The following is a 72,089-nucleotide window of genomic DNA, read 5'->3' as shown; positions in this document are numbered from 1 at the left end:
GGGGCTTGAACTGTGGGCCTGGGCACTATCCTTGAGCTCTTCAGCTCAAGGCTAGAGCTTTACCTCTTGAGCCACAGTGCCACTTCTGGTTTTCTGAGTGGTTTATTGGAGATAAGAGTTTCACAGACTTTTCTGCCTGGGCTGGCTTTAAACCGAAGTCCCCAGATCTCAGCCTCCTGAGTAGCTAGGATTATAGGCATGAGCCATCAGCGCCAGCAGGATTTTTTTTTTTAATTTACAACTACATGAAATTGATATATATCTACACTTGAGTGTACATCACACATTTGATTTGGGATTTATTTTTTATTTTTATTTATTTATTTATTTTGATGCTGGTCCTGGGGCTTGAACTCAAGGCCTGGGCACTGGCCCTGAACTTTTTATCTCAACCCTAGTGCTCTACCACTTGAGCCACAACTCCACTTATGGCTTTTTTGCTGGTTAATTGGAGATAAGGGTCTCATATACTTTCCTACCCAGGCTAGCTTTGAATTGTGAGCTTCAGCTCTCAGCCTACTGAGTAGCAAGAATTACAGGCATGAGCCACTTATGCCTGGGTTGGATTTTACATTTTGATGTCTTTAGTAAATTACATGAGTTACTGGAGTCTTTTTTATAAAATGGGTTTTGTGCTCTATTATTATTATTACTATTATTACTGGTCCTGGGCCTTGAACTGAGAGCATGCCACCACTTGAACCACACTGCCACTTCCAGATTTTTCTGAGTAGTTTACTGGAGATTAGAGTCTCACAGACTTTCCTGACCATGTTGGCTTTGAACACAATCCTCAGATCTCAGTCTTCTGAGTAGAAAGGATACAGGTGTGAGCCACCAGCACCTGGCTTTGTGTTCAATAATTTTTCCCAATTATATGCTGATGTAAGTGTTCCAAGCATATTTAAGGTGGGTGAAACTAGGGTATATACATTTGGGGTATTTGGCACACTGTATTGAATGCACGAATACCTTTGGGTGTTTTTAGTTTATGACAGATTTATCAGGATGTAAGCCCCATTGTTGGTGATGTGATAAGTTACACTAATCTGCAGATGTATATTGAACAAACAGGCCACACTTAAATGGGTGGACAGGAAAGGCATCTCTGAGGGCCACAATCGTGTTAAATGATGTTCAATGTATGAAAAGGAGCCAGGTTTGTAAAGATCTGGAAGGGAGCCAGGCATCAGTGGCTCATACCTGTAATCCTTAGTGGCTCAGGAGGCTGAGATCTGAGGATCATGATTCAAAGCCAGACCTAGCAGGAAAGTCCTTGAAACTTTTTTTGGTCATTTGTAGGGCTTGAACTGGGGGTCTGGGCACTGCCCCTGAGATCTTTTACTCAAGGTTAGGGCTCTACCATTTGAGCCAGAGCTCCACTTACAGTTTTCTGGTAGCTAATTGGAAATAAGAGTCTCATGGACTTTACTGCCTGGGCTGGCTTCAAACTGCAATCCTCATCAGCCTTCTGACTAGCTAAGATTACAGGTGTGAGCCACCAATGCCTGGCTGGATGAATCTCTTATCTCCAGTTAACCACAGAAAAGCTGGAAGTAGAGCTCAAGTCTAGAGTGCCAACTTTGAAAGGAAAGATCTAAGGGATAGTGCCTGGTTGAAAACCCAGTACCTGCACAATATATCAATCAATCAACCAACCATTTGAGAGGGAATCTCATGTACAGAGATCAGCAAATACAGATGTCCTGAAAACCAAGAGAGCTTGGCTCAATCTGTAACCCCAGACCAATTAGCTAGGGCTAAAAGAAGCTGGACATTTGTGCCAAGGCCAGATAATGTAGAAGTCTTGCTGATCAGAGCATTGAGAGTTTATTTTAAGTACAATAGGTTCCCTGGAAGAACTTTCAGGATTGAGTTCTATGTTCTCTGCTTCCTCCCCTCCCCTGTGATATATTTTTTTTGAGACAGTGTCAGGCTGACCTCCAATTCTGGATCTTTCTCCCTCCCATATGCTTGGATCATAAGCATGTACAAGCATACCAGCTTACTTGTCTCTGACTTGTTCCCCAACTGCTGCAGTCATGTGTGAATTTTGTGTGACTGTAAGGGAAAGTGTAGAGGAGTATAATTCTATTCTACCAACTGAACTTGACTGAGTTTACATGTTAAACATACTTATTTTCTTCATAATGGACTAAGTTAGGTAGTATTGTTACCTTCACTCTCCAATGGAAAACCTGAGGCCAAGAAACTTGAGTATCATCCACAAGGTCAAATAACCAAGATCATCTGGAATGCAACCTCCTCCATCTGATTCACAAGGTAATTGCTAACTTAAGCCTTTCACTCATCTTTCCATTAGACTCTTCAAAATCCATGGGCCAGCTTATACCTGTAATCCTAGCTACTTGGGAGACTGAGTTCTATAAAATTAGATTCGAAGCCAGCCCAGACAGACAGATCCAATAGACTCTTATCTTGTTGCCAGCAGAAAAAGCCAAGCAAAAGTTCAAGGCCCCAAGTTCAAGCCCCAGTACAGGACAAAATACAATAAAAATAAACATGGACAAGATGAGGGTTATCACTGCCATCTGTTCCCACAATTATCCCCCAGCCGTCTCTCTCTTGCCAGTTCTAGGGCTTGAACTAAAGGCCTAGATGCTGACCCTGACCTTTCTTGCTCAAGGCTAGCACTCTACCACTTCAGCCATAGTTCCACTTCTAGCTTCTTTTTGGTGTTTAATTGGAGATCAGAGTCTCATAGACTTTCCCAGGTTGGCTTTGATTCACAGATCTCAGCCTCCTGAATAGCTAGGATTACTGACATGAGCTACCAGACCTGGCTTTATCATCTCTTTACTATGGCCCCAAACCACCTCCCTTCTTCTGGAACTAAAACAAAAGCTCCCATTCAGATGAATACAGACAAGTAGATAAAACTCTGTGGAGGCTGTGTGCACTCTGAAAAATAATCTCTCTTTGACTAAAGACATTCCCAATGTCCTCCTAAAGCTAAGCAGCCTCCAACTTATTTTTGCTGTTTTATTTTATTTTATTTTTTTTGTACCAGTCCTGAGGCTTAAACTCAGGGCCTGGGCACTGTCTCTCAGCTTTTTTGCTCAAGACTAGCACTCTGCCACTGAGCCACAGCTTTGTTTCTGGCTTTTTGTTTTTGTTGTTTGATGTGTGTGTGTGTGTGTGTGTGTGTGTGTGTGTGTCTCCTTAGATAACAATCTCCAGATTTTCCTGTCCTGGCTGGCTTTGAACCAAGTTCTCAGATCTCAGCCTTCTGAGTAGCTGGGATTACAGGCATAAACCATTGGCATCTGGCACCCAGCACCCATGGTATTAAGTTGTTGGGGTGCTGGTGATGGAACTCAGGGGCCTGCAGCATGCTAAGTCCAAGTTCTAGACTGAACTACACCTTCAGTCCTCACCCACAGCCACTGGCTGATTGTATACAATTAAAGGGGGCCATTGTGTTTTCACCTGTGCTTCAGCAACCCACTGCTGTTAGTCTTTTATTTATTCCCCACTTTGACAGTACTAGGGTTTGAACTCAGAAACTCGAGCTTGCTCAGTTTGCTTACTCACAGCTAGAGCTCTTCCACTTGCACTATGCCTCCAGCAATGGCTTTTTGCTGATTATCTTGGAGATGGAGTCTACTGAATTTTCCTGCCTATGATGTCCTCAAACTGTGATCCTCCAGATCTCAGCTTCCTGAGTAACTATGATTATAGGCATGAGCCTGGTATTCTGATATTCTTTAAGTCTTCACCATCCTAAACTGAACCTTAGGTCATCTGACAGTTCCTTTGATACCAACAAGAAAAGGTGGTTTCATAATTAGAGATAGGTAAAAGGATAGACTCATAGTAACAGCTGTAGTTACATGATAATAGTAGAGGGCTGGGAAGGTGGCTTAGTGGTAGAGTGCTTGCCTTGCATGCCTGAGGCCCTGGGTTTGATTCCTGAGTACCACATAAGCAAAAAGAAAAAAGCCGGAAGTGGCGCTTTAGCTCAAGTGGTAGAGTGCTAGCCTTGAGCTGAAGAGCTGAGGGACAGCGCCCAGGCCCAGAGTTCAGGCCCCACAACTGGACCCGCCCCCCCCCCCCCAAAAATGATAATAGTAGAATCTGAGTAGAGTTTATCAGTGTCCACTGTACAAAATGTCCAATTTCTCAAGAGATAATACCAGTGGGAGGAAGAAAACCAGCAAACTCTGGAAGTGGAGGCATGGTTCAAGTGGTAGAACTCCAGCCGTAAGCCAAAAGGCCAAGCAGGAGCAGCAGCAGTATAGGAACAATACAGGCAAGCCCAAGTACAGGCACACACACAAAAAAAGAAAAAGAAAAAGAAAGAAAGGAAGGAAGGAAGAAGAAAAGAAAGAACGAAGAGAAAAGAAAAGAAAAACCTGAGGAATCTTATTCATGATGGAAAAATACACCACAAATAAAAGAAGATGATGCATCTCATTTAGGTCTAAAAAGTATTCATTTTTCTTCTTTAACATTAAGTGTAATCCGGGTGCCAGTGGCTCACACCTGTAATCCTAACTACTCAGGAGGCTGAGATCTGAGGATCGCGGTTCAAAGCCAGCCCCGGCAAGAAAAGCTGTGAGACTCTTATCTCTAATAAACCACAAGAAAACTGGAAGTGGCACTGTAGCTCAAGTAGTAGAATGCTAGCCTTGAGCTGAAGAGCTGAGGGACAGTGCTCAGGCCCAGAGTTCAAGCCCCATGACCAAAAACAACAACAACAAAAAAACCATTAAGTGTTGCTATTGAGCCAGGTGCCAGTTTTTCATGCTTATTAATCCTAACTACTCAGGAGGCTAAGATCTAAGAATAGCAGTTCAAAGTCAACCTGGACAGGAGTCTGTGAGATTCTTATCTCCAATAACTATTCTGAAAAAGTGGAAAAATGCTAGATTAGAGCAAAAGAAGTTCAGGGATAGAACTCAGGCCCAGAGTTCAAGACCCAGGACTGGCACACACACACACACACACACACACACACACACACACACACATACACACACACACACACACACAAGCTTTGCTATTGATATTTTAAGTGAGAGAAAGAAAACATTCACAAGAAGAGACAGCTTGGGTGGTATGTGAGACCTTCAAGAAACAATTTGATGTGATTTTCCATTGGAGAGGGTAGTTTTTCAGCAGATGCTACTCAGCAGTTTTCACTGATTATCTCCAGCAGCCCAGTTAGGCAATCCAGTGGATACAAAATTAGATTGTAGACACTGACCTAAAGTGAAGCTACAAAAGTATCCATAAACACACAAGTCACCAGAGAAAATGTGGTATGTGCCATGAGAGAGATACCAATGAACTCTGTTGAGAATTTATTTTTAATTCTTTATTGTTATTATAAAGGTGATGTACAGAGGGATTACAGTTACAGAAATCAGGTCATGAGTACATTTCTTTGTCTTTTTTTTTTTTCTTCTTCTTCTTCTTTTTGGCCAGGCCTGGGGCTTGAACTCAGGGCCTGAAGACTGTCCCTGGGCATCTTTTGCTCGAGGCTAGTGCTCTACCAACTTAAGCCACAGTGCCACTTGTGGTTTTTCTGCATTTGTGGTACTGAGGAGTCGAACCCAGGGCTTCATGCATGCAAGGCAAGCACTCTACCACTAAGCCACATTCCCAGCCCCAATGAGTATATTTCTTTTTGGACAATGTCACTTCTTTCCTCACTCTCAGTTTTTCCTTCTTATCTTCACTCATAAAGTTGTATAGTTCATTTTCAACATAATGTCTAGTAAGTAGCCCTGCCTCATTTGTTCACCCTTTATCTCTTCTTTTCTTACCCTCCCAAAGACAGATAAACAAATAAGATTAAAAGGGAAACAAAATCAAAGATAAAAATCTGTTTCCATTTCCTGGAGTTCATTTTTCTATGTATTATTTTACATGATCAGAGGCATATAGGCATTGGCTTTGTTGGGAATTTAGAACAAAGCTGAAAATGTCACTGCAGAGGCACTCCAAGCTAGGGTCAATGATGCTTGCTTTGGGACATGGAGACATGGAGCCAATGAGGGTTCAGGCATACAGGCCACACAGGGAAGTGTGCACAGTACCATGATGGACAGGTAGAAATATGGAGGGGGGGGGTTACCTCATGTCCAAGTTTGGACCGTCATAGAAATCAGGCTAAGGAAGTGTATTTTGCCACTGACATTGGGCCACAAGGAGCCACCAAAGGGGTGGGGGTTAGGGGTGATACAACTGTAATGTTTCTGTTTGTTTGTTTGTTTGTGCCAGTCTTGGGGCTTGACCTCAGGGCCAAGGGACTGTCTCTGAGCTTAGTGCTCAAGATTAGTGCTCTACCACTTGATCCATAGCTCCACTTCTGGCTTTTGGTGTTCACTGGAGATAAGAGTCTCATGGACTTTTCTGCCAGGTCTGGCTTCAAACTATGATCCTCAGATCACAGCTTCCTGTTTAGCTAGGATTACAGTAGTAAGCCACTAGCACTGGAACCGTTTCTTTTCCTTTCTTTTATTTCTTTTTGTTTGTGCTGGTACTAGAGCTTAATTAAACTCAGGGCCTGGGCACTGTCTCTTAGCTTTTATTCTCAAGGTTAGCACTCTACCAGTTAAATCACAGCTCCACTTTCAGATTTTTGCTGATCAATTGGACATGGAGATTCACAGACTCAGGATGGCTTTGAACCATGATCGTCTCTAAGGATCTTAGCCTCCTGAGTATATAGGATTACAAGTATGAACCACTGGTGCTATTAGAGCTATTCTTTCTTCTTCTTCTTCTTCTTCTTTTTTTTTGTTAATTGTGAACTCAGGGCCTGAGAGCTATTCCTAAGCTTTTTCACTTAAGGCTAGTGCTCTACCACTTTGAGCCACAGCACCACTTCTGGTTCTCTGGTGGTTAATTGGAGATAAGAATATCACAGACTTTCCTGTATAGGCAGGCTTCACACTGTGATTCTCAGATCTCAGCCTCCTGAATAGCTAGGATTACAGGTGTGAGCCACCAGTGCTCAGCTAGAGCTTTTCTTAAGGGATATTTTCTAAACAGCCCTGAGCAGATTGAATTGATTGTTACCAGTTTGGAGCTGATGCTCCAAAGACTCATACAAGTACATAGTGACCATGTTTTATCTAACTTATGAGTAGTCAGAACAATGTAAAATTGATTGTGTGTGTGTGTGTGCATTTTGAAAGAAAAAGAATAATACTGAAGTAAGAGTGTTAGGTTGGGCTGTAATACTGTTGTGGCTGGGTGCTGGATGCTCACATCTGTAATCCTATCTACTAAAGAGGCTGAGACGTGGAAAATCAAGGTTCAAAGCCAGCCTAAGCAGAAAATTCCAGTTAACTGACAAAATGCCAGACTGCAGGTGTGGCTCAAGTGGCAGACCGCCAGCCCTGAGCAAGCAAGTTGAGCAAATTTGGTGCCCTGAATTCAAGCCATGGTACCAAAATGAAAATTAGAAAAGAAAATGGAAACAGGACAACAAGATTGGTAGCCTTGAAATTAAGTCTTCCAGAAAACAATCATTTTTATCTCTATTAGTCAAAATCATTTGCAAGTTATCAGTCTCCTGTAATTAATATCCTTATTGAGCGTGAGTCTAACTTGATAGTAAGCAATAACTCACCTAAAACTCCTATCCCTTGTACCATGAGACCTCAGAAAGGTGTGCCTTTAGAAAGGTGTGGTTCTCCCCTCTCACCTCCTACCCTCTGATGGGAAACTGTTTTGCTCTTATAACTCCATGGTTCTTTTTTTGGGGGGGGAGGGGGGAGGTCGGTCGTGGGGCCTGAACTCTGGGCTTAGGCGCTGTCCTTCAGCTCTTCAGCTCAAGGCCTAGCGCTTGAGCCACAGCGCCACTTCCAGTTTTTTCTGCTTTTGTGGTGCTGAGGAATCGAACCCAAGGACTACATGCATGCAAGGCAAGCACTCTACCACTGAGCCACCTTCCCAGCCCCATCTCTCCATGATTCTTGTATGGTCCACTCACCACCCTTCCCTGCAATCTTCTCCCAGGAATCTTATCAGAATTTCCATCATATTCTAAGCAAGATGTCACTCAGGCCTTATCTGAAGGTACAGGGCCTTTGGCCAGAACAGTAAAGACATCAAAAATCCAAAACAGGACCTTCTGCTACAGCTACATTACAAATCCAAAACTCTCATACTGAACCGTATTTAAACCCTAAAACCCCCATGCCCCTTACCCCTTGTATCTCCCATTCTGTTCGGTTCTCCTTGGCATTCTTCTTCAGTAATGATTAAATCCTGATATGATCTGTTAAGCTGTCTACTTCTTTGCTGTCATCTGCTTGATCTTTCCTAACACCCTCCATCCCCTCACCCCCTGCTCTAGATCAGGGTAAAGGAGATTTCTCTGAGGACACATGGGGTCTGTTACAATTCCTTATCTAGGTTGTGTTGTTAAAGGACAGTAGCTATAGATGATATATAGGGGATGGCTGTGTTCCAACAAAAATGCAGAGGTCTGGATTTGTGATTAGTCCTAGGCCCGAGGAACCCAAAGGGATTGGTGAAAAATATGAAAGGGTGTGTGTGTGTGTGTGTGTGTTGATACTGAGGCTTGAACTCAGGGTCTTGAGCTCGCCCTTAGCTTTATTGCTCAAAGCTGGTGCACCACCACTTGCTCCACACTTTGATTTCTGGCTTTTTGCTGGTTAATTGGAGATAAGAGTCTCTTAGATTTGTATGCTCAAGCTAGCTTAACCTTCAGTTCTCAGAATTCAGCCTCCTAAATTGCTTACAGACTAGACAGGAAAAGGATGTATTCAGTACAGCTACACGGGAAGGGCCTTGGGACCCCAAGATTATATAAGGGAACAATTGGAGCAAAAAGCGCATGTTGAGCCATCTTGGTTGAATTGTGGTCTGGCTGATCATTATTCATATCTGGTTCTGGAAACCCCTGGTGGCTGGAAGAAGGTGGGGAAAAGTCATTATTTTTTCTGGGGGCTGGCAATCCAGTTCTCACCAGGAAATGATTGCTCCCACTTAGGGAGCCATCCGATCTTGTGGTGGTGGTCTGTAAGACTCACTATTACTAGAATCCTGAAAAGGTGTTACTTTTACACAGGTGTTTTTAATCTCATGGGGAACAAGAGCAAGTTTAGGGCTAATCGCTTTGTGTTAATAGTGGATTTTGTGTGTGTACCAGTATTAAATCTTGAACTAGGGCTTGGGCATTGTCTCTCAGCTTTTTCTACTCAAAGCCAGCTCTACCATTTAAGTCACAGCTTCACTTTTGGCTTTTTGGTGGTTACTTGGAGATAAGTCTTATGGACTTTCTTGCCCCTGTTGGCTTTGAACTTCAATCTTCCAAGCTCAGCTTTCTGAATAGCTAGGATTACAGGTGTAAGCCATCGACACCTGGCTACTTTCTATTCCTAGTTTTTTGTTTGGTTTTGTTTTGTCAGTTGTGGGGCTTGAACTCTGGGACTGGGTGCTGTCCCTCAGCTCTTCAGCTCAAGGCTAGCGCTCTACCACTTGAGCCACAGCACCACTTCTGGTTTTCTGGTCATTTATTGGAGATAAGAGTCTCACAGACTTTCCTGCTCAGGCTAGCGTTGAATGGTGATCCTCAGATCTCAGCCTCCTGAATACTAGGATTACAGGTGTGAGCCACCAGCACTTGGCAATACTCCTAGTTTTTATACAGACATACTTTAAGTGACTAACATGTCTATGTGCAGAGCTGTGCAGGAATCTGACCCAAAGTTAAAGGTAATAAAGGAGACACAGAATGGAGGCAAAAATGCTAAGCTTTTAGTTACTCATTAGACCTCTGCTGACCCAAGTGAAGACTCAGAGCTTTTAGCCAAAGTAACCTCTAAGCCCATTACAGATTGGCCCACAAACCATAGTTTGCTGGCCACCGATCTGGTTTAGTAGTTCACAAACTTCAGTGATCAGCAGAATCACCCAGAAGCCTCAATCTCCTGGAAGACTTCAAAGTCCTACTCCAGTGTTTCATCATATCTTCACCTGAGAATCTGTTTCTAGCAAGTTCTCTGGGGATGACGCTGCTAGCCCATGACATCAGAAAGGTACCTAGCTACCTCTTGCCTTGTTTCCAGATGGTGGATTGTTTGTTTCAAGAAAAGGAAGATAAAGAACACAGACTAGAGCATACTGAGGTTTATGGAGCAGTGGCATGACATGGAGTCTGTAGTTAATAGTTTCCGATATTCATTTTGAATGTTGGTGGAAAGAATTTGAGAAATACAGTATTAAGTAACTAGAGCCATAAATACATAAAAAGGGGTGAACACACACACACACACACACACACACACACACACACACACACAACAGTGCTGTGAAAAGTTTTAAAAAGTCTTAGGGCCAGGCACAGTAGCTTATTCCTATAATCCCAGCTACTAGGAAAGCAGAGATCAAAACCACAGTTTAGTTGAGGCCAACCAGGTCAAAAAGTTAGTGAAATCCAATCTTACTTGACAAGCTAGATGTAATGGTTCACTTAGATCCCAGCTATATGGAAGTATAGCAATAGGATCTTGCTCTCAGGCCATATCTCTGGCCAGCCAGAGTAAAAACACAAGACCCTAGCTGAAAAATAAACACAACAAAGAGTTGGCTCATGTAAGGAGCTTACTTAGTAATCTTGAGGCCTGGGAGTTCAAACCCCAATACAAATAATAAAAACAAAAAAAATTAGGCTTAATCATTATTTCCAACCCCATAGAAATGAACAGATTGTAAGATAAGCCAAGTTGGGATCACAAATCTATGGATGGGAAGCTACACTAAAGCCCATTTAAACCAGCAGAGGGCAGCAAAGGGAAAGAAATGCTGAAGGCCTTTTGTTTGCAAGCTTATACTTCCACCAATGTGGGGATCTCCTTAAGTAGTATTAGGGTTTTGAAAATGGGCATTGATGAAGATACTAGAAAAATACAAAGATGGGGGCTGGGAAGGTAGCTCAGTGGTAGAGCACTTGCCTTGCATGCATGAGGCCCTGGGTTCGATTTCTCAGTACCACATAAGCAAAAAAAAAAAAAAGCCGGAAGTGGCGCTGTGGCTCAAGTGGTAGAGCACTAGCCTTGAGCTGAAGAGCTGAGGGACAACGCCCAGGCCCAGAGTTCAGGCCCCACGACTGGACCCCCCCCACACACCAAAAAAAAAAAAGATGTATACTTGGGGAAATGTGGCTCACCCTCTATCCCTTTCATTCCATTCCTGCCCACCCACCCCAGAACTGAGTTATGGTGGCTAGTTCTTATCTTCCCTGCCTTTCTTCAGTAGACAGACATAGAAGTGTATACATATACACTATATATATATATAACTTCATTTTTTTTTTGTCCGTTGTGGGTCCTGAACTCTGGGCCTGGGCACTATCCCTCAGCTCTTCAGCTCAAAGCTAGCACTCTACCACTTGAGCTACAACACCACTTCCAGCTTTTTCTGCTTATGTGGTGCTGAGGAATCAAACCCAGGGCCTCATGCATGCAAGGCAAGCACTCTACCACTGAGCCACCTTCCCAGCCCCATATATATACATACATACATATATACACACACACATTCATATACAAATGCCATATATATGCCACATACACACATTTTTATCAGTATGTCCTTGAAGTTGTTCATGTCAAGCATCTTTTTTTTTTTGGTGCTGGTACTGGTGCTTGAACTCAGGGTCTGGGTGCTGTCCTTGGGCTTTTGTGTTAAAATCTAGTACTCTACCACTTGAGCAACAGCTCAACTTCTGGCTTTTTAACTATATTTTCTTTTTTGGTACTGGGGATTGAACCCAGGATGTTGCACTTGCCAAGCAAGTACTTTGCCACTGAGCTACATCCCAGCCCCACTTCTGGCTTTCTGGTGGTTAGTTGGAGGTATTTCACGAATCTATAAGCCATGATCTTCCGATCTCAGCCTTCCAAGTAGCTAGGATTACAAGCAAGAGCCAGTCATCTGGTTCTTTCATATAACATTTATATTAAATTATAAAGTGCCCAGTATTTGTGGCACACATTTAAAGTTTTGTCTTTTGTTGTTGTTTTGGTTAGTCTCTCTACATAGCCCAGGCTAGCCTTAAATCTAAGATTTTTTTTTTTTTGGTCCGGTCATGGTCCTGAACTCTGGGCCTGGGCACTGTCCTCAGCTTTCAGCTCAAGGATAGTGCTCTACCACTTGAGCCACAGCGCCACTTCCGGCTTTCTTTTTTGCTTATGTGGTGCTGAGGAATCGAACCCAGGGCCTCAGGCATGTAAGGCAAGCGCTCTACCACTGAGCCACCTTCCCAGCCCTAAATCTAAGATTTTATTTTTTGGGGGTCCGGTCATGGGGCCTGAACTCTGGGCCTGGGCTCTGTCCCTCAGCTCTTCAGCTCAAGGCTAGCGCTCTACTACTTGAGCCATAGCGCCACTTCCGGCTTTTTTCTTTTGCTTATGTGGTGCTGAGGAATTGAACCCAGGGCCTCTGGCATGCAAGGCATGCGCTCTACCACTGAGCCACCTATCCAGCCCCCTAAATCTAAGATTTTTGTCTCAGCCTTCCAAGTGCTAGGATTACAGATGTACAGCACTATTTATGGTATATAGATCAACACTACCAAATTCTAAAGTTTTAGAGAAAAAAATTGTGCTGCATAAAAACCATGATACAATAAATTCCCCAAAGCCTCACCTCTGATCACTATTTTGTGGACTAAACCTTCAACTTATGAACCTTTGAGGGAAGGGCACTTCATTCTAAACTGTCTAGAAAGGCTGATTTAAAAAGCAGTAGCCGTTTTTCTCTTACAGGTCAAATGAGGATGTGTTTGGTTTTATTTTCTGGAGTTGGAACTCAGGGCTAGCTAAGCAGAAGCTCTACTGCCTGAGCTATGGATGTGTTTGGCCAAACTTTAATGAATAGAGCAACTTATTCTTCTGAATGTTCTAAAAGGTAGAACTAGTAATGAGTATTCTCACCTATTAGAAGAGCTGTTAGTGCATCCACCAAGCTTATGAAGCACCATTCTATGATAAAAGGCTAGAAATGCTGATATGAGATTCTGTAGTTGGGAGACATGCCTTTGGGGAACAGCACTGTTGATCAAGGCTAACCCCAAATTAAGAAACTTACAGAACCAAGTCTCACATTCTCATTTGTCTCAGAGACCAATTAGGACTGAGAAGTTCCATTAAATCCAACATTTCAAATTACTAATAAATCTTATTTCTTAGGTGACAAATTGAAATGTAAGAAAATGCAACAAGTTATTTGAACCTGAATGCAGAGAATAAATACTTTATTAACTGATTACAGTTGAAAGTCACAAACAAAAAAGGTGTATATTAAGGCAGAGCCATATATATAGATATAGATATATATATATGTATAGACAAATCCAAAGACCGTTACCTCTTTACATTTTTATAACCTCTGCATTTTTCTTTTACACATTTAGGCAGTGTGCTTTCTGTCCTTCGCAGTTAAAGAAATGTCTTGGCCAATAATCCTAAATCATATTTTGATGATTCCTCATTGATTGAGACAATGACTAGTTTGTTGAACACTATCTGATAGTTTTCTCAATAGTTTCCCTATGTATGGGTACATTGTTGGTGTGCAAAATCTGAGAATTGATCACTTTTTCTTTTTCAGCAAAACACACAATTATTTTTTAAAATGATTTTAATAGTCTTAACTAATACAAGTTTGGACTTCCAAGTCAGTCAAATGCCCAAACTATATATTTTCTGCCCTTCCCCAAACCCTTGTGTATGGTTTATATAACCTTTAGAATATGATCACATGGTTCTATTTCAGGTCTACAAATTTGGACATTTTCAAAATCCCAAATTACTTCCTTATGCAAAATGGCAATGCAAACAATAATTCCACATAATGTAGAATAAGGTTTCTTTGTATAGCTCCTTTTACAAAAATGGGTAGCCACAAAAAAAAAAAAAAAAAAAAGACAGACATAAACTTAATTGTCTGTAAAGCACTCCAGCTCCCTAATTCCACCTTTAAAGAAAAGGCAGAGGCAAGTTTACATTATCCCAGAAAACTGAGTACATGGCTTTATTTGGTATCTTCAAGAAGCTTCTCCTTCTGTTGGAGATGTAGGTGGTGTAGGAGAAACTGGAACTGGCTTCCGTGTAATTCTGTCTAGTTCTGCATGAACGTCTGATAAGACAGGCTTCTGACCTACAATGAAGAAAAAGAAAGAAACAACATTTAGATCTAGTCAGTGCCCTTTTCACCAACATCTGTCTCTCCATTTAAAAACTGGCAAGGCTTTTGTTAACCTTTTCTAGCACACTAAGTTATATAACATCCTTAATTTTAAAATAAATTTCCTTACTTTTAAGTCAGATACCAGTGGCTCACTGCTTATTCAAAAGGCTGAGATCTGAGATTATGCCAGCCTGGGCTTTTATAAAAGTCCATGACAATCTTATATAACTCCAATGATACCAGCAAAATACTAGAAAAAGACAAGCAGGGCATGATGCTCTGAGTTCAGACCCCAGTATTGGCCCACACATGAAAAATTCCCTCGTTTTAAATTGAGAAACCTTGTTATACCATATAGAGGTAAAAGTATCAGTCAAGTGTGGTGGTGTATGGCTACAATCCTAGCTACTTCGGAGGTAGAAATGGGTAGATCATGGTTCAAGGCCAGTCCAGGTACAAATATTGAGATTCTGGGTCTGGGAAGGTGGCTCAGTGGTAGAGAGCTTGCCTTGCATGCATGAGGCCCTGGGTTTGATTCCTCAGCACTATATAAGCAAAAAGAAAAAAGTCGGAAGTGACGCTGTGGCTCAAGTGGTAGAGCGCTAGCCTTGAGCTGAAGAGCTGAGGGACAGCGCCCAGGCCCAGAGTTCAGGCCCCACAACCGGACCCAAAAAAAAAAAAAAAAAAAAAAAAAATTGAGATTCTATCTCAACAAACAAATCAGATAGTGGTTCACTCTGAAAATCCTAGTTATGTAAGAAGTATAACTAGGAGGATTGAAGTTCAAGGCTGGCATTGAGTGAAAAGCTTAAGACCCTATCTGAAAAAGAATTAAAGCAAGTAATGACTAATAGAGCACTTGGCAAGCAAGTACCAGATCCTAATTTTAAACCTACTACTGCCCCTTAGAAAACAAAACCTAGGGGCTGGGAAGGTGGCTCAGTGGTAGAGTGCTTGCCTTGCACGCCTGAGGCCCTGGGTTCGATTCCTCAGCACCACATAAGCAAAAAGAAAAAAGCCAGAAGTGGCGCTGTGGCTCAAGTGGTAGAGCGCTAGCCTAGAGCTGAGGGACAGTGCCCAGAGTTCACGCCCCACGACCGGACCCAAAAAAAAAAAAACCTAAATCATTTAATCCCTCCCTCCTTCTCTTTGCCAGTATTGGTACTTGAACTCAGCAATGCCAGCTTGTTTGGTCTTGCTCATAGCTGCTGCTTGGCTACTTGAGCCAGGCTTCCAGTTCAGCATTTTGTTGGTTATTTTGGTGATAGAATCTTGAGGACTTTTCTGCCTCGGCTGGCTTTGAACTGTGATCCTCCAGGTCTCAGTCTCCTGAATAGCTAGGATTAAAGGTGTCAATTTCCTGCACTCAACTCTCAGGTAATTATTTAAATTTATTATCCTCCTCTCCCACTTCCCGGTCCTGGGGCTTGAACTCTGGGCCTGGGCACAGGTCCCTGAGCCTCTTTGTGCTCAAGGCTACCATTCTACCACTTGAGCCACAGTGCCACTTCCTGGCCTTTTCTGAGTAGTTTATTGGAGATAATAAGTCTCTTGGGGACTTTTCTACCCAGGCTGGCTTTGAACTGTGATCCACAGTTCTTAGCCTCCTGAGTAGCTGGGGTGAGTTACCAACGCCCAGCCAAAATACAATATTTTTATAAAGTTTCTGGCATTTCTTAAAAAAAAAAACCTTAAACACAATTACAGTGACCCAGCAATTCTCTAAGTATTTAGTGGAAAGAAAAACTAAGTTAACCTGGGTGCAAATGGCTACCTGTAATTCTCAGAAGGCTGAGATGTAAGGATTGTGGTTTGAAGCCAGCCTGAGTAAGAAAGTCTGTGAGATTCTTATCTCCAATTAATAATCAGAAAACTGGAAGTGAAGCTGTTTCAAGTGGTAAAGTGCTAGCCTTGAGCAAAAAAGCTCAGGGAAAGTATCCAGACCCTTAGTTCAAGCCCCATGACCAACAAAAAAAAGGAAGAAAAACTAAAGTTCATACAAAATGAATGCTCATAGGAGCATTTTTTCCTAGTCACCAAAAAATGGATATAACCCAATTCTCCATCAACCAATAAATAGACAAAATATGCCTTATCCATGTAATTGAGTATTGGTCCAACACGATCAACCGCAAAGACATGTTAAATGAGGTAAAATACAGTTATATGAAATGTCTAGATAGGCAAATCCTTAGATTACCAATTGCCTAGGATTTGGTAAGCTAGAAAAGAGAAAAATGGAGAAAAGGCAGATCTCCTAAAATTAGATTACAGAGATGGTTTCCACAACTAGGTGAATGTACTAAACATGGAACTGTACATTTGTAATAAGTACACTTCATGGTCTAGAAAGTTTTCCTCAATAAAACTCTGTTTACAGTGAGGGAAGGGTGACATTGTTCAAAAAGAAACATACTCTTTACCTGACTTACGTAACTGTAACCCCTCTGTGCATCACCTTTATAATAACAATAAAATAAGCAAAAGTAACCTGCTCCAGGTTAACATACCTGACTTCTTGGCAGATGGTGGTAGAGCACTGCTTCCGCCTCCAGCCCCAGGGCTGCCACCACCAACACCAGGGCCCCCAGGAGAGCCAGTCTTTTTACTCAACAGGCTATTGAAGAAGTTTGCCAGAACACCCTCACTGGTAGCTCCAGCTATCAATAAACGAAACAAAAAACTTTGCTATTCAAAATATCAGATTGTTTATATTAATTTTGCTATAATAACAATGATCACACATAAAAAAAGGAAGGAAGGAAGGAAGGAAGGAAGGAAGGAAGGAAGGAAGGAAGGAAGGAAGGAAGGAAGGATCTGCCTCCCCCAAAGCAAAAATGAATGTGCATAATTTAAGTGATAAAGTGAGTTTTATAGATCTGTTGGAAAGAGGTATGTCTTTAGTGGAAGTTGGGTGATATATGGGAAAAATGAATCAAACATCCATGGTACAGTGCTGAACTCCATGCAACTTGGGCATGCACAGTTCTTCCTCAGTGGTGGCCTCTTACAAACCCTAAAGCCACACATAGTAAGGGTCTGCTGTACTCAAAATAATGGGCAAAGTTTAGAAATAAAAATTATTTAAAAGTCAGAATCTTAATCCAGGCACCAGTGGCTCACAACTATAATACTAGTTACTCAAGAGACTAAGATCTGAAGATCATGGTTTGAAACCAACCCATACAGGAAAGTCCATGGAACTTTGATCTCCAATTTACAACCAAAAAAAGCCAGAAGTGGAGCTGGGGCTCAAGTGGTAGAGTACTACCTTGAGCAAAAAAGCTCTGGCCAGTACCCAGACACTGAGGTTAAGCCCCAGGACCAGCACCACATATACATACAAAATAAGAATCTTACTTATTTTAATGTCCCAAACATTTTAAACAAATATCTTAGATGCTACTGTATCTCTCCTCTATAAAAGGGATTCTTTAAATGGGCACTGGTAACTCACAATCTATAATCCTAGCTACTCAGGCGCTTGAGATCTGAGGTCTGAGGATCACAGTTCAAAGCTAGCCCAGACAGGAAAGTCAATGAGACTCTTGTTTCCAATAAGTCAGAAGTGACATATATGGTATATGTGTGTGTGTGTGCGTGCGCGCGCACATCCCCCACGGTATAAGCCCTGCTTTCACTGTATTTGATGTTGGTATAATTTGTGGAGGGGAAGGGAAAAAACAAATCATTTAAATGGGGATACAGGTGGACCCATTGCAACAATGAGATGTACAAGTCGTTATGTCAAAAAACGAACTTTACAACTTTGGGGGGAGGGGAGATGGGGGAGGATATGGAAAGGGATGGGAAGGGGAAACAAAAAACAAAGGAGGAAGCAACAATGCTTGATAAGAAATGTACTCATTATCTTGCCCACGTAATTGTAACTCCTCTGTACAGTATTTTCATAATAAAAAAATATATGTGCACACTTGAGGGAAGCTAGGAGGACACATAATCAGAGGGAAATGGGAAAATATATAACAGAGGGGCCCATCAGCTGCACTGGACATTGATGAAAACGAACTAAGCAACTCAAGGGCAGTGATGGGAGGGAGGGAATGAGAGGGAAAGAGGGAACAGCTGACACTTACAAGCAAAAAGAGAAATATACATATAACCAAATGTAGAAGAAATAGTCGTATTGTCAAAGCTCATAGAATTCACATAGATCATGATAATGACAATTTGCCTTGTGAAGGTTAAAATATGTTTGTGACTTTAAGTATCACTATCTCACAATACTGTAAAATTTGTGAAATTTATGCAATCACTTAATCTCAAAAAAAAAAAAAATATATATATATAAGGTCAGAAGTAGAGCTATGGCTCAAGTGCTAGAGCACTAACTAGCCTTGAGCAAAAAAAGCTTCGGGACAGCACTTAGTACACACACACACACACACACACACACACACACACACACACACACACACACACACACATACACACACACACACACACACACACACACACACACACACGGAGGAGTGTATTCTTCAACTGTTGAAAACTGTCCCCTGAGTATTTTAAAATTTACCTAATCCTATATGAAAACCAGTTTCAAGAGATAAAATAGACCAAATATGGCAATCAACAATTTATAGAAGGGAATAAGGAAAAATCTCTAATATTAAAAGAATGCTAATCAGATTGTGATAAAACTGTAACAGCTAGGTGCAGTGGCACACACTTGTAATCTCAGCACTTAGGAGGCTGAGAGAAAAGATGGGAATTTTCAGACCAGCTAAGGGTACATAGTAAATGCACAAAAGGATAGCTCAAGCTACATAGCCAGATGCTGTCTCAAAGAAACAAAATAAACAATAGAAGGTAACAATGATTGACAAGAGATGTACTCATTACCTTACTTATGTAAGTATGTACATCACCTTTACAATTAAATTAAATTTAAAAAAGAAAATAAACTACAATACTAAATGGTGATGATCTGTAAAAGTGAGTAATCCATTTGAATGACATCAACAGACATAACTGTACAAATTCTTTTGCCTAATCATACAAGGCAATTACACATATAGTTTTATATTAATTGCAGACTGCTGGATACAATATAAAACTACTTTCTCCAATGGCTTATCACAGAAGAATGATTAAATAGAACAAAATTTCCAACATCGACATAGTGACGAATGAAGAAAACACTGTATGATGGATGGCCTACCATCTGATATTTATTATGAGACTGTATTGACAGAGACAAAGTTTACTTAGAAGGAACTGCACAAAAAGGACAAATAATTCTACTTAGATGGGATTTTACATAGAATTTTTTTCCATTACAAAATGTGCTGTGTTGTTTTCTCCACGAATGAGAGACATACCTTTCATGTTTGGATCAATTTTTTTTGAGCCAGCAGGGATAGGTGACACACTGGCAACATTGGATGACACAGATCTATTTGGGGTTCGCGGGGAACCTCCAGGGACTCTTGGTGATGCATCCTAGGTGGAAAACAAGAAAAGTTCAAATATTAAAACCTCAAACTTTGTACTTTATGTATGAAAAGATTACTTTGCCACTATCCCCTACCTCTCCTACTGGCTATACAGACACCACTGACAGAGATGTCAACAAATATGTCCTCATTATTAAGAACCATCATAGTAAAAATATCAACTTTTTCTTTGGTGAAAAAGCAAGAGTGTAAAGAAATAGCTCTGGCTGTAGGCAGAATCCTGGGAGTCAGATCTGAGCTTGAATTTGAACTTGTATCCTACAAGTGTAATCCCTGACAAGCCACAGAATGAAGCTACACTATTTCCTATCTAAAACTCTAGTAAAAGAACACACATACACAGCTCAGGACACATAATAAACATTTATAAACTAGATCCTTACGTGATTCAAATCTTCTAGAAAGGAGTATACTTTGTTTGAAAAGTCTCATAATCCCAGAAGAATGTTGAATTCTAGTTTATACTGAAGCATATCCATGCAAAACATATGATTAAGAAAAGTAAAACAGTATATACTTAATTTTAATAATTTTGTCAAAATCGGTAATACTGACCACAGGCCTTCCAGCTGTAGTTGGTGGCTGCTTTGCTAAAAGGGACTGAAAAGAAAAGAAAAACAAGAGAGCCCTAAGTTTAGATATTCATTGCATGAATTTGTGTTTTTTTTTGTTGTTGTTGTGTTTTTTTTGGTTGGTCATGGGGCTTGAACTCTGGGTTTGGGCGCTGTTCTTGAGCTCTTCAAAGTAAGCGCACTACTGCTTAAGCCACAGCGCCACTTCCTTTTTTTTTGGGGGGTCCAGTTATGGGGCCTGAACTCTGGGCCTGGGCGCTGTCCCTCAGCTCTTCAGCTCAAGGCTAGTGCTCTACCACTTGAGCCAGAGCATCACTTCCAGTTTTCTGGTGGTTTATTGGACATAAAGAGTCTCATGGACTTTCCTGCCCGGGCTGGCTTTGAACTGTGACTCTCAGATCTCAGCTTCCTGAGTAGTTAGCATTACAGGTGTGAGCTTTGTATCGTTTTTTAAAAAAGTACCACAACTTTTGTACCTATATGTACATTAGTTAAAAACAACTTTCAAAAGTATATAATGTAGCCAGGCACCAGTGGCTCACTCCTATAATCTTAGCTACTCAGGAGGCTGAGATCTGAGTATCATGGTTCAAAGCCAGCTCGGGCAGGAAAGTCCATAAGACTCTTATCGCCAATAAACCACTCATAAAACTGGAAGTGTACTGTGGCTCAAGTGGTAGAATGCTTGCCTTGAGCTGAAGAGCTCAGGGACAGCACCCAGGCCCAGAGTTCAAGCCCCGTGACCGACAAAAAAAAGTATATAATGCAGTTTATCAAGAATTTCAAAAGTGGGGCTGGGAAGGTGGCTCAGTGGTAGAGTGCTTGCCTTGCATGCCTGAGGCCCTGGGTTCAATTCCTCAGCACCACATAAGCAAAAAGAAAAAAGCCGGAAGTGGTGCTGTGGCTCAAGTGGTAGAGCGCTAGCCTTGAGCTGAAGAGCTTAGGGACAGCGCCCAGGCCCACAGTTCAAGCCCCACGACCAGACCCTCCCCCCCCAAAAAAAATTTCAAAAGTATAAAAATCTTATGAGGGGCTGGGAAGGTGGCTCAGTGGTAGAGCGCTTGCCTTGCATGCATGAGGTCCTGAGTTCGATTCCCAAGCACCACATAAGCAAAAAGAAAAAAAGCTGGAAGTGGCGCTGTGGCTCAGGTGGTAGAGCACTAGCCTTGAGCTGAAGAGCTGAGGGACAGCACCCAGGCCCAGAGTTCAGGCCCCACGACTGGACCCTGCCCCCCGAAAAAAAATCTTATGAGTTATAAGACACATAATTTTTAAATAATCAATTCAGCCATAGTAAGTCCACTTCTAACATAATTGCATACCTGTAACTTCATAAGAAACACTTGGTCATCTTCTGCCATAATTTCCTTCTCATGTACAAACTGAAATGAACAATGCATAAACGAGTACATTTAATATATTTTGCAAACACCATTAGTAACTTCTCTCTTTGGATTAGACTTATTAAAAAACCAGCTCAAAAGGAAGAACCTCACCCACACTTGTATTATAGATACATGAATATGCTATCTTATAATTACCTGAAATGACATAAATGGCCTACTTCCATGTAGCTTATCAAACCAGTCAACAGACACCAGTGGATAATGAGCACTTGAAATGTGGCCAGTATTACTGAGATAAAGAGTTTTTAATTTTATTAAATTTTACAGTTAGAAAGCATATGGGATTAGCCATTACCGTAGTTAGCAGCTCAACCCTAAAGCCACAGGCATAGTAATTACAACTGTATAATTTGCTAAACAACATTTGGCTATTTTATTTTACTGGTATTAATGTTTTCTTTTTTGGTGGTACTAGGATTTGAACCCAGGGCCTCAGGCTTGCTAGGCAGGCACTCTACTGCTGAACCATGCCTCAATTAAGTATTTTATAAGGGCCTCACCACAGTTGGGTATTTTATAATGGCCAGGAATATTTGAGTGAACACAACTTTCCTGAAATAAAAATATAATGGCTTTTTCATTTGCTTAGGAATTACAAAAAGCTCTGCAAAGTTTCCTGCTTCTAGTCTTCCTGTCCAACACCCTCAATTGTCTTCCCAAGATCTGACTTCCCTGCTCCAACTCACTTTCCACTTCACTCTGAATGAATGCAAAACCCTTACTGTAGGCTAATGATAAAGCCCTTCAAGATCTTAAAACAGTCTCCTACCATGGCTACTCTCCTCACAGCTCTTTTCTGCTCTGTGTTCTCCACATATTCCTGCACCAGGACATGCGCACTCTCATATCCCTCTGCCTTTAACATTCTTCTTTTTTCCTTTTTTTTTTTTTTTTTTATTGTAAAGCTACTATACAGAGGGTTACAGTTACATGAGTGAGGTTATGAGTACACTTCCTCTTGAACATTGTTACCCCCTCCATTGTTTTCCCCCTACCATCCCCTCCCTCCCTCCCTTCCCCGAGGTTCTTTTTTTTTTTTTTTTGATTGTGATTAAATGATTACATAATTTCAAAGTCACAAGTTCATTCTAACTTCCCTGGAGCAAATTGTCTACCACAGTCTGTAATATATAACAGTGTTCACATGTTATATACCATATTTGTGATCAGCAGCATGAGGATATTTAGTAGTGGTTCAACCAGATGAGCGGGAGTTCTTTGTTTCTTAAGTCCTGTTAGTTTTGTCGTATCACCTAACCTTTTGGATTTAGCATCCACTTATGAGGGAGACCATGTACCGTTTGTCTCTTCGTTCTTGGCTTACCTCGCTCAACATGATTCCTTCTAGCTCCATCCATTTCCCTGCAAATGCCATTATTTTGTCATTTCTAATGGCTGCATAATATTCCATTGTGTATAGATACCACAATTTTTGGATCCATTCATCTGTGGTGGGGCACCTAGGTTGTTTCCATATCCTAGCTATTGCGAACAGTGCTGCAATAAACATGGAGGTGCACGTGTCCTTGTATATTGGTTCCTGTTGTTCAGGGTAGATGCCTAGAAGTGGTATGACTGGGTCGTAAGGGAGGTCAATCTTTAGCTTTCTAAGGACCCTCCAGACTGCTTTCCAAAGTGGTTGTATAAGTGTACATTCCCACCAGCAGTGTAATAGGGTTCCTCTTTCTCCACATCTCCTCCAGCATTTGTCCTTGGCTGATTTGTGGATGTGGGACATTCTGACTGGGGTAAGGTGGTATCTCAGGGTTGTCTTTATTTGCATTTCCTTCACCACCAGGGATGATGAACATTTCCTCATGTGTTTCTTTGCCATTTTTATTTCTTCATTTGAGAAGTCCCTCTTTAGTTCCCTTGCCCATTTAGTAATTGGTTTGTTAGGTTTGGGAGGGATTAGTTTCTTGAGTTCCCTGTATATACAGGATGTTAACCCCTTGTCTGATATATTGCTGGTAAATATTTTTTCCCAATTAGTTGGTTGTCTTTCTAGCTTAGTTGCGATAGATTTAGCTGTGCAGAAGCTTTTTATTTTAAGGTAGTCCCATTTGTCGAGTCTCTCTCCAACTTGTTGTGACCCTGGGACTCTGTTCAGGAAGTTCCTTCCTGTGCCTATTAGTTCAAGTGTCTCTCCTACTCTGTCCTGCAGTAGTTTCAGAGATTCAGGTTTAATGTTAAGGTCTTTAATCCATTTTGAGTTGATGTTGGTGCATGGTGATAGGCTGGGGTCCACTTTTAGTTTTCTGCATGTGGCTGCCCAGTTTTCCCAGCACCAGCGGTTGAAGAGGCTGTGTTTCTTCCATTGTATGTCTTTGGCTCCTTTGTCGAATATCAGCTGGCTGTAGGCCTGTGGATTTATATCTGGATCTTCTATTCTGTTCCATTGGTCTTCGGGTCTGTTTTTGTGCCAGTACCATGCTGTCTTTGTGATTATAGCTCTGTAGTAGAGTTTGAAGTTCGGCATGGATAGCCCTCCCATATTGTCTTTATCCCCTAGAATTGTTTTGGCTATTCTAGGTCTTTTGTTGTTCCATATAGATTTTTGGACTGTTTTCTGTATTTCAGTGATGTACGTCATTGGGATTTTAATAGGAATTGCATTGAATTTGTATATTAGTTTTGGAAGTATCACCATCTTTACTATATTAAGTCGGCCTATCCAGGAGCATGGGAGGTCTTTCCATTTCCTAGTGTCTTCTGCAATTTCTTTCTTTAACTTTTTATAGTTCTCATTAAATAGTTCTTTTACATCTTTGGTTAGGTTAATTCCTAAATATTTTGTTTTTTGGGAGGTTATTGTGAATGGGGTTGCTCCCTTTATTTCCCTCTCTTCCTGTGCGTTATCAGTGTATAGGAAGGCAACTGATTTTTGTGGGTTTATTTTGTATCCTGCTATTTTGCCGAAGTGACTTATGATTTCTAAAAGTTTGGGGATGGAGTTTTTGGGATCGTGGAGGTATAGTATCATGTCGTCTGCAAAAAGGGATAGTTTCACTTCTTCTTTCCCTATGCGGATCCCTTTAATGTCTTTTTCTTGCCTTATTGCCCTGGCTAAGGGTTCTAGGACTATGTTGAAGAGGAGTGGAGACAGTGGACATCCTTGCCTTGTTCCTGTTTTTAGGAGGATTGGTTGTAGCTTTTCCCCATTAAGTATAATATTGGCTATTGGTCTGTCATAAATGGCTTTTATTGTTTTTAGAAATGTTCCTTCTATTCCTATTTTCTCCAGAGCTTTTAGCATGAATGAATGTTGAATTTTATCAAAGGCCTTTTCTGCATCTGTGGCGATAATCATGTGATTCTTGACCTTGGCTCTGTTGATATGCTGGATTACATTTATTGACTTACGTATGTTAAACCATCCCTGTGTCTCTGGGATGAAGCCTACCTGATCATAGTGTATTATTTTTTTTATGTGTTTCTGGATTCTGTTAGCTAGAATCTTGTTAAGGATCTTTGCATCTGTGTTCATCAAGGAGATTGGCCTGTAATTCTCCTTTTTGGTTGGGTCTTTGCCTGGTTTGGGGATGAGTGTGATATTGGCTTCGTAGAATGAGTTTGGGATAGCTCCCTCCTTCTCTGTTTCTCTGAAGAGCTTGAGGAGTATGGGTATTAGTTCTTCTTTAAAGGTCTTATAGAATTCTGCTGTGAATCCATCTGGTCCTGGGCTTTTTTTTGTTGGAAGACTTTTGATAGCTTCCTGTATCTCATTATAGGATATTGGCTTATTTAATTGGTTAACTTCTTCTTTGCTCAGTTTGGGTAACTTGTATTTCTCTAAAAATGCATCCATTTCCGCCAGATTTTCTTCCTTTAGAGAGTATAGCTTTTGAAAGTAGTCTGTTAGAATTGTTTGGATATCTTGGGTACGTGTTGTGACGTTTCCCGTGGCATCCCTAATCCTATTAATATGGGTTTCCTCTCTTCTTTTTTTAATTAATCTTGCCAACGGGCCATCAATTTTGTTTATTTTTTCAAAGAACCAGCTTTTTGTTTGGTTTATTTTGGTTATGGTTTTCTGATTTTCTAATTGGTTAATCTCTGCTCTCAATTTGGTTATCTGGCTTCATCTAGTAGCTTTAGGTCCCATTTTTTCTTGTTTTTCTAGCTGTTTTAGTTGCAACATGAGATTATTTACTTGGTCTGTCTCCATTCTCTTGATGTGGGCACTGAGGGCAATAAATTTGCCCCTCAGGACTGCTTTTGCTGTGTCCCACAAGTTTCTTTGTGAGGTGTTTTCATTTTCATTGAGTTCTAGGAAATGCTTTATTTCTTCTCTGATCTCTTCTGTTACCCAGGCCTTGTTAAGGAGTGTGCTGTTCAATTTCCATGTATTAGAGAAATTTCTGCGGTATGCTTTGTTATTGAGAGCTAGCTTGATTCCACTGTGGTCAGATAGGATACAGGGGATTATGTCGATCCCTTTGTATTTGCTTAAGTTCCTTGAATGAACTATGATATGGTCTATTTTGGAGAAAGTTCCATGAGCTGCTGAGAAGAATGTGTACTGTGTTGTTTTAGGGTGAAATACTCGGTAGATGTCAGTTAATTCCGCTTGAAGTATGGCCTCACTTAATTCGGTAGCTTCTTTGCCAATCCTCTGGTTGGTAGACCTGTCCTTTGGTGAGAGTGGCGTGTTAAAGTCTCCTAGTATTATCGTATTGGGATCTATTTTATTCTGTAAGTTTGAGAGCATTTGTTTAACATATCTGGGTGCACCGATATTTGGGGCATATAAGTTGATGATGGTTATATCCTCCTCTTGGATTGTTCCCTTTATTAATATGTAGTGTCCGTCCTTGTCTTTCTGTACTGATTTTAATGAAAAGTTTATTTTGTCAGATATCAGGATAGCTACACCTGCTTTCTTATTGGGGGCATTTGATTGGTAGATCCTTTTCCACCCCTTCACTCTGAGTTTGTTTGTATGTTTGGCTGAGGTGGGTCTCCTGAAGGCAACAGATGGATGGGTCTTGTTTTCTGATCCAGTCCTCAGTTCGTTTTCTTTTAATTGGCGAATTCAGCCCATTTATATTCAGAGAAAGTATAGAGAGATGCATTGTTGTCCCTGCCATTCCGTTTTCCTAAGTTTTTCTTCTTTCCTTTCCTCCTGTGCTTGCTCAGTTAGACTTTGAGTAATGCCTGTTTGGGGCAGGTCCCAGTTCCTGGTTGCTTTCTTCAGGTTGTGTCCCCCCTCTTAGAATTCTTTGTAATGCCGGCTTAATGTTTATGTATTCATTTAGTTTTTCTTTGCTATTAAAAGTTTTCAGTTCTCCATCGAATGTGAATGCTAGCTTTGCCGGGTATATCAGTCTGGGTTGGCAGTTATTGGCTCTCAGGGCTCGTATGGTGCTTTCCCAGGCTTTTCTTGCATTCATTGTTTGTGTGGAGAGATCTGCAGTGATTCTAATTTTTTTCCCGTTGTAGTATAGCTCCTTCTTCATTTTTGCTGCATGCAGGATTGTTTCCTTATTATTCAGATCCATCATTGTTACTATTATGTGCCTAGAAGTGTTTCTCCTGGGATCTTGCTTGTTGGGTGTTCCATAAGCTTTTGTGATGTAGTTAAGATGGTCGTTTTTGAGGTGAGGAAAATTTTCATTGACTATCTTGTTAAATAGGTGTTGCATTCCCTTGCTCTGGAATTCCTCACCTTCGTCCACTCCGATTATGCGAAGGTTAAATTTTTTAGCATTATCTGCTTGCTCTTGAATTTCCCTTTGGTTTAATTTGAGTGATTTTTCCATATCTGTCACTTTTTGGTCCAGTTGGTGTATTCTGTCTTCTGTATCTGACACTCTACCTTCCATTTCATTCACTCTGTTGACCGTGGCTTCTATTGTGGTTTGCATGGTGGAAATGGATCCCTTTATGGATTCAATGTTGGTTCTCAGAGTACTGATCTCACCTCTCAATGAGGTGAGATCAGTATGCATTACCTCTAATTTGGCGTTTATCTCACTTCTTACTGAGGTTTGTGCAGCTTCTATTTTTGCATCCAACTTTTGTTTGATGTCCTGTATATCTTTTGATAGTTCATCCTTGTGCTCTTTCAATTTCTGATCCATTTCTCGCTTTATTTCTTGAGTCATTGCCTCCAGCAACCCTTGGATGTAGTTTTTGTCTTCCATTCCTGCTTTGCTCCCACTGGGGCTCTCCCCTGTGTGGCTGCTGGCTTTTGAGGTGAGCTTGCTGTCCTGGGTAGTGGTAAACCTTGTGATTTTTCTCTGTGATTTTCCCATGGGGGTTCAGGAGACTGCTCTTCAATCTTGTTTTGGTGTGTCTGTCTTTGCTTGGTTGCTGATTCTGTATTGGTAGAGAGAGTCTGTGCCTGATCTGGATTCTGTTGGGAGCCTATTTCCAGCTGCTATTCTGACTTACTTAGGATTCTCAGCTCTCTGCTGTAGCAATTCCCGCCTTTGGAAGGGTTGAGCAGCCTAGACTGCTTGTGTTTGCTCCTGCGGGTGCTCTTGGGAAGATCAGATGCTCTGGATGCACTCTCCCAAATACTGGAGTCTGCTATGGGCTCCTGATGTGTTTTTGTTTGTTTGTTTTGGGCTGGTTGTGGGCTTGAACTCTAGGTTTGGGTGCTGTCCCTCAGCTCTTCAGCTCAGGGCTGGCACCCTACCATTTGAGCCACAGCCCCACTTCTGACCCTTTTTGCTTTGTTCAGGCGCCGGTCCCCTGGCCTGGTTCCGGCCCCAGCCTGGAGCGCGCTCGTTAGGCCTGTGCTAATGTGTATACCACCTAGGTTATGCAGCCTGGAGGACACAGTTCAAATTTCTTCTACTGTTGATAGTCTTGACCCAGGGGCGCTCTTGCTCTGGCCTGGCCAGCAGAGTGTGCTCCACCGGCTGGTGGAGCTCTCGAACAGTTCCCAGTTTTAGTGGGTCCTGTGGTCCGGGTGTTGGGGTAGGGAGTCTAGGTCAGGGTCTGGGGATTCCCTCCAGCTCTGGTCTCCCTTGATGGATTCCCTGTCCCCTGATGGGTACTCACCCTGTAGGTCGTCAGTTGTTGTTGCAGTCCGAGTTCAGTTGGGGTGGTTGCGGGCTGGGTTGGGCGCCCCCCCGCCGGGTCGTTGCGATAGCGATTGGGCGGGTGGTCTGCGGACAGGTCCCTTTGTGGTGCTGCTGGTGCCGGGCGGCTTTGGCGGGATGGAGCCTCTCCGCTCTGGTGGAGAGTGAGGGGTGGGGGTGGGATCCTCGTGGAGACTCACGGCTGGTAGGTTTCTCTGTTCCTGGCGATCCGCTGTTCTGCAATCCGGTACCTGGTGATCTGCAAGCAGCCCCCTGTGTCTCTGTGGCTCCGGCAGCCCCCGTCGGGCCGGCTGGCCGGCGGCTTGGCGCACTGCCGCGCGGCCAGTAAAGGTTGGGGGAGGGGTCTTCGCTCTTCTCTGTTCTGAAATTCTTCTTTTCCTCTCGTTCTTTTTTTGTTATTTTCCACCTCTGGTTTTTCTCTGAGTGTTCGTCTTTTTGTTGTTGTCGGTCTCTTGGGGAGATTAAACGTTGGAACTCGAACTCTCTTTTTGGTTGGAGAGAGCTGTAGCGTTTCCCTACTGCCCCGTCGCCATCTTGGTCCCCCCCTCTCTTTTTTCCTTTTTGTGGTGCTGGGGTTTGAACTCATGGTGCACCCACCAGCCTTAACATTTTTCTTATCCACTCCCTGATCCTAAACAGTGCCTGAGATGATTCTCAATAAATATTTGTGAAATGAGAAGACAGCTTAAAGAAAGCATAATTTTGTTGGTAATAGAATGGGAAACCTCTTGTTTGTTTTTTTTAAAGTGCGCTTTTCTTTTAATAGGTATTCAAATCAAATAACATGCCAGCTGAATTTTTACTGGAGCTCACTAATAACCCACAATAGATAACAGATGCCCTACATGGTGTCTGAATTCTTAAGTTTTTAATATGTGTTGGGTTAAAATTACTTTTCCTGAAATATTTCTAAACAAAAAGTCAGTGGGATGTTACATATAAATATCTTTATACAACTTTTCAGAAACATCTATAGCTACAGAGCACTATACTAACATGAAATCAAGACATATATGTAAGAAGACTACCTTCTGGAACCTGATTTAATAGCCACAAAATAACATGTAAGTCAAGACTAAACATGAAAAAAGTGGGAGCTCTTGAATAGTTGTAGGATGATGTGGGTAACTAATAAATGGAAATGATCCACAATCTGCCTCAAAGAAATTATCCTAGAAATGATTTCTTGGTTCTTGGCTGAACTGTAAACTGGAAGTTCACAGCTTCTAACTTGTTACACTGTTTAAGATCCACATACTCATTTATGCCAACCTGGGAAAGTACTATATTAGAATATTGACTTAGCAATAATATTTCTAATGTAAATATGCCAAACACTAAGGTTTGCTGATCTGAAGTCTGCTGAAACAAATCCTTACTGTACATTAGAAACACCAAAATTAGAAACTCCTATAAAACTTAGTGTTTTGGACTATCCATCAGTTTGAGATTATTTACTAAAATTGTTACCTTTCGGACAGGTGGTTTAGTTATGATGTCTTCAAAATTATCTTCTACTTTCAGTGTTTGAAAATTCTCATGTAATATTCCTATTTTCTTATCATTATCCCACCCTGCTGGACTGAAAAGAAATACACAGGATAAAATCTCAAGCATTTATGTCATTATTTTATATTAATCCATGACCATGTAAAGGAAACAATTTAATGAAGTCAATCTGACCAATTGTGGAAAATGAATTAACTCTTTATTATGATATTCAATTTCTACTTAAAATGATTATTAATATTTCTCATCTTTAAATGTCATTAGAAGTTTGGGTTTTTTGTTTATTTTCCTGAGAGGAGGGCAGTAACCATTCATTACCGCTCCATTTTATTTAAGTAATTTTCTTTTAGCAATGCAAGGGGCATTAAACTCAGGACTTCATGCAGGCTAGACAGGAGTTCAGTAGTAAATAAGCTATGTCCCCAGCCCCTAAGAAGATATTTAGAACATGTCCAAAGTACATATTTGGTCATTATATGTCATAATTAAAGTATAAGTTAGATGTATTAGTACAGACACTCAATAGAAAATTTAGCCTAAATAGCAAAAAAATCTTTGGAAAAGACAAGCATTAAAACTAAAAGGGAATGATATACACATTGAGGCAGGTTATAAACAATCTAAGAACATACTCATCACAGACAAATCTAATGTAATGGTTCTATCTCAAAACAGAACATGAGCCGGATGCTGGTGGCTCACACCTATAATCCTAGCTACTCAGGAAGGTGAGATCTAAGGATCATAGTTGAGAGCCAGCCCAGGCAAGAAAGTCTATGAGACTCTTTTTTTTTTTTTTAATTGGTCGGTGGTGGGGCTTGAACTCTGGGCTTGGGCGCTGTCCCTGTGCTCTTCAGCTCAAGGTGAGCACTCTACCACTTAAGCCACATCGCCACTTCCAGTTTTCTAGTGGTTTTATTGGAGATAAGAGTCTCAGACTTTCCTCACAGAAAAGAGTCTCACAGAAAAAATTCGAACATGATAATTCATGATCACAGCAATACGGCAGCAATACTACATGACAAATATGCAGAAAAGCACACTTACATAAATACTGCATCCTTTTCCACAACAACAGCAGGGATCTTATAAGGAAATCCATAGAGTTTCTGAACAATGTATTTATACACTAAGTCTATATTTTTGTTTTCTTTTACTGAAGTGTAAATAAGTGCTGCACCATCTGAATAAAACTGTTAAAGAAAACTTTAGACAAATTCACAAACAGATCTCATAGAACCGCATGTTTTCATTTTAATTTTTACATCTAGATGTTTACAAATAGTTTAGAAAGCAAGTTTTCAAGGAAATATATTTAACAAGAATTTCAAAAGTTTTCTTTGTACAACTACTTAAAGATAATTTAAAAAATAAAAAGCAAAAAAAAATTTCAAAAGTACAAAATGCTTGCAAAGGCACTAAATAAAATAATTATATAAAATAATTACATTATTGGATGTTGGAAGAGGTTTTATTAATGTAAAAAACAAGAGTAAACTCTTACCAGACACTGACATGAACTCAGTACATGTGGATGCTGAAGGGGTGACACACAAATCATGCATGAGTTTGATCAAATGTATAGAAATCTTTCTGTGCCTACAGAAACGATGTAAGGTACAATATTTTCTATTTAACTTTAAAAGAAGATAAAACCAGTCAGGAAATATGCTATACAGATAGTCTTTCTGGATTAGTATTTGTGTTGGCATCAGGGTTCCTGTAGGTGACTCATCTTGCCTCCCAGCCAAGGGCTTTTCCTAGAGGAATCCTAATTTCTAGGCCTTCCCCCTTTTGCTACTCCCATACCTGTTACAACCCTCTCCCCTCCACACTAGTTTTTTAGTCTTGTGAGATTTGGAGTGCTGTCCCACCTATTGTTGGATTCGTGTAGATCTCATCAAAGGCACTGCAGCCCTTAATCCTGGCAACCGAGATTAAACACTCTCTGAGACAGGTTTTCCAACCTGTGAGCATAAAAAACAACCTAGAAAGAATTTTAGTGTATGCATGTGAATAGAAATGTAGATACTGGCCCCAGAAAGTAGAGGTCCTTATGATTCTCCAAGAAAATGTAAGCTCTAGAGAAATTCATCCCACCAGGTATGGTGATTCACCACTCACTATAATACCAGCGCTGGGGAGGCTGAGGCAGAAGGATTCTGAGTACAAGGCCAGCCTTGGCTACATAGGAGATCCTGTCTTTAAAAAATTAAATTAATTTAAATTAAAACCTTGCTTACCACTGGTCTTACCTGCACTGTTAAAACCTGTCCCACAACCACTTTGGAAAGCAGTCTGGAGGTACCTCAGAAAGCTAAATATAGACCTCCCCTATGACCCACCCATACCACTCTTAGGGATCTACTCTGAGCAACAGGAACCAAGACACAAGGACACATGCACCTCCATGTTCACTGCTACACTGTTCAAAACAGCCAAGATATGGAAACAACCATAACCTGTGGTACCTATATACAATGGAATATTATGCAGCCATTAGAAAGGACAAAATAATGGCATTCACAGGGAACTAGATGGGACTAGAACAAATCATTTTGAGCAAGGTAAGCCAAGAGCAGAAAGACAAATAGTACATGGCCTCCCTGATGTGTGGATATTAAATCCAAAATGGAAGGAAATATGACAAAGTAAACAGGACTCAAGAAACAAAGGACTTCCACTCAATTTGTTGTATCATTTCTAAATGACTTGATGTTCTTGACCACATATATGATGTGTGTGTGTGTGTGTGGGGGGGTGGTAGCTGAGGGTAGCTAGGAAGAAGGCACAGAATCAGAGGGAAACAGGGGAAAATATACAACAAAAGGGGTCCATCAGCTGCACTGGACATTGATGAAAACGAACTAAGCAACTCAAGGGCAGCAATGGCAGTGAGGGAATAAGAGGGAAAGAGGGAACAGTTTACACTAAGCAAAAGGAAAGAAATGTACATATCACCCAAAGTTGTATTGTCAAAGCTCACAGAATTTACAAACTTTATAGACCATGATAATGACAATTTGCTTTGTGAAGGTTAAAATGTGTTTGTGACTTTAACTAAGTATCACTATCCCACAATACAGTGAAATTTGTGAAACTAATGTAATCACTTAATATCGATTAAAAAATTATTAAAACAAAAAACCAAAAACCTGCCCACCAGGCATGCTGGCTCACACCTGTAATCCTAGCTACTCAGGAGGCTGAGATCTAAGGATCATGGTTTAAAGTCGGCCTGGGCAGGAAAGTCTGTGAGACTTTTTTTTTTGGTCGGTTGTGGGGCTTGAACTCTGGGCTTAGGCCCTGTCCCTCAGCTCTTCAGCTCAAGGCGAGCGCTCTACCACTTAAGCTACAGCGCCACTTCCGATTTTCTGGTGGAGATAGGAGTCTCATGGTCTTTCCTGCCAGGGCTGGCTTTGAACCATGATCCTCAGATCTCAGCCTCCTGAGTAGCTAGGATTACAGGTATGAGCCACTAGCGCCAGGCTGGTCTGTGAGACTCTTATCTCTAACCACCAGAAAACTGGAAGTAGCTCTGTGGCTCAAGTAGTAGAGCGCTCACCTTGAGGTGAAGAGCACAGGGACAGTGCCTAGGCCCGAGGTTCAAGCCCCATGACCAACAACAACAAAAAATAACCCATCCCATATGGGCTCATTAACTCATTCTTCCCCATTTTGTGTCCCATCAAAGTCCTTAACACCTTCAGCCTCTCCCACTCACAAAGATTTCAAACAGGAACATCTCCTCTAGTTCCCTTAAGTATTTGATAAAGCAGTGAGCAGTAAAACCTTACTTTCCAGATACAAATGAACTAGGCGCTAAAATGAATTTTCAACTAGGAACAGAAGCAATCCTGTGCACAAAATTTATACAGATCACTACAATTCCTTTATTTTAAAAAACAAATCAGATTGGAACAAAAATAAATGCATTAAAAGGATACACTGTAAACAGAATTTCCGGATATGTGACTGGATAAAATCAAAATGTTCATCTCTGTAGTCATGTTCTTTCTCCAAAATACTAATGGCATCACACTGTTGAGTAAAAAAAAATTAAAAATACTGTTACAGTACCTTAAAATAACTAACATTAAATACAATAATTTAAACAGTTCAATTTTAAATGGAAAATGTCACAAAGCTATGTTATGATGATCGAGCAGAAGAACCTGCGACATCAACTGACACTTCTGGTTGAAAAACAAGTCCTACAAGAATTTGAACTCAGGCAGCCATTCTAGCACTAAGCCACACCTCCAGCCCCCAAACTTAGGTCAAATAACTTAGTTGCTACTCAACTAAGTACATCCTAAAAAGTGTTTTTAAGTCTAGACTCTAGTCCAGTTTTGTAAAACACACCAGCATATCCTGTGCCCCCTTACCATCCTCTCTGCTGCTATTTGGATCCTTACCACCTAGTTCTTTCCTGCAACTTCTCTCGCTCTCACTAGTCCCCCTGTATCAAAATATGACTGTATCTGAAATGCCACCTGTGTAGTTAATGAGATAGTTAAAGAAAGTAAGTCACATTCAAGCATCATGATATCCAAATAATTTCACCAAACTTTTTTTTTTGCCAGTCCTGGAGCTTGACCTCAGGGCCTAGGCACTGTCCCTGAGCTTCTTTTCTTCAAAGCTAGCACTCTACCACTTGAGCCACAGCGCCACTTCTGGCATTTTCTGTTTATGTGGTACTGAGGAATTAAATCCAGGGCTTCAGTCATGCTAGGCAAGCCACTCTACCACTGAGCCACATTCCCAGCTCTGTCACCAAATTTTTTTAAATTGAAGGTGTGAAACATGAAATATCCTGAGGGATGCTCATTGTACCTAGGATTAGTTTGGGGTCACAGTCCTTGGGTAATTTTTTTTTTTTTAAATCAGTGGTAGGGCTTGAACTCTGGACTCGGGTGTTGTCCCTGTGCTTTTCAGTTTAAGGCAAGCTCTCTACCACTTGATCCACAGCGCCTCTTCCACTTTTCTGGTGGTTAATTGGAGATACGAGTCTCACAAACATTCTTGCCCAGACTGGCTTTGAACCACGTTCCTCAGATCTCAGCCTCCTGAGTAGCTAGGATTACAAGCGTGAGCCACAGGCACCTAGCATGGGTAACTTTTGTTATAGTCTTTTTTTTTTTTTTTTGGCCAGTCCTGGGGCTTGAACTCAGGGCCTGGGCACTGTTCCTGAGCCTCTTTTGCTCAAAGCTAGCACTCTACCACTTGAACCACAGCACCACTTCTGGTTTTTTCTGTGTACATGGTGCTGAGGAATCGAACTCAGGGCCTCATGCATGCAAGGCAAGTGCTCTACCTCTGAGCTACCTTCCCAGCTCTTGTTATAGTCTTCCAGTGATCCTGTGGGCTGAACTCAGGGCCTCACAGCAAGCCCTCTACCAGTTATACCACACACCAGTCCTAAAATAGGCTTCTCATTAAAATATATTCATATTATGGTCTTGTTCTCTATGAAATATGAAGAGTTGGAGAGTTTTACAGAAGAATATCAGTAGCTGTTCAAGGAGGAGGCAGATAGACCCAAGCTCTGAGCTATTGTTACTTTAATAATATGCTTTTTTCTACCCAGAGTCAGAATTATCATGAAGCAAATGAAATCTAAGCTCCAGGGCTTCCAACTTGAACGAACCTCTCTCAAGACCCTGGAAGAAGCCTCAGCCATGTGTTCATGTAGTCATATGTTTTTGCAAATTTGCTTAAGTAAAATAATGCAACTTCAATCAGTTAAGACAACTATTTCAGCTGAGATTTCTCTGTCATACTTCCTCTAGCTTTGTATGTTTTAGAAAGTTCTTATTCTGTCCATGTTTTCTCCATAGGCAAGCCTTTTAGCATAATTTGACTTTTTTTTTTTTTTTTTTTTTTTGGGTCCGGTCGTGGGGCCTGAACTCTGGGCCTGGGCGCTGTCCCTCAGCTCTTCAGCTCAAGGCTAGCACTCTACCACTTGAGCCACAGTGCCACTTCCGGCTTTTTTTCTTTTTGCTTATGTGGTGCTGAGGAATCGAACCCAGGGCCTTGAGCATGCAAGGCAAGCGCTCTACCACTGAGCCACCTTCCCAGCCCCCATAATTTGACTTCTATTCAAACTTTTTTTCTCCTCTTTATTGTTACTATTACAGGTCTTCAATCCCTTATGTGTAATTCCAAAATTCAAAACAAGCTATAAATGTGTCTTTTCAATATTTTTTTTGCAGCAAAACCCAATTTGATCAGCGCTCATTTAATGGGACAACCTGACCTGAATTGACATGAGATTATTAAAGATTCTGTTTACACACACAAAATAGGCTTCTCATGATGTCATGACAAACACTGCTTTGCACATTTTATAGAATACTAAGAGTGTTTTTAATTATTAATAATTAACTACTGTACTGTTGAAACTTTGTAAAGCATGGCTGTTTAGTAATTATATTTTAACCTAATATGTGCAAGGCCCTGGACTTGTCAGTTTCCTTCACCTTCTCAACACCCCCAACCTTTCAAAAGAAAAGTTGGCTGAAATCATAGTATCTGTACCTAAAGCAAGAAACTTAAGTCTGTATGAATTTCCATTTCCAGTCATAAACTGATGGGGAGTTATTCACCACATTTTATCTATTAGGAAACACATATTCTCTTGTCCCTAGACACAAGCTTATAAACTGATATATATCTATTGGTCTTCTACTTTTTTTTTTTTTTTGGGGGGGGGGGGGGTCCGGTCGTGGGCCTGAACTCTGGGCCTGGGCGCTATCCCTCAGTCTTCAGCTCAAGGCTAGTGCTCTACCACTTGAGCCACAGCGCCACTTCCGGCTTTTTTTTTCTGCTTATGTGGTGCTGGGAAACGAACCCAGGGCCTCATGCATGCAAGGCAAGCACTCTACCACTGAGCCACCTTCCCAGTCCCTCTATTGGTCTTCTTAAGACTTTATGAAATACAGTGGATGAGATCTTCTGGCTTGAACATTTTATGAGTTTTATGACTGATTTCCTTTAAAATTTACATTTTTCTTTTTTAAAATAGGACTGCTTTTTATAAAATAAACTGTGGCCTAAAACACAGAAATATCTGTCAATAAATAGAGCTCTTTGCCCAAAAAACAAACCACACACAAGGAGTCAGTGAGAGTTTAAAATATTGTTATAAAAAAAAGGTACCACAGGGGCTGGGAAGGTGGCTCAGTGGTAGAATGCTTGCCTTGCATACATGAGGCCCTGGGTTCGATTCCTCAGCACCACATAAGCAGAAAAAGCCAGAAGTGGGGCTGAGGCTCAAGTAGTAGAGTGCTAGCCTTCAGCTGAAGAGCTGAGAGACAGGACCCAGGCCCAGGCCCAAGCCCCACACCGACCAAAAAAAAAAGAAAGAAAGAAAAGGTATCACAATGGACTGCATCAGTCACCATTTGAAAAATAGGCAACGTTATGCCTCTGCATTCTTTTGTTACTGATAATTATTTTATAGAATTCAGAGTAAAATTTAAGTCTGGTTTTAAACATTTTATCATTTTAAGCACAAAGTGGAAAAAAACTGTATCCTTGTTTAATTATATATAAACTTATCTAATACAATAAATATTAATAATTTTATCTCAATAGAATGTATGATAGGGGGCAAGTCTCAAGTGTTAAAGAACCTGCCTTGCAAGCCCAAGGCTCTGAATTAAAATTCTATACTGTCAAAAAAAAAAAAAAAATTAGGGCTGGGAATGTAACTTAGTGGTAGAGTGCTTGCCTAGCATGACTGAAGCCCTGGGTTCAATTCCTCAGTACCGGGCTAAGAAGGTAGTTCAGTGGTAGAGTGCTTACCTTGCATGCCTGAGGCCCTGGGTTCGATTCCTCAGCACTACATAAGCAAACAGAAAAAAAGCTGGAAGTGGTGCTGTGGCTCAAGTGGTAGAGCGCTAGCCTTGAGCTGAAGAGCTGAGAGACAGCGCCCAGGCCCAGAGTTCAGGCCCCATGACCAGACCCCTCCAAAAAAAAAAGAAAGAAAGAAAAGAAAAGCTGACATTCTACATTACCTTTGGGGCTGGGGAGTTGGCTCAGTGGTAGAGCACTTGCCTTGCATGCCTGAGGCCCTGGGTTCGATTCCTCAGCACCACATAAGGAAAAAGCCGGAAATGGTGCTGTGGCCAAGTGGTAGAGCACTAGCCTTGAGCTGAAGAGCTGAGGGACAGCGCCCAGGCCCAGAGTTCAGGCCCCATGACCGGACCGCAAAAAAAACAAAAAACAAAAAAACAAAAACAAAAAAAAACAATTCCTCAGTACCACATAGACAGAAAATACCTCAAGTAGAAGAGTGCTAGCCTTGAGCAAAGAAGCTCAGGGACAGTGCCCAGGCCCTGAGGTTAAGCCCCAGGACTGGCAAAAGTAAAAATAAATAAAAAATAAAATCAGGGCTGGGAAGGTGGCTCAGTGGTAGAGCGCTTGCCTTGCATGCATGAGGCCCTAGGTTCGATTCCTCAGCACCACATAAAGCAAAAAGAAAAAAACCGGAAGTGGCGCTGTGGCTCAAGTGATAGAGCGCTAGCCTTGAGCTGAAGAGCTGAGGGACAGCACCCAGGCCCAAAGTTCACGACCGGACCCAAAAAATAAAGTAAATAAATAAATAAAATAAAATGAAATCAGGGAGCTGGGTGCCAGTGGCTCACATCTGTAATCCTCGCTACTCAGGAGGCTGAGATCTGAGAATCACAATTCAGAGCCAGCCCGGGCAGGAAAGTCTATGAGACTTTATTTCAAAAAAAACACTAGAAAACTGGAAGTGGCACTGTGGCTCAAGTGGTAGAACACTTGCCTTGAGCTGAAGAGTGCAGAGACAGCACCCAAGCCCAGAGTTCAAGCCCCACAACTGACAATCAATCAATCAATCAATCAAATCAGGGGCCAGTGGCTCATACCTATAAGCCTAGCTACTCTGGAGGCTGAGATCTAAGGATCACAGTTCAAAGCCAGCCAAGGCAGGAAAGTCTAGGAGATTCTTAATCTCCAATTAACTCCCAGAAAACAGGAAGTAGCCCTGTCGCTCAAAGGTAGAGCATTATCCTTGAACAAAAAGCTCAGGGACAGGGCCCAGGTCCTGAGTTCAAGATCCACTACCAAAATAAATAAAATAAAATAATGGCTGGGGACATGGTCCTGACTTTTCCCAGTATAAAAAATAAAAATTTTAAAAAGCGTTTATATTCTGATATTTTCTTAAGTATCCCATGGTTTATTCATAGTAATTACAGGCAACCCTAGCTATGCGGGTAGCTGAGATCTGAAGGAGCTGTTTGAGGACAGGCAGAAAAGTTTGGTAGACTTCATCTCCAAGTAACCAACAAAAGCAAGGCTGAGAATTTGAGAGGTATGGCTCATGTGATAAGAGTACCAGCCTTGAGCAAAAAAACCAAGCAAGAATACAGGTCCTGAATTAAAGCCCCAGTACAGTATGGCTCACGTAGTAAATACCAACCTTAAGTGTGTGTGTGTGTGTGGGGGGGGGGGGGGGGGGAGAAGAAGCAGGGTGCCAATTACAGCACCGGCTTCACATACACAAATAAACAACAAAACAAAAACATAGTGCTTGAGACCAACTGGGAAGATGAACTTGTTATATGATTTTTTTTAACGCAGTGCCTCAGACTTCTTAGGCAGGCACTCTCCTGCTGAACTATTCCTCTAGTCCACTTCTTCCTTTCATTGCACTGCTTATTTTCCTACTTGGGCATGTACTTGAACTGCAATTCTATTTTTCTCTCTCACTAATCATATCTGCCCTTTTTAGTTGAGACAGTCTTTTAGACTTTTCTGCCTGGGTTAGCAGGGAACTGCTATCCCACATAGCTAGGATGTCAGGTGTACTTTACCACCTCCAGCTATTAGTTCAGAAATGGTCTCTTGTGGCCGGGCGCTGGTGGCTCACGCCTGTAATCCTAGCTACTCAGGAGGCTGAGATCTGAGGATCTCGGTTCAAAGCCAGCCCGGGCAGGAGAGACCGTGAGACTCCTATCTCCAATAAACCACCAGAAAACCGGAAGTGGCGCTGTAGCTCAAGTGATAGAGCGCTCGCCTTGAGCTGAAGAGCTGAGGGACAGCGCCCAGGCCCAGAGTTCAAGCCCCACAACTGCCAAAAAAAAAAAAAACCAAAACAAAGAAATGGTCTCTTGTGTACAAATGGGCTAGCCTTGAACCAGTTCTCCAAATCTCAACATCTCAAGTAGACAGGATTATAGATGTGAGCTATCAGTATCCAGCTCTGTGAATTTTTATTTTATTTCTTGTGCTGGTCCTAGGGCTTGAATACAGGGCCTGGGTACTGTCCCTGAGCTTTTGTGGTGAAGACTAGTGGTCTATCACCGAAGCAAGAGCTCCACTTCTGACTTTTTTGGGGGGGTACTTAACTGAAGCTAACAGTCTAAAGGATTCCTAGCCAGGTTGGCTTCAAATCAAGATCTTAAAGATCTCATCCTAAGTAGTTAGGATTACAGGCATGAGCCAATTGCACTCAGACTCTAAATTATTTTTAAAGAAAATGTGATTTTACTATAAAATATACACAGAGTAACAACTAAGCCTTTTTTTTTTAAAGACAGGATCTTGCTAGATAGCTCAGACTGGCTTCAAACTGGAGAACCTCTGGCCTCTGCCTCCTACATTCTGTAATTATAGAGGAATGTATCACCATACCCAGAATTTTGATAATAATGATCCAATCAGCATCTTTCAATAAACAAATCCTTAATAAATACTTATCACTTTGTTTTGTAACCAGCAAAAAGCAGAACTGGAAACATGTTTAAAGTGGCAGAACATCAGCCAACTGAACAAGCAAGAAGGAGACCAAGCACAAGATCCTAAGTTCAGAACACAGTACCACAAAAAAATAGTCTATTTTAATTTGGAAATGTAACTCAGTAGTAGTACACTTACCTAGCATAGCATGCAAGAGTCCTGGGGTGGGTTCTGCACTACAGAAAAACAAAACAGTGCTCATACCTGTCATCCTAGTTACTTTGGAGATTGGCTGACAACAATTTAGACTAGTCTGGGCAGAAAAGATTGAGAAGATTCACTGCTGGGCACACTTGTCATCCTAAACTACACAGTATGCTAAGATTGGGAGGATCTTGGTTCCAAGCCAGTCTGGACAGAAAAAGATCCACAGACTCCATCGTAAGGGAGAGAAATTGGATGCTTGTCATTCTAGTAAAAAAAGGAAGCCTAAAATAGACAAATGAAGGTTAAAGTATGCTCAATCAGAAAGTGAGACTCTATCTCAAAAGTAACCGATGGAAAACAGGGTTGAAGATATAGCTCAGCTATGAAACTCCCAGCTAACAAATCAGGGGTCCTAGATTTCATTTTAAGTACATAATTTTTTGATACTAGAAAAATGTATTGATATACTAAAATGTAATGTTGAAAGGTATTGTATACAAATTATCATTTTATCTATTTTTACTAAAAATGATTACACAATGAAGTTTATTAGCTACATTACAAAAATGAAATTCAGTAACAAAGTATTCAAAATAACATTCTGTTTCAAAGAAATTAGGATTTATACCATAATAGCTTTGTCAAGTATAGTGGTGAATACCTGTAATCTAACCACTTAGGATGAGGCAGAGGGGCCAGCTAGGGCTACAGAGTGAGACCCTGTCCAAAAATAATTTTTTCACAAAAAGCTGCCAGCCAAGCCAGGTGCCAGTGGCTCATACCTGTAATCCTAGCTACTCAGGAGGCAGAGATCTGAGGATCATGGTTCCAACCTAGCCCTGGCAAGAAAGTCCATGAGAATCCTATCTCCAATAAACCACTAGAAAATCAGAAGTGGGGCTGTGGCTCAAGCAGTAAAGAGCTCACCTTGAGCTGAAGAGTGCAGGGACAGTGCCCAAGTCCAGAGTTCAAGCCCCACAACCGACCAAAAAAAAAAAAAAAAGCTGCGAGGCAAGACTGAGAAGCTTCATCCACTCTTCAAAAAGAAATCTTCTAAACAAGTAGGAAGTCAGACAACAGAAACAGTTCAGTAATCACCATAGATTAAAGATACAGTAGGATAACAACAGGGCTGTACTTAAAACATTCAGATACATGCAGCCTGATGTAGAAATGATTGGACTCTTGCAAAATTCAAAAGGTCACTAATAGGCTGGAGGTACCAGCCGAAGCACATAATACTGTGGTTTGGATAAGTGACACCAGGGCAGCTCAAGGACTCTGAACTCATGTTCTTTCTCTAAACACTGATATCTGCTGCATCCAGATTAGCTAGGGTATTATGGCGATCAGATCTGAAAGATATACCCTGCAAGAGCTCGCCTCTAAACTTACCGTGTATAGACAGAAGCAACTTAGGACAGTAGGTAAAATAAACAACTATGAAGGACAAGGTGGAAAAAAATCACAAAGTAACACTGAGCATCATTCCATATTATCTATGATTTTTTAAAAATTAAAAACAATTATCATCCTAGCACTTGGGGAGGCTGAGGCAGGAGATGGTAAGTTCAAGACTTGCATAAGCTATTCACCAAGATCCTGTCTAAAAAATGAGAAAAACAAACACGTTATCTAAGAAAACTAATGTAACTCCAACAAAAACCCCATAAAAACAAAAATCTGTTTATCCTTGATGAGTATTTCCAAGAAGCAAACTAACCTTGGTGCAAACTACTAGTACTGGAATGCCCAGGTTATGTGTAAGGGTGTCTGCACCCAGAGGTAAAACAATACTGTCGTCTCTGTCCTCCTGTGCTGCAGTGTTTCTTCTCTGAGGAGAAGCTGGAAAGTCTTCTCCTGGCTCTACGTATTCTTGAAAGTCTCTAATCACTGAAAATCAAAGTAAACAGATTTAGAAATTGTTTTATTTCAGCAAGTAGCCATAATCTAAATATATGTATCACTGGAATTTATGCTTAGGCTTAAGTAAGAGAAGAAACAATTTTTGAGAAATGTTTCAAGGGAGTTTATGAACAGCAGACATACATTAGTAACACTTAGGCTCAATACTGTACTGACAGCTTCAAAGAGTAGTTTTCTATGTAGTGCCAGTTTAACCTGTGGGAATGACTTTGGGCAAGGTACACTGTGGCTCTGGCCCTCTACTGTCTATGAAGGAAAGACACTGCAAGGACAGAAGAAAAAAGATCCCACCATTTAAAATATAGTGCTACTTTCTAATATTAGCTTCCTTTCTCTAAGTCTTTTATTACCTAGATTCAATCTTGGAGCCATATTTATTTTTTAACACTGGTAAAAGTTATAAAAGACATTACCAATGTAAAACTCTTTTTTTTTTTTGGTCGGTAGTGGGGCTTGAACTCTAGGCCTGGGCACTATCCCTCAGCTCTTCAGCTCAAGGCTAGCACTCTACCACTTGAGCCACAGTGCCACTTCTGGTTTTCTGGTGTTTTATTGGAGGTAAGAGTCTCACAGAGCTGGGAAGGTGGCTCAGTGGTAGAGCACTTGCCTTGCATACATGAGGCTCTGGATTCAATTCCTCAACACCACATAAACAAAAAGAAAAAAGCCAGAAGTGGCGCTATGGCTCAAGTGGTAGAGTGCTAGCCTTGAGCTGAAGAGAGCTGAGGGACAGTGCCCAGGCCCAGAGTTCAGGCCCCACGACCCGACCAAAAAAAAAAAAGAAAAAAAGTCTCATAGACTATGCTGCCTAAACTGGCTTTGAATGGTGATCCTCAGATCTCAGCTTCCTGAGTAGCTAGGATTACAGACATGAGCCACCAGCATCTGGCACTAATGATGATAAACTTTTACAAGTCACTAGTGACTTGTCAAAATCATCATTTGAAAAAAGTAGGTATAAGTATATCTCGAGCTTTAATAGTGTGTACTAGGAGTAATTACCTTTCCAAGAATTCTCAAGGACACAATCAGAAATGTACAGACATGAGAATTTCTGAACAAGTTTTTCACATTTAAAAGCAAACTAACAACAAATCAGGAAACAACTTATCCATGGCATAGAACTAAAATAGAGTATGAGCAAATGTTATATAGGTATAAATTCAAAATTTACAAAGAATACTTAATAGGAAAATATTAATATTGAAAGAGAAAGTAGGGAGAGGGAGTGGGGGGGAGGGAGAGAAGGAGGGAGAGAGAGAATAGGAAAGATATACCATAGAAGATTTTATGTATATTAATGTATATATGTTTCCTACTTACAAAAATGGGGAGAAAAGTACTTAAAAAAGTAATTATAGGACAGATCCTTTTTGGCTTATAAATCCTGACTGGTTTGTAAAGAAAAATTTGTGAATTTATATTCGGTGGAAGAAGAAGGAGTTGTAGGTAGCTGGGTATGAATTTTCCAGAACACAAGCACATGTATGCACCATTACCAGCTCTAGTGGCTACCTTTAATGAAGGTCAAGGTTTGAAATCTAACAGTGGTAGGAGGGAATGGGTGACACTGTTTCCAAAAAGAAATGTACTCATTACCTGACTTATGTAACTGTATTCCCGCTGAACATCACCTTTATAATAACAATTAAAAAATTAAAGAAAAATCTAACAGTGATTCTCAGATTTTAGTATGTACCAGAAACATCCAACAAACTTTTTTTTTTATTTATTTTTTTTTTGGGTCCAGTCGTGGGGCCTGAACTCTGGGCCTGGGCGCTGTCCCTCAGCTCTTCAGCTCAAGGCTAGCGCTCTACCACTTGAGCCACAGCGCCACTTCCGGCTTTTTTCTTTTTGCTTATGTGGTGCTGAGGAATCGAACCCAGGGCTTCAGGCATGCAAGGCAAGCGCTCTACCACTGAGCCACCTTCCCAGCCCCATCCAACAAATTTATTAAGTCTTATTACTAACTATACCTTCAGGAGCTGTTGTTTGGTGTTTTTTTTTGTTGTTGTAATTCTCTTTTCTGTTTGGTGACAATGGAACTTTAATGCAGGATGATGTTCTGTTCTCACTCAGCTTTTAAGCTCATGGCTGGCATTCTACCATTTGAGCCATGTCTCTACCTCTATATTTTTATTGTTAATTGAAGGTAAGAATTTCTTGGATTTGTCTGCCTGGGCTGGCTTTGAAACTCAATTCTCAGATCTCAGCCTTCTGAGTAGCTAAAATGTAGGCGTGAGCTACTCACTGGTGTCCAGACCAACAGAGTCTCAAATCTTGCCAGGCATGACTGAGCTGTGTTTATTTTAGGCTTTCACTCATTGCTTGAGCAGAAAAGCTCGGGCTACAGTGTCTAGCTTTCCTCTGCTAAGATGGAGTTTCATGAACTTTTGTCCAGACTTGCCTGGAACTGCAATCCTCTTAATCTCAGGCTTTCACATAGTTACGACAACAAATGCCTACTACTGCACTGAGCTATGAATTGAGAAAGGGGTCTGGCAAGCTTTTCTGCCTAGGCTGGACTAGAACCACAATCTTCTATGAACCACCAGTGTCTAGCTTCCTCTATTTACTACCTCCAAACAGGAATTACTATATAGTCCTGGAATTTACTATCCTCTTGCCTTAGATTCCAGAGGGCTGGGATTACAGATCTGTACCACCACCCTGATTGAGAGTTTTCAACTAAGTAGTTTGGAGTGTTTCTGACACATTCACATGCAGGTACAGAGGTCATAAACCACTGTTCTAGTATAACCTTGGGTTCAGAAGCACTGGGGAAACAAACAATAACTCCAGCCGGGCGCCAGTGGCTCATGCTTGTAATCCTAGCTACTCAAGAAGCTGAGATCTGGTTCAAAGCCAGCCTGGGCAGGAAAGTCCATGGGACTCTTATCCCAATTAACCACCAGAAAACTGGAAGTGGTGCTGTGGCTCAAGTGGTAGAGTGCTAGCCTTGAGCTGAAGAGCTCAGGGACAGTGCCCAGGCCCAGAGTTCAAGCCCCACGACTGGCCAAAAAAAAAAAAAAAAAAAAGCCAAAGCCATGGTCACCAAAGAAGGAAAACTACAGATTGAAAGTGTTTAGAAATAACTGGGCATAATTTCAGCACTCAGGTTGCTGAGGTCAGCCTGAGCTGCAGAATAAAGTTGTGTCTCAAAAAAATTTTTTTTCCGCTGGGAAAGTGGCTCAGTGGTAGAGCACTTGCCTTGCATGTCTGAGGCCCTGGGTTCGATTCCCCAGCACCACATAAGCAAAAAGAAAAAAAGAGGGAAGTGGCGCTGTGGCTCAAGTGGTAGAGTGCTAGCCTTGAGCTGAAGAGCTGAGGGACAGCGCCCAGGCCCAGAGTTCAGGCTCCACGACTGGACCAAAAAAAAAAAAATTTTTTTTTCCAATTTCCAATGGCTTAGAACATAAACTTGTAAGTTTTAACTGTTTCCTTATGTAAAAATCCTAGCTAACAGTGACAAAGCCTTTAAGTATTTTTTATACAAAGTAAAACTCTGGAAGGTGAAGAAGCTCTCAGTGAAGTTTAAAATGTCATTGATTTACAATCTGTTAGAAATGACCCCGTAATCATTTTCTTAAGTTCCATGAAAATGTCTAATTCACTTGAGCAAGTACAAAGTAACAGGTAGTGGTAGGTGCAGTGGCACATGCTTGTAATCCCAAGCACTTAAAGGGTAGAGCCAGAAAGAATGCCAAGTTCGATAGCCTGGGGTACAAAGTAAGATTGTCTCAAAAGGAAACATATGTAAACACATACACACTGTACTTATAAATAGTAAACTCAGCATAACTTCTTTTTATCTATATAACATTTTTAGGCCTATTTCATTTGAACAAAGTTGATAGGATTACCAACCAAGAAACTGCTGAAAACAAGCAACTGAAAAAGATAAATAATTTTCTGACCCTTAAAATCTGTTTTTCAAAATGAACACATACAGCTTTTTAGCAAAAGACAGTGCCTGTATTAAAGAGTTTACATATGTTTCCAACTTAAATTTATATTAAAACCTAGAACATCACTCAAACTAAATTCCAAAATAGTAGTCACATTAGGTTACCTTCATTAAAACTTATTCATAGTAAGGAGTTCTAAGTGATTCTTAGTCAGCTAAGGTATTTGTATCTGATATCTACATTAGTATGTCTACTCACACTTTTGTTCCATTTCTTTCATCTCTTCAGGAGGAATTTTCAACTTGTCAACATGCTCCCTCACAACACTTGCCCATTTTTGTAAAGAATCCAAAGCAGTCCACGGCTTTGACATATCAACGACCAGCATAACCAGAGTGTCCTTTAGAGAAATGGCATCCAGTGAAAACTTAAGGAGCCCTTTGTGATATAGGTCTCCATCTAAGATCCATACATTACATCTCGTTTGATCTACAACAGACAAAAGAAATCCACCAAGGCAACAGTATTAAGTCATTTCATCATCCCACTAACAACTCCGTATATTTTATTAGAGCCTCTCTGTAGGAGGTGTCTGCTGGTTTTGATAGAGTTCAACTATTTAGGGTCACAACTACCAGTTTAGTAGAGGCCTAAAATGATTTTGTGTCCAAGCAAAGCACAAAGTAATCTCTAGTTCATACTTTTTTTTTTTTTTTTTGGGTCCGGTCATGGGGCCTGAACTCTGGGCCTGGGTGCTGTCCCTCAGCTCTTCAGCTCAAGGCTAGCACTCTACCACTTGAGCCACAGCGCCACTTCCGGCTTTTTTCCCCCCTGCTCATGTGGTGCTGAGGAATCGAACCCAGGGCCTCAGGCATACAAGGCAAGCGCTCTACCACTGAGCCACCTTCCCAGCCCTAGTTCATACTTCTTGATCCAAAGACAAGAGATTAAATAACATGATTTTCCTTCTTTCTTTTTTCTTTTTTTTTGCCATCAGCAGACAGAACCATGCATACTCAAGAAGGCTAGTGTTCTACAGAAGAAAAACTGGCTGGAAACAGCTGGGGAACAGATTATATTACTACTAAAAAGGTAAAATGGTACTTAGGAAAACAATGACTACCTGAAGGAGAATGTCTTTAAAAACTGAAATTCTTTAAGGATGTTAAGTAGACTAATAAAAGCACACCAGAATTCCCTAAAGTGCTTTGAAATATCACTATATAAATGCCAATACAAGTATACCTAAACAATTATATATTTACCCTCAAGACATGGAAGAGCTCTTAATATTGACACACTAAGAAAGCCAGAGATGAGCAGCTGAGCCCTTCATAGCAAACTTCATGAAACTTATAATACAAATAAGTGACTTACCATCCCTATCTTCATCGTGCACATTTAAGTATAAATATTCCAATCCTCTTCCTTTCTTATATTCCTCAATTCCCTGAATTTTTCTTATTAAGCTTGTTTTTCCAGCTCCATCTTCACCTAGATACATTAAAAAATAGATAATTATTTTTCTCATATGGATTTAACAGAGCTTTCTGGCACTGTATGAACAGCTCAGATGGAACTAGCTTCAACAAAAAAGGTAATTTGAGTAGAGATAACAAGAGAGCTGCAAAACTGATGATATAGACGCCGTTGCCATTCAGATTCTCCCAGTGCCACAGCTCCTCTTGCTAGTCCTGCTCTGTACAAATCCCTCTCACTATGGGTAATTTTGGGGGGATGGGGAGATAAAAAACATCACAGCTGTAGTAAGTGCCATAGTATGTCATCTCAGACTGAAGAATGGCACAAGTGATAGTACCAGCTGAACAAACAAGCTGAGCAAGTGCAAGGCCCTATGTTTAAGACGCACTTTTGGTTTTCAGTCTGGAGAATCTAAAATAAAGACCTGTTTTGTTTTTCTGAGACAGTACTGGGTCTTGAGCTCAGGGCCTGGACATTGTCCCTGAGCTGCTTTTGCTCAAGGCTAGCCCTCTACCACCTGAGCCACAGCACCATTTCCAGCTTTTTCTGTTTATGTGGTACTGAGGAATGGAACCCAGGGCTTCACGCATGGTAGGCAAGCATTCTACCACTAAGCCACATTCCCAGCCCAGTTGACACTATTAAATGTACGTACATCAAAACTGATCAGATCGGGGAACTATGACACTCACCAAAACTGTCAAGCCAGGGGCTGAGAAGGTGGCTCAGTGGTAGAGCGCTTGCCTTGCATGCTCGAGGCCCTGGGTTCAATTCCTCAGTACCACATAAGCAAAAAAAGAAAAAAGCCGGAAGTGGCGCTGTGGCTCAAGTGGTAGAGCGCTAGCCTTGAGCTGAAGAGCAGAGTTCAGGCCCCACAACCGGAACCAAAAAAAAAAACCAAAAAACAACTGTCAAGCCACAAGAAATATATAACAGAGAAGAAAAGTCAGGGATAGGTGAATTGCACAAGAAAAGGGAAAAGAGGGAAAAACTGGGAGAGAGCAAAGGAAGGGGTGACACTGCCTCAAATGAAATGTACTTATGTAACTGTAAACACTTTGTTTTTAGCATTTTCAAATAAAAATAATTTTAAAAAAGGAAAGGAAGAAATATAGAACCAACTACAAAAATGAGTTATGTAAAAATATATTCATGACACTCAGGATTTATCTTATTTCTTTAATTTCCATTTTTTTTTTTTTTCCCTGAGATTAGGATCCTACTATGAAGGCCAAGGTGGCCTTTAAGGGATCCTTCAGCGTCAGATTACAAGATGTTTCTAACTTTAATGTTAGAAAATAAAAAGGTACTATACCTTGACTACACCGTCCCACAATTTACATACAGTTCAAAATATGTTGTACAAAATATATGTAATTTTTTGGATTTGAAAAAAAGTTAAAAAAATATCTTTGTAGGAGCTAAGAAATTCAATTGAGTTTATTTCTACTTTCAAATAGCTTAAATGTGAACATTTCTGAATAAATATATGTACTTGAAAAAAGTATATACTTATATATATCTACTATATTTTATATAAAATATATTTATATATTTAAATATATTTTAGCCATAAGTTTCTCAAATTTAAGCAAAAGAACTAAAGATATAATATCACCTAGAAATAATCACTGAGAATTATTTCTGACGGTTTTGTGATTTTATTTTATTTTGGGGGGAGGTGGGTTGTAGGGATTGAACTCTGGGCTTGGGCACTATACTATCGCTGTGTTCTTCAGCTCAAGGCTAACGCTCTACTACTTGAGCCACAGCGCTACTTCCGGTTTTCTGGTGGTTAATTGGAGATGAGAGTCTCAAGGATGTTTCTGCCCAGGGCTGGCTTTGAACTGTGATCCTCAGATCTCAGCTTCCTGAGTAGCTAGGATTACAGGCATGAGCCACCAGTGGCTGGCTATTTGTGTGTTTTGTCTGCTAAGTGATGTGACAATTAGCTCTACCATAACAAAACATATTCCTAGCATTCTACAGAGCAGCCACCAACAGATCTTATCTCAATCAATAAAATGTGCTAACAACTCAGTTTCATTAAGTTTCAACTGAGTTTCATAAGTCCTTGAATGAAAAATACAAATGACTTTTTACCTACTTTGTGAGTACTAAAAAACAAAGTCCTAAGAAACTGAAATAGAAAACAATATGGAATTTCCAAAGTTTTTTTTAAAATCAGTACTAGGTATTGAACTTCAGGCCATGCACTTCCTTTGCAGGCACTCTACCACTTGACAGCTCTGCCCATACTTCATATGCTCTTTGCTTTTTCAAATTTTGCTTTGTAATGTTTACTTTAAAATGGATCTACTAGGTGGTGAGTACAAACAGGGTATAGCTATCACAACCAATTCCCCATCCTTTGTCCATAGTCAATCTCTATCCATCTCCACAGGGAAGTGGCTCTGTGGCTCAAGTGGTAGAACACTAGCTTTGAGCTGAAGAGCAGAAGGACAGTGCCCAGGCCCAGAGTTCAAGTCCCACGACTGACCAAAAAAAAAAAAAGAAGAACAGCATCAACAGGGACACTTTCAGAGAGTAACTACCACCTACCATGTGCATCCTCCAGAAGCTCTAACACAGCCACAACGGGAAGAGGATGATTATCTTGTTTGGCAGGTAAAAGGCTCAAAACAGTTAAATACCAAAGTATTAAATACCCAAGGTCACACAGGCATGAATGAGTGACAGAGCCAGGATCCGAATTCATGTGAATTTAAGCACACTCTTCCTAATAAATAATAGCACTTCTGCCATTAGAAGCTGTTAACACGATACTGGTTTTTGTATTATGATTCAATGAAGAAAAATGGTATTTCTGCTTCCAATGGTCACCAAGATTTCAAGAAGAGAAGAGAAAGAAAAATGATTAGTTTAACGCATTCTGCTCTTGAGGGCTTTTTTTTTTTTGGTCAGTTGTGGGGCCTGAACTCTAGGCATAGGTGCTGTCCCTCAGCTCTTCAGCTCAAGGCTAGTGCTCTACCATTTGAGCCACAGCACCACTTCTGGCTTTTTCTGCTCATGTGGTGCTGAGGAATCAAACCCAGGGCCTCAAGTGTGCAAGGCAAGCACTCTACCACTAAGCCAACTTCCCAGCCCCTCTTGAGGGCTTCTTTTGAGTGGTAAGTACATATGTAAATACTCTCCTGATTCTATTGGGAATAAAGTTTGTTTTTCTATATTGACACCTTCTTCTCCTCTGGAATTCTAAATGATGATAGCTATACCCTGTTTGTACTCACCACCTAGTAGATCCATTTTAAAGTAAACATTACAAAGCAAAATTTGAAAAAGCAAAGAGCATATGAAGTATGGGCAGAGCTGTCAAGTGGTAGAGTGCCTGCAAAGGAAGTGCATGGCCTGAAGTTCAATACCTAGTACTGATTTTAAAAAAAACTGAACATAAGCGGGACACCAGTAGCTCATGCCTGTAATCAGGCTATAGGAGGCTAAGATCTGAGTATCTCAGTTCAAAGCCAGCCCAAGCAGGAACGTCTGTGAGTCTCTTATCTCCAATAAACCACTAGAAAACCAGAAGTGGTGCTGTGGCTCAAGTGGCAGAGTGGTAGCCTTGAGCTGAAGAGCTCAGGAACAGTGCCCAAGCCCAGAGTTCAAGCCCCATGACCATCCAAAAAAACCCCTGAAAACAAGAAAGAAAAAAAAATAAATAAAAAGCATACGGCCAAATAAATGCAATGTGTTAAACATGGAAATTTAAGAATTTTCCCAGGCTGAGAAGATGGCTCAGGGGGTAGTGTGCTTGCCTTGCATGCATGAGGCCCTGGGTTCAATTCCTCAGTACCACATAAGCAGAAAAAGCCCAAAGTGGTGCTGTGGCAAGCACTAGCCTTGAGCTGAAGAGCAGAGGAACAGTGCCCAGGCCGAGTTCAGGAGCTACCACTGACAAAAAAAAAAAAAAAAAGAATTTTCCCTAACCAATGATTTTTAAATGTCTGATAACATAAAGATTTTATAACATGGAAGTGGCGCTGTGGCTCAAGTGGTAGCCTTGAGCTGAAGAGCTCACTGATAGTGCTCAAGCCCAGAGTTCAAGCCCCACAACCAAAAAAAAAAGATTTTATAACAGCATTGAGGGCTATAAGGGATTCCAATGAAATTTCTTCTTACAGATGAGGAAACTGAGGTCAAAACTGTAAGAACAAAGATTGGTACTATGGCAATAATCTAAGCCTCTCAGGAGAATCCATCTCCCTCAAGATTCCCTTTAGAGCTCAGGGACAAATGAAATGAGGAAAAAACTGAAGAGTATTTTATCCCCAGGAATATTTTAACCACCTAACACAGGGCTGGGTATAGAGCCCCACAAGAAATTTGAAGGAGCACTTTGCTTTACTGAAACAAGATCTGTTTTTTTTTAATTTTTATTTTGAAACAAGATCTTTCTAAGAGCAAAAATTTCTACCAAATACTGTTCTCCGCTCTATCATCTGCCAACTTCCATATCCAGAAGTTATGAAAATGGATGTCCATATTTCATACAAGTTTTAAGCCCATTACTTTTCATAACTCTTAAGCCTCATTATGATTATTTTCTACAGCTTCCAACATACACCTAATGCAATCAGAACTGATTTGACAAATGTAAACATATTTTTTTTGTTTTGAGACAAGAATTGTTATCCAGAGAATTCAAACTTTGCATCCTCCTACCTCAGCCTCCCAAGTGCTAGGATTAGAGGCATTTACTACCATGTCCAACCAGTATCATTTTAACCTAGATTGATAGGAATCTTACCTGAGTTATTTGCAAAGATGTCTTGTTCTAGGATTATATGCATCTTCTGATCATATTAATATTGTTTTTCTTTTTAAACAAAAAGCTTGCTAAGCCATGGCTTTCCGTCAGTTCTCTTTCTCACATTCTATAAATATACTACTAGAAAGTTAGTACTAGCTGGGCGCTGGTGGCTCACGCCTGTAATCCTAGCTACTCAGGAGGCTGAGATCTGAGGATCGCGGTTCAAAGCCAGCCGGGGCAGGAAAGACCGTGAGACTCCTATCTCCAATAAACCACCAGAAAACCGGAAGTGGCACTGTAGCTCAAATGGTAGAGCGCTCGCCTTGAGCTGAAGAGCTGAGGGACAGCGCCCAGGCCCAGAGTTCAAGCCCCATGACCGACAAAAAAAAAAAAAGAAAAGAAAAGAAAGTTAGTACTACTGCTAGGTGCTGGTAGCTCATACCTGTAATCCTAGCTATTCAGGAGGCTGAGATTGGAGGCTGGAGGTTCAAAGCTAGCCTGGGCAGGAAAAAGTTTGTGAGACTCTTATCTCCAATTAATCACAGAAAAAGCCAGAAGTGGTGCCATAGCTCAAGTGGTACAGTGCTAGCCTTGAGCAAAAGGAGCTTAGGGACAGCTCGCAGGTCCAGAGTTCTAGGCCTAGGACCAGCACATACAGACACACAAGTTATTATTGTGCAATCTACTCTCCATCCTGCAACTGATCTTCCCAAAGCATCTCATCATGCCCCTCTCATTTAAGATCCTTCAGGAGTTCAGATTAATTATATGTATATAGAAGCACTTAGAGGGCAGTATACCAACACACCCTTCCTTGATAAAACAAATATAGAAAAATCTTAATGGCAGAAGCTAATACATGGGTATTAAATGCAAAACTCCTTCAACTTTCTGTATGTTTGGAATTTTCCTAAGATGTGAGAAAAGCCTTCAGGGTCTTTTTACTGCTCTTGTAAGAAAAGGTCAACACTTCTTACAAAGGCTCCCTTACCTTTTCTATCCCTCTCTCACCATGTCTCATCCCCCATATGATAGACTCCTGACTTGAACAATTTCTTCCTGCAATTTCTTCCAGTGCTGTGGGAAAGCTTCTTTTTATTTCAACTCTATTCATCTGGGTTATCATTTCCCTCTGGAATATTCTTCCCATCCCCTTACCTAGGATTCAAATCCTAGCTATCTTTCTGCTCTAGGAAGCTTTCTCTGCCTCTGCCAAGTTTGGTTAAGCACAATCCTTTGTTCTCCAGTAGCACACTGTACACTTTGGACACTGCACTGAAGAAGGGCATGCTACTACTTGTTTCGTCCAGCAAACTGTTCCATGTCTGTCCCCTTCATCACTCTAGCTAGGCATGGTTGGTGCATGCCTATAATCCCAGCACTGGAGAGGCAGAGGCAGGCTGGGCTATGACAAAGGCCTTGTCTCAAAAAAAAGTTCTTTGGGCAGGTTCTCTTGACCATAAACAGGATATAATGACCTTAATTCCTTTTTCTTTTTTTTTTTTTTTGCCAGTTCTGGAGCTTGAACTCAGAGCCTAGGCACTGTCACTGAGCTTCTTTTGCTCAAGGACAGAACTCTATTTGTGCCACAGTGCCACTTCCAGCTATTTCTGCTTATGGTGTACTAAGGAATCAAACCCAGGGCTTCATGCATGCAAGGCAAGCACCCTACCACTAAACCACATTTCCAGCCCATGACCTTACTTTTTAAGGAAATTGTACTATTCTTCTTTAACAGACCTAGTCCCTCCTTGCTCACCAAAACCAGAAATGATGTCTTACATATAGACTTGGTTACCGTTGTTCATTTTACAGTTACCATCTATACTTTCACAACATGCTCTCTCTTTCAATGCTTGTTCTGGACCTTTACCACATCTAATAAAATCATTTCTTACTCAGAACCTATATAAAGCTCAAGAGGCTACATCTTATCAGTAACAGATTAATTAATAGTGTAAACTCCTTATACATTTCTACTTCACTAAGGCTTTGTTTCAGTCCTTGAACTGAGTTGTCAGATGGAAGCAGTGGTGCCTCAGCCCAGCTTGGAAATTTCAAATTCAACCATGGCCAGGCACAACTGCCTCACTCCTGTAATCTTAGCTACTTAGAAATTGAAGTTTGGATGGCAAAGAAACACATGAGGAAATGTTCATCATCCCTGGTGGTGAAGGAAATGCAAATAAAGACAACCCTGAGATACCACCTTACTCCAGTCAGAATGTCCCACATCCACAAATCAGCCAACGACAAATGCTGGAGGGGATGTGGAGAAAGAGGAACCCTATTACACTGCTGGTGGGAACGTACACTTATACAACCACTTTGGAAAGCAGTCTGGAGGGTCCTTAGAAAGCTAAAGATTGACCTCCCTTACGACCCAGTCATACCACTTCTAGGCATCTACCCTGAACAACAGGAACCAATACACAAGGACACGTGCACCTCCATGTTTATTGCAGCACTGTTCACAATAGCTAGGATATGGAAACAAACTAGATGCCCCACCACAGATGAATGGATCCAAAAGTTGTGGTATCTATACACAATGGAATATTATGCAGCCATTAGAAATGACAAAATAATGGCATTTGCAGGGAAATGGATGGAGCTAGAAGGAATCATGTTGAGCGAGGTTAGCCAAGAATGAAGAGACAAACGGTACATGGTCTCCCTGATAAGTGGATGCTAAATCCAAAATGTTAGGTGATATGACAAAACTAACAGGACTTAAGAAACAAAGAACTCCCACTACTAAACATCCCCATGCTGCTGATCACATATATGGTATATAACATGTGAACACCGTTATATATTACAGACTGTGATAGACAATTTGCTCCAGGAAAGTTAGAATGAACTTGTGACTTTAAATGAGCATCATTAGGGGGGAGGCTGGGAAGGGATGTGAAGGGTAAACAAAGGAGGAGGCTGCAATGCTTGGTAAGAAATGTACGCATTATCCTGCCCATGTAATTGTAACCCCTCTGTACAGTATGTTCACAAATAAAATAAAATTAAATAAAAAAAAAAAAAAAAGAAATTGAAGTTTGGAAGATCACAGTTTGAAGCCAACCCAGGTACAAAGGTCTATGAGACTTTCCAACATGACCAGCAAAAACCAGGACTGAAGGCATAGTTCAAGTAGTACAGGGCATACCAGCCAAACAAGCAGGTCCACCTAGGAAGTTCAAGGCCCTTAGTTCAAACTCCAGTAGTAGTATGCCTTCAAAAGAAACCTTATAGTGGGGCTGGAAGCAGGTGGCTTATACCTATAATTCTAGCTACTCAGAAGGCTGAGATCTGAGGAATGCAGATCAAAGCCAGCTGGGCAGGAAAGTATGTGAGACTCTTATCTCCAATTAAACACCATAAAAAGCAGAAGTGGCACTGTTGCTCAATTGGCAGAGCCCTAACCTTGAGCACAAAAGCTCAGGGACAACACCCAAGCCCTGAGTTCAAGCCCCAGGACAGAAAGAACGAAAGAACGAGAGAGAGACAGAGAGAAAGGGAGAGAGAGAGAGAGAGAGACAGAGAGAAAGAGAGAGAGAGAGGAAGAAAGAAAGAGAAGAAGAGAGAAAGAAAGAGAGGGAGAGAGAAAGAAAGAAAGGAAAACAGTCCACCTGCCCATTATGGAGAACAATTAAGAGTAGCTCAGTAGTTTAACATTTATCTAGCATTCACAAAGCAAAGCCAGGCACTGGTGGCTCACACCTGTAATCCTAGCTACTCAGGAGGCTGAGATCTGAGGATCAAGGTTCAAAGCCAGCCTAGGCAAGTAAAGTCTGAGGCTCTTTTTGTTGTTGTTGTTGTTGGTTGGTTGTGGGGCCTGTACTCTGGGCCTGGGCGCTGTCCCTCAGCTCTTCAGTTCAAGGCTAGAGCTCTACCACTTGAGCCACAGCACCACTTCCAGCTTTTTCTGCTTATATGATGCTGAGGAATTGAATCCAGGGCCTCACGCATGCGAGGCAAGCACTCTACCACTAAGCTACCTTCCCAGCCCAGTCTGAGACTCTTATCTCCAATTAACCACCAGAAAACTGGAAGTGATGATGTGGCTCAAGTGGTAGAGTACTTGCCTTGAGCTGAAGAACTCAGGGACAGAGCCCAGGCTCAGAGCTCAAGCCCTACAACTGACAAAAAAAAAAAAAAAACAACAACAAAAACCTGGGTGCCAGCGGTTCATGCCTATAATCCTAGCTACTCAGAAGGCTAAGATCTGAGAATCCTGGTTCAAAGTCAGCATAGGCAGAAAAGTTCCCATGCGTCTCCTATCACCAATTAACCACTCAAAACCAGAAGTGGCACTGTGGCTCAAAGTGGTAGAGCAGTATCCTTGAGCAAAAGAGCTCAGGGACAGTGCCTAGATGAGTTCAGGCCCCACAACCAACAACAACAGCAAAAACAAACAAACAAAAAAAACAACTAAGGGCTGGGAATGAAAAGAACTTGCCTCACATGGGCTCATGTCTAAAATCCCAGCCAAGCCGGGCACAGGTAGCTCACTCCTGTAATCGTAGCTACTCAGGAGGCTGAGATCTGAGGATCATGGTTCAAAGCCAGCCCGGGCAAGAAAGTCCGTGAAACTCTTATCTCCAATAAACCACCAGAAAACAGGAAGGGGCGCTATAGCTCAAGTGGTAAAGCACTAGCCTTGAGCTGAAGAGCTGAGGGACAGCACTCAGGCCCAGAGTTAAAGCCCCACGACCGACAAAAAAAAAAAAATCCCAGCCAGCCAAACCACAGGCAAAGATTAGGAAGATTGAGGTCTGAGATTAGTCCAGGTAGCTCAAGACCTAACTAAAAAGTAACTAAAGCAAAGAAGGGGTGTGTGGTTCAGATGGTAGTGTGCCTATTTAACACGTGCCAAGACCCTGAATCCAAATTCTAGTATCATCAAAAAAACAACAACAAAAACTTCATATATCGCTGGGCATGGTGACTGGCACTAGCAGTCAGGAAGCTAGAAAAGAGAATCACCAGTTCAAGGCCAGCCTGTTACAACAGTAACACCCTGTTTCGGAAACAAAAAAAGGAAAACTCAGGATCCCTGTCCTTTGTCATCTTTATTTACGCATAATTGTATAGGCCTATGATTCTAACACTCTGGTGTTGAAGGCAGGAGGATGAAGAATTCAAGGCCAACCACAGCAATGTATCATCATTAGCAGTATAAACCTTGGCAAGTTAAGTAACTCCATTTGCCCTGCAACTTCTGAACAGATGGCAATAAGATTAGACTACTTCTATGGTGAAGGATTAAACTTTAAGGACTAGTATCACTTATTACTTCTTGATTAGATAACATTCTGGAAATAAAACTCTATAATAAGACAGCAGCAGTGATTTAAAGTGGTAGCATGAAAACATGTTGTGCAAATTAGTGGTACAGTAAAAGCAAACTCCTTACGTACACATGTTAATGATAAATGCTATTCCCAATGTTTTCCAAGTATGCTACTGTTTGAAGTGTATTACAAACATTATTGCCCATCATTCTCACAAGAATCCTAAAGGGTAAGTAGTACTATCTAAAAGATAAAACAGCTTGCTAAAGAGTCAGGACTTGGACCCAGCTAGTACTCCTCAACTACAACACAGTGTCACTTCCCTGTTTCTGGAGCAGCTTCCTGTAATCCTCCTCTGGCTCAAGATAAAGAGACTCAACAGGTAAAAATCAAGCTGTGCCCTGCTTCTTCATTCTCTCCATTTTTAAGTTTCCTGTTGTTTCCTGTAGAGCATTGATTCAATTTTCATGCATATGTTGGATACATTATGGCACACAGCATCATGATAATCAGGACAAGAGTTCCAGCCTGTCACAGGTCTCACTTGTCATATAAAAAAGTAAGATGCCAATACACAAACGTGACAGTTTTTTTTTTGGCTTTGAATGATGTAAAATAAATCATGTATCTTATACCACCTGAAAGCTAACAAGTGCCATGTCACAAGAGCCACATGGGAACTCTAACTTAACTCTAACTTAAATCACTGCAAGGCCTTTGATAGGTTATGTGGAGGTGCCAGCAAGGTAAAGTGATTTGGTCTGCTCCTCATCTCACCGAGGGCATCTTCTCCCCCACTTTAATGGGTCAAAGAAGAGAGAAGCTGTTTACCAGCTGCAGGGTCTGCTGGTTCTAAAAAAATGTTTATGCACACCTGTTCAAGACTACAAACTCTCAGAAACATCAAGCAGTACCTGCATAGCAGAAAGACAAATCCAATTTTGAATCCTAGCTGTTAAATCTGGGCTCAAAAGACTTTTCTGTGAAATAGTAAACATACTACATAATAAATCTCCTAGCAGAATCCTTAACACAAGTAACAGGCACAATACACAATGGTCCTCATCCCTGTGGTGCTTCAAAACCCTACCTTTGGATTTAATTATTCAGCAATCCACATCACATTGAAAAACTAAAATTATCTTTAATCATTCTCCTTACTCACATAGACTGAATAGATATGAATTAAAAAACAATTTAGATTAATTCAATAAACATTTGCTGTGGTCAATAAAAATTCCAATGGTCACCAACAGTTTCTATGTTCCAGGAGGTCAAAGCCCTACTAGAACCATGGTTATTAATAAATATAGAATATGTCCTAGAGTGCTTGCCTTGAGCTGAAGAGCTGAGGGACAGCGCTCAGGCCCAGAGTTCAAGCCCCATGACCGGAAAAAAAAAAAAAGAATATATCCTATAATTAAATTGTCAAATGAAGATTTAATTCTTTAAATGAAGAGCTCTTTAAATTAACTTTTTAAATTAAGATTTACTAAATAAGCAAAAAAAAAATAGTGTTGGGAATTGTACCAGACAAACAAGTACTTCCATATATTGATGGCAGAAATGTAAAATGGTACAACTGCCCTAGAAAACTAACCATCTATAGAAAGACTTAAAAGGTATACTTTTTATTCAATTTTTAATCTATTTTATTTACATTTTTGGCACTACTGAGGTTTGAACATTTGACCCATGCCCTAAGCACCTAAGACATGTACAATTCCATTTCTAGGAATTTATTCCAAAGATAATATTGGGCAATTGGAAAATAAGATATGACAATGCCTGTCTATCAATCATTTAAAATTCCACTAGAGCAATACATATTGTTCAGTCAATAGAAGTGATAAAACCAGATCTTTATGGAAAAAGTCATGCTACATGAAATGCACCATAGTATGTTAAAAAAAAAAAAAAAGCATCCAGCCAGTAGCTCACACCTGTAATCCTACCTATTCAGGAGGCTGAGATCTGAGGATCTCAGTTCAAAGCCAGCCTAGGCAGCAAAGTCCTTAAGCCTTTTATCTCCAATTAAATCAGCAAAAAAGCCAGAAATACCTTTAAACACAAACATACAAGGGCAGTGCCCAGGTACTAGGATGGACACACACCCCTTCAAATTACAAAATATAATTTATAATTTGTTATAGTATAAAATACAAAGGATGCTGTTCGCTGGTAGCTCACACCTGTAATCCTATCTTCTCAGGAGGCTGAGATCTGAATATCAGAGTCCAAAGCTGGCTGGGGCAGGAAAGTCTGTGAGACTCTTTTTTTTTTTTTTTTGTCGGTCGTGGGGCTTGAACTCTGGGCCTGGGCGCTGTCCCTCAGCTCTTCAGCTCAAGGCGAGCACTCTACCACTTGAGCTACAGCGCCACTTCCGGTTTTCTGGTGGTTTATTGGAGATCGGAGTCTCACGGTCTCTCCTGCCCGGGCTGGCTTTGAACCGCGATCCTCAGATCTCAGCCTCCTGAGTAGCTAGGATTACAGGCGTGAGCCACCAGCACCAGGCTAGTCTGTGAGACTCTTATCTTCAATTAACCACCAGAAAACTGTGGCTCAAGTTGTAGAATGCTCGCCTTTAACTCAAGAGCTCAGGGGCAATGCCCAGGCCCAGAGTTTAAGCGCCACAACCACACCAAAAAAAAGACAAACAACAAAAAAAAAATAGCATCAACTAATTAAACTAAAGTATAATTCAGTTAATAAAAATGGTTCTCACAAGTCATCAAATTTCGATGATCATCAAACTCAGCTACAACAGGGCTAATAGTTTCAAACTGAACACTATTTAACACACCAGCACTGGTGGCTCACTCCTGTAATTCCAGATACTCAGGAGTCTGAGGCTGAGATCTGAGGATTGTGGTTCAAAGCCAGCCAGGGCAGGAAAGTACATGAGACTCTCATCTACAATTAACCACCAAAAAGTCAGAAGTGGAGCTGTGGGTCAAGTGATAGAGTGCTAACCTTGAGCATGAAAGCTCAGGAACAGTGCCCAAGTCCTGAGTTCACTGCCCCTACCAATATGATGGCCACGCTGCTTGGGAGGCTGTGTGAGGAGCATTGCATTTCAAGGCCAGAACAGGCAAAACTTAGAGCAACTTTACCTCAAAGACACATCAGGTATACTGACATGTCCTTATAGTCCCAATTATTCAGCAAAAGAAGGTAGGAGAATCAAGGTCTAAGACCACGCCAGGCAAGAGTGCAAGTCTCTGTGTCTAACAGAAATGAAAAGCACAACAATGGGAAAGGGGCAATACATGACTTAAATAGTGCATTATTTGCCTAACAAATAAGTGCAAGGCTGAGTTCAATCCCTAGTACTGCCAAATATACATACCTACTAACATAAAAAACACCAAACAGAAACAGAAAACTATGCCCTCCATTGATAGCTATGTTACTTCTCTGAAATGATCTCTAGTTTCATTGTGTTTGTATGTATATATATATATATATACGTATATATATATATATATATGTATATATATATATATATATATACGTATATATATATATATATGTATATATATATATATATATATATATATGTATCTTGAGGTTTCCTACTTCCAATAACTTGATAGAAGCTAGTTTTGATTTTTGGGTTTTTGTTTGTTTTTTAGAAGCTAGTTTTGTTTCTGAGCTTAAAAAGCCATTTCCAACACATATTACACTGATACTCGATATTCAACATTGTGTAAAACTTTTTTTTTGGGGGGGGGGGGAGGAGACTGCACAGTACCCTGAGTTAATAATACCTTCGGGGGCTGGGAAGGTAGCTCAGTGGTAGAGTGCTTGCCTTGCATGCATGAGGCCCTGGGTTCAATTCCTCAGCACCGCATAAGCAGAAAAAAAAAAGCCGGAAGTGGCACTGTGGCTCAAGTGGTAGAGTGCTAGCCTTGAGCTGAAGAGCTGAGGGACAGCGCCCAGGCCCAGAGTTCAGGTCCCACGACCGGACCCAAAATAATGGCACAAACAATGAAGAGACTGTAGATTTCTTTCCTGGATGTAATTGAACAGCTCAGCCTAATTGCATTATACCTTACAATACTTTAAAAAAAACTTTAACACAAGATTTAAAATTTAAAAATACAGAATGTCAGATTTAATGAAAGATTTGGGGAACACTAAATCCTAATATTTTAATTTGCAAGTGAGAAAGATGAGGCTTAGATGACTCTAAAGGGGCAGTTAGTTTTAGTAACTGACACTGCCTGCCAATCAGAAACTTATATTGCTGTCTTATATGTAATGCTAACATTGGAGGCAGTGACTACATATGTATCTTACTTGACAATGACTCCAACTAATCTATATTGCTGAGTTGTTTTGTGCTAACTCAGGAATATTAGATACAATTCTTTAGTAACTGCTAACCCCCATCTTATTTTTCGTGGGGTGGGGGGGAGCAGCAGCATATAGAGTAAGAGTACTCTCTCTGGATGAGGCTGCACTATTTTGAATCCTGATTTTGTCTCTGACTGTGTAACTTACAGCAATTTACCTAACACTTTGTCTATTTGCTGATCTTTATGGTGATAAGAATATACAAGCAATCCTTACATGACTAATATATGTAAGTGAATTACGTTAGAGGGTATCAATATTTTCCTTAGGAGTTTTGTTATCAATCATGAGAAAGTAATCAAGATATGGAGAAACTGCACTTAAATGTAGATCTTAAAGCTGGGCACAGGTGGCTCATGCCTATAATCCTAGCTATTCAGGAGGCTAAGATCTGAGGATTGTGGTTCAAAGCCAGCCTGGGCAGGAAACTCCATGAAACTCTACCTCTAACAAACTACTCAAAGGGGGGAAAAAAAGCCGGAAGTGGCATTGTGGCTCAGGTGGTAGAGTGCTCACCTTAAGCAAAAGAAGCTCAGGGGCAGTGCTCACACCCAGAGTTCAAGCCCCAGGACCAGAAAAAAAAAGTAGCTATTAAAATATATAGGGGGGCTGGGAAGGTGACTCAGTGGTAGAGCACTTGCCTTGTATGCATGAGGCCCTGTGTTCAATTCCTTAGCACCACATAAGCAGAAAAAAAAAGCCGGAAGTGGCGCTGTGACTCAAGTGGTAGAGCGCTAGCCTTGAGCTGAAGAGCTGAGGGACAGGGCCCATGCCCAGAGTTCAGGCCCCATGACCAGACCCAAAAAGTAAAAATAAATAAATAAAATATATAGGGGGAAGAAAAAAAGGAGAGGAAACTGTGGGATGAAGAGGATCAAAGACATATTACATACATATATATATGTATATATAAATACATATTCTAATGAAACCTATCAAGTGCTATTTGAAAAAATGGAAGGGAGATGAGAAAGGGAAATAAGGTGAAGAGTTGAACTGTTCAAGCACACTGTGTGCATGTATGGAAAATCACAATGAAGTTCCCTCATATTACAAACCCAAAAATAAAATTCAAAACTGTATAATCAATTGAAGAAAAAAACAAAGGTGTATTAATATTAATTCTTAGACATCGTCTTGGGCCACCACACCATGACATTTTTTATCAACATGCAGTTGTACATATTTTGGAGTGCAGTGTGAGTTTGATACATGTATATAGTGCGACCTGATTAAATCAAGGTCACAAACATTTCTATTCTCTCAAGTTGCTCCTGTAGTCCCAGCTACTGAGACAGCAAAGATAGGAGGATCTCTTGAGCCTAAAAGCTCGAGACCAGCATGGGCAACATAGTAAAACCCTGTCTCTTTAAAAACTAAAATTACCTGGGCTTGGAAGGTAGTTTAATGGTAGAGTGCTTGCCTTGCATATATGAGGCCCTGGGTTCAATTCCTCAGTATCACATAAACAGAAAAAGCCAGAAGTGGCCCTGTGGCTTAAGTTGTAGAGCTCTAGCCTTGAGCTGAAGAGCTGAGGGACAGTGCCCAGGCCCAGAGTTCAAGCCCCACGACCAACAAAAAAAAAAAAAACAACTAAAATTACTGTCACCCCACTGTACTGTAGAAAATTAACTATAGCACACTTCTAACTTTTTTTATTTTCAGATACAAAGGCTTAAATTCAGGGCCAGGGCACTCTCCCTTAGTTTTTCTCTCAAGGCTGGCACAATACCACGTGAGCCACAGTTCCACTTCTAGTTTTCATTTTGCTGGTTAAAGTGTTTCATTGACTTCGCTGCCTTGTCTGGCTCCTCAGATCTGTCTCGAGTAGCTAGGATTAGAGGAATGAGCCACTAATGCTCAGCCTCTCTCTCTCTCTCTCTCTCTCTCTCTCTCTCTCTCTCTCTCTCTCTCTCTCTTCCTTCCTTCTTTCCTTCCTTCCTTCCTTTCTTCCTGTTGTTGTTTTGAGACAGTCTTCCTGTATAGCCCAGGCAGTTAAATAACAGTCCTTACAGGGTAATTTATGAATTAGACCCTACTTAAAATACATGCATAAGAAGCTTACTTTTAGTATTTAAAACAAACTTTACTGAAACCTATATAAAAGGGCTTTCTTTCAAGGAAGATTATCTAAAACTCACAAAGGCCTTGGGTTCCTTCCCCAGTGGAAGAATAAAAGGAAGGAGAGAGGAACGTTGTTTAAACACTAATATTTATTTATTTAGGGTCCCATCGTGGGGACTTAACTCTGGGCCTAGGCGCTGTCCCTCAGCTCTTCAGCTCAAGGCTAGCACTCTACCACTTGAGCCACAGCACCACTTCTGGCTTTTTTCTTTTTTGCTTATGTGGTGCTGAGGAATCGAACCCAGGGCCTCATGCATGCAAGGCAAGCGCTCTACCACTGAGCCACCTTCCCAGCCCCTACACACTAATATTTAAAGTCTTTCTGTTTATCACTAGTAGTCAGATCTAGATAAATTAAATAACTGCTTAGGTATGTCAAGATCCTCCTGTCTCAGCCTCCCAAGTGCTGGGAATACAGTTGAACTGTCCATAAAAATAATTACTTGTACTTAGGTCAAAGACTACTGAGAAGAAAGAGTTTTGTACCTGACACTCTCTCCCTTGTACAACTTCTATTATGCTCTGTGGCACATCAGAGCAACAGAACATAGGGCCTTATAGCAGTCATGACTCTGGAAAATTCACTTAACAAGTCTCTAAAGTTCATTATCTTAGCTATAAATTGGTGTTACCCATCCACTTTGCACATTACATGAAGGGAAAAAGGAGACAAAATAAGATCTGCACAAAATTACTCTCATTATAAACTCATGTCCAAGCCAGGTGCCAGTACCTCACACCTGTAATCCTAGCTACTCAGGAGGCTGAGATCTGAAGATCATGGTTCAAAGCCAGTGCAGGCAGGAAAAGCCATGAAACTCTCATCTCCAATAAAGCATCAGAAAACTAAAAATGGTACTGTGGCTCAAGTGGTAGAGCACTAGCTTTGAGCTGAAGAGCTGAGGGACAGCACTCAGGTCCAGAGTTCAAGCCTCATGCCTGACAAATAAACAAACAAACAAACAAAAATGTCCATACACGCATTTCTGGTCTACACTTCTTTCTTCCGTTGGAACTAAGGTCATGCAGCAAGCTAAGTTAAATTGTGGTATATGTGCAGTTGAAACACAATCCTGTATCATTCCTAGTGTACTAGATTGTTTCTGGAAATACAAACCTTCTTTTATTCTCAGATTTGGTTTTCTGAATATGGGATTCCAAAGATCACTATTATTCATGGAAGACATATTAAGGTCAACCATCTCCCCGTACCTGGAACCCTCACACTCCTAACAGGAAAACCACAATCCCTACTGTTTATTTCTGCCAGCACAAATGCTGACATAATATGTGATGGTAAATATCTCAAGGAATATTTACAGAGAAATTTTAGAAAATTAACCTTATTTATATATCATCAGTATAAAAAATATGCTTCTCTGACACTCTGAAAATATTACAGGATGGAATTGGAGAAACCCTAGGTCTCCTTGGCACAGGCCGAAATTTTCTTAATAGAGACCCGGAAATACAACAAATCAAAGAAAGGTTGAACAAATGGGATTGCATGAAGTTGCAGAGCTTCTGCATGGCAAAGGACATAGCTAGCAAGATCAATAGAAAGCCCATGGATTGGGAGAAGATCTTCACTAGTCATACAACAGACAAGGGCCTCATATCTAAAATATACTTGGAACTCAAAAAATTAAATCCCCCAATTACAAATCCTCAAAGAAACAACTGCCCAATAAATAAGTGGGCTAAAGACTTAAAGAGAAACTTCTCTGAAGAAGAAATAAGAATGGCCAATAGACACATGAAGAAATGCTCAACCTCCCTAGCCATAAAAGAAATGCAAATCAAAACAACATTGAGATACCACCTCACCCCAGTTAGAATGGCAAAAATCAAGAACACTAATAACAACAGATGCTGGAGGGGATGTAGACAGAAGGGAACCTTACTGCATTGTTGGTGGGAGTGTAAACTTGTTCAACTACTTTAGGAAGTAGTATGGAGGTTCCTCAAAAGACTCCACGTAGAGCTCCCCTATGACCCAGCAATCCCACTTTTGGGCATTTACCCAAATGCTTACAAATGCTTACACTAAAGCTACCAGCACGACTATGTTTATTGCAGCACTATTTACTATAGCTAAGATATGGAACCAACCCAGATGCCCTTCAGTAGATGAATGGATCAAGAAAATGTGGTATATATACACAATGGAATTCTATGCTTCCATCAGAAAGAATGACATTGCCCCATTTGTTAGGAAATGGAAAGACTTGGAAAAAAATCATATCAAGTGAAGTAAGCCAGGCCCAAAGAAACATAGGTCCCATGGTTTCCCTTATTTGCAATATCTAGTGTATGTCTGAGTCAAGCAGAAAAGGTCAGATAAGGTGATGTTAGGGAAATGAACCCTAAGATATGTATTCAATTTTTTTTTCTTTCATACGATTGTTTCTAACACATTTATAAGATTATTTGTTTGTTGCTTTGTATGTCCCTCCCCCACAGTATAACCCCTGCTTTCACTGTATTTGATGTCCATATAATTTGTGGAGGGGAAGGGGAAAAACAAATCGTTTAAATAGTGATACAGGTGGACCCATTGCAACAATGAGATGTACAAGTCGTTATGTCGAAAACAAACTTTACAACTTTGGGGGGGGGAGCGGGGAGGATTGGGTGGGGGGGGGTAGGGAGAGGATGGGAAGGGATGGGAAGGGGAAACAAAGGAGGATGCTTGATAATGCTTGATAAGAAATGTACTCATTATCTTGCCCATGTAATTGTAACCCTTCTGTACAGTATTTTCACAATTAAAAAATATATATATATATATATGCTTCTCCAAAGCTGGAAGAAAAGCTTCCTCCAAAGCTAAAACTTCATGAAAAGTACTGAAAGTATTATATTTCTGCCTTATATAACTCGACACCAGCTAGAGCTTTCTGAACAATTAAGTTCATAAAAAGAAATTAAAAAGGGGAAATTTAATCTATTCTAAGTATGGAGGAGCAAAGGAGTCTGAGCTTCTAAGTACACTTAGTCTTTATGTTTGACCCAGTGTCAAAGAGTACTTAAAAAAAAATAAACACGGACAACCCCAGTGCACATTATGTACCAAGAAATAAACAAAAAGTGTCACCGTTGCTTTCACCACAAACGATCCCTAACCATCCATATAATACCCTATGCACAACAATAATGGTAGGGAATTTATAAAATGAAAAAAAAAAACCTAATCAATGAGTAAAAAAAAAAAAAGGTAAACCCAAGGTGTACTGGCACAAAGGGAAAAAAATCATCATTCTTATCTTCACAATGACAGTGTCTGCTGTCTTATTTAACTTGGAGTAATTAAACTACAATCAGTGACATCATAGAGTCTTAAGTCCATTTTATTTAGCAATCTATAATTAACATTTTCTGGAACTTCTCTTCTACTTTGGGGTTTTGGTTGTTGTTGTTTTTTTTTTTGCTTTTGGATCCTAATTTGTCTTATCAATATCAGTTATGTAAGCACTAATTCAAAATTGTAAAGAGTTCTGATAAATTTAGATAAGATAAATCCATCACAAAATCATAGCATCATCTTCATTTTACAACTATTAAATCATTTAATCTTTCCCAGAATCCCGAGGCAAACATTATTATTTTTACATTTTCATAAAAGATGAAGGAAAAAAAATTGCAGTTTACAGATAGCACAAGACTTGCTTAAGATCATAGGGCTTGTGACAGGGCCTTAACTCAAATCCAGGCTAATCCAAAGCACTAGGTGCTTTTGATCACATTACAAAGGAAGGTACAAAGCTAATTTTTCAACTAGCTCTCCATCATTTTACAGATATGTATTCTATACGCCAGTAGCAGTTCACAAAAAAGAAGTAATATCTTTCTAATCACTCCTATTAATGTGGACTCTGTCAAGTAGCATGTCTTTGTTTTTGTTTTTTGCTTTCAGATGTATAGAAAAAAGTCTTCAGATATCAATAGTCATGCTTTAAAATATGTATTTCATGAGCAAAACTCCAGTATCTTGCATGCAAAAAAATAAAGAAATTTTGCCTGTATAAATGATTCAGGAGCTGAACCTGAAAAGCTGTGAGCCTGAAGTAATTCTCCCTAGATAAACCCTCTCCACACCCACACCCACCCCCAGTCAATAAAGACAACAACACAACGGAGAACTGAGGAGGTACAAAATAAGGAAAACTGAGACATTCGGCCATTTCTCATTATGCTATCCATCAGGCGGATGAACGAAACTAGAACGGTGTACCACACAGACCCTTCCAAAATTCATGACAGCCAAAAAGGCCATTGCAACAGAGGCACACCGCAAGCCCTCCCCCCAAAAGAACGCTGCATCTAATAAGGACCACGTATCCCGACCACCAGTCAATTTACAGTCAGCAATTAAATATTAACGACATGCTGTTGGCCCGAGAGCGCTCATCGAGAGCCTCCCTGGCCGACTTCTGTTAAGAAAGAAAAAGACTGTCCTCGTTTTCTAGGGGGCCACTGAGCATGCCCCGCGGGTGGGCTGCCCATTCCGTCTCTCCCAGGGAAGGCGGACGGGCCGCCCTCCGCACCCCTGGGAGCCGAGGCCTGAGGGTGGCCGGGTGTCCTTTTCCCCCTCCCAGCTGTCAGCGACAGGTCGGGAGGCGGGGCGCGGCCGGCTGGGCCGGGCTGGACCGCGCCGGGTCGTCCGCACAAAAGAAGGGGAGCGAGCGAGCCGGTAGGAGGACCGGCCCCCGAGCCGGGGTGGTTCGGGGTGGGGCCGGGAGAGGTGGGGGGCGCTTACCCAGCAGCAGCACGTTCTTTCCCGCCGGGAGCTTGGAGCGCGAGCGCGTGGAGACCTCGCTGAGGATGCAGGACCTAACGGGGAGCAAGGCGCAGGCTGAGGCCGGGGACCGGGGCGCGGCGGCGGGTCCGGCGGCCGAGCACGCAGCGGCCGGCCCGGCACGCGCGCGCGCGCTCGGGGATCCCGGACACGTCCGCCGAGCGGGGAGAACCCACGGGGACCCGGGAGGGGTGGGGTGGTTACCAAAGATTCTGCCCGTCCTCGTCGTCGCCCGCTGCGGCGCCGCCACTGCCCGACGCCAGCTCGTGGGCCAGGGGGCCGCCAGAGTAAGCTGCGCCAAGTCCCGGCGGAGAGGAACCGAACGAGCCTACCCGCCCCACAGCCGCCATCTTGATCGGGAATCACACCACTCCCAGCCGGGCTGAATGACCAAGGCGGCGGCGGCGGCGGTGGCGGCAGCGGCGGCAGCAGGGGGAACCCGGATACGGTCGCTCGCCGAACGGAGAGGGTGGAGCCTGTAGGGGCGGGGCTGGCGGGTCGCTCGGCGCATGCGCCGCTCTGCCGCAGGGTTGCGCTTGCGCGGGGGGGGGGGGGGGGGCATTCCCGTTCCGTAGGTGCTTTGATGTGGAAGCGCGTCCCTCCGGGCTCCGGCAGCCGCCCGTGCGGCGGGGCGGGCAGGTTGTGTCAGGTGAGCGGCGTTGGGTCCCACCCTTCAGTCCAGTCGGGAATTCCTGCAGTCTGTCACCGTGGCCCTCCACTATTAGCGCGGGGGGGTCTGCCTCACCCAAGGTAGACCCGACCGGTAACGGCGTACCGGTGCTCCTGGGTTTCTGGGCTCCCCCGCTCCCCGCCTCTGGGTTCACTGGTGGCGACACGCCTCCCAGAGCTCGCTTCGGGTGGTCGTGTTTAGTCTGAGATGCTCCGCGAGAGATTGGAAACGGCCGGTTCGCCCCCCGGTTTATTGCAAGCCTGCAGGACCGGAGAACCGAAGCTAGCTTCCGGGAACTCTTCCGATTAGACCGTAGCTGGCACGGGCACCGAGCACCTGGGCCCCCAGCACCCTTTGTCCGGCCTGCGTAGCTCCTGAAGATCCCTGGCTAACGCGCCCTGCGGGACGCGGCGGCGCGGTGAGAAAGCACACCGCACAATACGGTCGGCTGTACTTTAACACTGCAGTTAGAAGTCTGGAAGCATCGTCTGAGTTCAGGGCCAGCTTGGCCAGTACACTGGTCAGGTAGCCTTAGGCGCCTCTCTTGAGTCTCCAGAAGGTTTTTATCTGGAAGATCAGGGGGGAAAAGAAAGAATAACATTTGTGTAAAAGGCTTGGAGCTAGGATTAGAAAATCTCAGGTATGCCAAACAGTTCATCACTAATGACCATTTTTCCTTGACCTTTCAAAGTTTTAACATCTGGGTCTGGGAAGGTGGCTCAGTGATGGCTCAGCATGCCTGAGGCCCTGGGTTCGATTCCTCAGCACCACATAAGCAGAAAAAAAAAGCCGGAAATGGCACTGTGGCTCAAGTGGTAGAGTGCTAGCCTTGAGCTGAAGAGCTGAGGGACAGCGCCCAGGCCCAGAGTTCAGGCCCCGCAACCAAAAAAACAAAACAAAACAAAAAAAACTTACCATCTGGCCAAACTCCTGCAGCTAAAATTCTTCATTTTGTTACGATTAAGGAAGGAACCAAACCCCCCTCTCCCCGCTTCACCCCTCACCCCCTTGCAGTCAGTCCTGGGCTTTTCTGTGTTGCCAAGTACTCTGGGAATCCCCCAAGTCACTGATTTCCCTCCGTGATTTTTTTTTTCCTCAGAGCATTTCTCCCTCAATATCGTTCATATGCAGAGTTGCTATTCCATTTGGTATTGGCTTGTTCTGAGGAGTTTTCACGTTTATCATAGTTACCTTTGACTTTAAGATACCCAAGTACACACTTTAAGCTGAGGTCAAAGTTGGATTTCTGTGGTTTTATAATATCCCTATCCAGCATTCTTCTATGGCTGATAAAAAAAAATTGTAATTTATGAATGTCTAGGATATGCCAGTATTTTTTGTGGTGACATGCTGTTTTCATCCTTTGAAAGTGCAGCAAAATTAGGTAATCTACCCCAGAACACATAGAGCAGAGGCTTATTCATAAGATTTTGGCTTCTCTGTCAAATGCTATAGGTCAAATCATGTTAAAATAAATGCCCTGAAAACTAGGTGCCATTATGGAAAACGGCTTCTGTGAAAATCTCTACAAGAATAGAGAGAGAACTTATGTAAGAAAGCTATAAAAGGAAAGACTTTAAAAAAAGAAAAAAGAAAAGACTCAGCACTCCCTTGGAAATTTT

At 41.5% G+C, this 72,089-nt stretch overlaps 1 protein-coding gene across 1 annotated transcript; it reads right to left on the bottom strand.

The window, feature by feature from the left end:
- Nucleotides 1-13,244: 13,244 nt before the first annotated feature.
- On the bottom strand, nucleotides 13,245-70,238 carry Dync1li1 (dynein cytoplasmic 1 light intermediate chain 1). The gene is made up of 13 exons (XM_042666492.1): nucleotides 70,002-70,238; nucleotides 69,759-69,832; nucleotides 48,353-48,469; nucleotides 47,234-47,464; nucleotides 42,865-43,034; nucleotides 34,166-34,259; nucleotides 31,266-31,401; nucleotides 30,180-30,291; nucleotides 21,574-21,633; nucleotides 20,235-20,279; nucleotides 19,545-19,665; nucleotides 16,707-16,856; nucleotides 13,245-14,166 (listed from the first exon to the last, which is right to left on the bottom strand). The coding sequence occupies exons 1-13, from the start codon at nucleotides 70,145-70,147 to the stop codon at nucleotides 14,054-14,056; spliced, it is 1,569 nt and encodes a 522-aa protein (XP_042522426.1). The 5' UTR covers nucleotides 70,148-70,238; the 3' UTR covers nucleotides 13,245-14,053.
- Nucleotides 70,239-72,089: the final 1,851 nt, after the last annotated feature.

Source organism: Dipodomys spectabilis, unplaced genomic scaffold (genome assembly GCF_019054845.1).
Source record: "Dipodomys spectabilis isolate Male_0828 unplaced genomic scaffold, ASM1905484v1 ptg000365l, whole genome shotgun sequence".
Lineage (NCBI taxonomy): Eukaryota > Metazoa > Chordata > Mammalia > Rodentia > Heteromyidae > Dipodomys > Dipodomys spectabilis.
The sequence above is the reverse complement of the archived record's forward strand: the minus strand, read 5'-3'. Positions and strand labels throughout refer to the sequence as shown.

Excerpts from the sequence above, each read along its gene's own strand:
- Dync1li1 (XM_042666492.1), bottom strand. The coding sequence starts at position 70,147 with ATGGCGGCTGTGGGGCGGGTAGGCTCGTTCGGTTCCTCTCCGCCGGGA. Across the intron at positions 69,833-70,001 it reads GAGGACGGGCAGAATCTTTG|GTCCTGCATCCTCAGCGAGG; the intron begins GTAACCACCCCA and ends GCTCCCCGTTAG. Across the intron at positions 31,402-34,165 it reads CCGGAAATTCTGTTTACAGT|ATGGTGCAGCACTTATTTAC; the intron begins GTATCCTTTTAA and ends AGTTTTATTCAG.